The sequence below is a fragment of the Papaver somniferum genome, chromosome 1 (genome assembly GCF_003573695.1).
Source record: "Papaver somniferum cultivar HN1 chromosome 1, ASM357369v1, whole genome shotgun sequence".
NCBI classification, from domain to species: domain Eukaryota; kingdom Viridiplantae; phylum Streptophyta; class Magnoliopsida; order Ranunculales; family Papaveraceae; genus Papaver; species Papaver somniferum.
Genome location: NC_039358.1, coordinates 221,724,966 through 221,795,848, shown reverse-complemented (window position 1 = coordinate 221,795,848; position 70,883 = coordinate 221,724,966). Strand labels below are relative to the sequence as shown.

The 70,883-nt window shown below is 38.8% G+C and overlaps 7 protein-coding genes across 8 annotated transcripts; 5 read left to right on the top strand and 2 right to left on the bottom strand.

The window, feature by feature from the left end:
* The first annotated feature begins 2,206 nt into the window (after positions 1-2,206).
* Positions 2,207-5,519, top strand: LOC113316686 (probable LRR receptor-like serine/threonine-protein kinase At3g47570). The gene is made up of 2 exons (XM_026564835.1): positions 2,207-4,792; positions 4,892-5,519. The coding sequence occupies exons 1-2, from the start codon at positions 2,281-2,283 to the stop codon at positions 5,290-5,292; spliced, it is 2,913 nt and encodes a 970-aa protein (XP_026420620.1). The 5' UTR covers positions 2,207-2,280; the 3' UTR covers positions 5,293-5,519.
* Positions 5,520-29,794: 24,275 nt separating this feature from the next.
* Positions 29,795-30,462, top strand: LOC113360786 (F-box/kelch-repeat protein At3g06240-like). The gene is made up of 2 exons (XM_026604251.1): positions 29,795-29,990; positions 30,140-30,462. The coding sequence occupies exons 1-2, from the start codon at positions 29,795-29,797 to the stop codon at positions 30,460-30,462; spliced, it is 519 nt and encodes a 172-aa protein (XP_026460036.1).
* A 9,176-nt stretch (positions 30,463-39,638) lies between these two features.
* On the top strand, positions 39,639-40,943 carry LOC113316676 (tetrapyrrole-binding protein, chloroplastic-like). The gene has a single exon (XM_026564829.1). It carries the CDS (start codon positions 39,852-39,854, stop codon positions 40,662-40,664), a length of 813 nt encoding a protein of 270 aa, XP_026420614.1. The 5' UTR covers positions 39,639-39,851; the 3' UTR covers positions 40,665-40,943.
* LOC113316665 lies at positions 40,889-44,559 on the bottom strand. Of its 2 annotated transcripts, none has more exons than XM_026564820.1 (12): positions 44,418-44,559; positions 44,167-44,243; positions 43,970-44,045; positions 43,808-43,880; positions 43,665-43,716; positions 43,448-43,509; positions 42,600-42,663; positions 42,424-42,481; positions 42,230-42,316; positions 41,961-42,054; positions 41,337-41,469; positions 40,889-41,179 (listed from the first exon to the last, which is right to left on the bottom strand). In XM_026564820.1, the coding sequence occupies exons 1-11, from the start codon at positions 44,492-44,494 to the stop codon at positions 41,377-41,379; spliced, it is 813 nt and encodes a 270-aa protein (XP_026420605.1). In that variant the 5' UTR covers positions 44,495-44,559; the 3' UTR covers positions 40,889-41,179; positions 41,337-41,376. The 2 variants fall into 2 exon arrangements, with proteins under 2 accessions (XP_026420605.1, XP_026420610.1); XM_026564825.1 differs by having other exon boundaries at positions 43,974-44,045; positions 44,418-44,481.
* Positions 44,560-44,715: 156 nt separating this feature from the next.
* On the top strand, positions 44,716-48,476 carry LOC113337298 (50S ribosomal protein L24-like). The gene is made up of 5 exons (XM_026583019.1): positions 44,716-44,904; positions 45,026-45,121; positions 47,549-47,652; positions 47,780-47,916; positions 48,176-48,476. The coding sequence occupies exons 1-5, from the start codon at positions 44,845-44,847 to the stop codon at positions 48,256-48,258; spliced, it is 480 nt and encodes a 159-aa protein (XP_026438804.1). The 5' UTR covers positions 44,716-44,844; the 3' UTR covers positions 48,259-48,476.
* An 8,193-nt stretch (positions 48,477-56,669) lies between these two features.
* Positions 56,670-61,434, top strand: LOC113316657 (bifunctional purine biosynthesis protein PurH-like). Its single transcript, XM_026564812.1, has 13 exons — positions 56,670-56,833; positions 56,942-57,054; positions 57,163-57,271; positions 57,372-57,447; positions 57,638-57,734; positions 58,136-58,238; positions 58,335-58,468; positions 58,782-58,959; positions 59,055-59,209; positions 59,747-59,956; positions 60,047-60,394; positions 60,525-60,651; positions 61,071-61,434. Exons 2-13 carry the CDS (start codon positions 56,944-56,946, stop codon positions 61,220-61,222), a joined length of 1,800 nt encoding a protein of 599 aa, XP_026420597.1. The 5' UTR covers positions 56,670-56,833; positions 56,942-56,943; the 3' UTR covers positions 61,223-61,434.
* A 6,831-nt stretch (positions 61,435-68,265) lies between these two features.
* On the bottom strand, positions 68,266-70,319 carry LOC113337291 (GDSL esterase/lipase 7-like). Its single transcript, XM_026583004.1, has 4 exons — positions 70,044-70,319; positions 69,281-69,411; positions 68,639-69,146; positions 68,266-68,542 (listed from the first exon to the last, which is right to left on the bottom strand). Exons 1-4 carry the CDS (start codon positions 70,306-70,308, stop codon positions 68,328-68,330), a joined length of 1,119 nt encoding a protein of 372 aa, XP_026438789.1. The 5' UTR covers positions 70,309-70,319; the 3' UTR covers positions 68,266-68,327.
* Between the last annotated feature and the right edge of the window lie 564 nt (positions 70,320-70,883).

The window sequence follows — 70,883 nt, the reverse complement described above, 5'->3', positions numbered from 1 at the left end:
TTTCTATCCTTACAGATATGGATGGTTGCACCATTGTCGTACCACCATCCACCCCCAGTTTCAGCAACAGCATTGGCGGCTTGCACCACGATCACAAGTTTGTCATCGACCATATTTGCCTCCTTTTTCTGGTTCTGCTGTTGTTTCTTTTTGAGACGACAGTCACGAGCAAAATGGCCGGGTTTGTCACAGAAGTAGCAAGGGCCGACAGCGCCCTTCTTCTTACTCTTCTTGTTGGGATGCTTCTTAAACTGAGTATCATTCTTAGGTTTCAAGGAATTCGGTGTTTTAGATTCTTCTACGCTATTCACCTTAGAATGGTTTTCAGAATGTGGACTATCCTTAAGTTCTCGCTTACGAGAGTCCTCTTCTATGCGAAGATGACGTTGTAAGGCCTCTAAATCATAGTCAGTCTCAGCATGCTTAAGTTTCTTCTTATAACCATTCCAAGAAGGGGGGAGACGAGAAATAATAACCCCAACAACAAACTCAGAAACAAGATCAATTCCAGCATCCTTAAGATGATTAACTATGAGTAAAAGTTCACTGACCTGGGCAATGATTGACTTACTGTCAACCATCTTAAAATCCATGAAATTGCAAATCAGGAATTTCTTGTTGCTTGCTTCAGAAATCTTGTATTTGTTGTCAAGCGCAGTCCACAATCCCTTTGCAGTCCCAATACTCCGATGTGCATTGTACACATGTTTGTCCAGAGCATTCAAAATATGACCACGACACATGAAATCATCTTCCTGACGCTGCTTTCGTCTAGCCTTCAATTCCTCAGTGTCATTGTCAGTTGCAGCAGGAATTTCCTCCAATCCATCTTCAAGTATTTACCACAACTTGATGGTGATCAGGAAAAACTTCACAGTCTCTTGCCAACGGGTAAAACCTTCACCATCAAAACGTTCCAATCGAGTAAAGGTTTGGTTCATCACTTGCAGAGATTGAGCAGTAGCATTCGAATTCGAAGATTCACCCTCCATTGCCAGAAGATATTTGTCTAAAAACTGTTGGAAAAAATTGGGTTTCACAAAGGATGAATGAATCAGAGAAGAAAGTGTTGCACTCCAAAACTTTCAAGGCTTGTATAAATTTCTTTTAGACAAATATTTCTACCCTCCCAATAACAATTGGCGATTACAACAGGTATGCGAAATATTGCCTTCAGGATACAATGAAAGCCCTGCAACGAAAACTGAATTCAAGGTTTGTACCCCTTGATTCAATCAAGAACACACAAAGAGATTTCTGATTTCTGATGATGCTTTTTGAAACAGAGAAAACAGATTGATTTTTTCTTATATGTTTAAACGAAACTGGGAGAAGCTATTTATAAAGGGTTTTGCACCTGTTGGGAATAGGTTTTTATTCGCCAACAGGTTTCTATTCACGAAACGTCGGGTTCCTTCATCAACAGACATCAATGGTGTCTTTTGGATTCGAAATTTTCGAACAGGCTTTTATCGGCCAAATAAAACCGTCAGTTCAAAAAATTCTTCCGGGGGCGTTGCCCCCTTGAAACCCCCACCAGGGGCGGTCTCCCCTGGACCCCCACGACCTGACCTGTCAGGTCGACCACAGCCTGGGGGGCGATGCCCCCCAGGATCCCCCTTTGGTAAGCGGTGTTGAAAATATTCCAACAATCATTTCATGCGTTAACCACCTTACATGGTCCATATGACAATTATCCGATGGAGTATATATTCTTTCATTTTTTGCACGATGATGTGATCATGTATATTCAAGTCGTTTGCAAGTTTCAGCGAACTAGAAAGTCAACAAGTCAAAAAGCTAAATGGCGTTTACTGGTGTTGATAATTCAAGCACTGGTTTGTTTATTATCAAGCGTAAAACTAAAGCGTAAAATTAATAGTTAAAACTAAAGCATACATAGGTGACTGTTGATGGCACCATGGAGGAATTTTCTCCGAGAAGAGAGTTGAAATTCATGTGGATAACGCAGTTCCATGCCGTTCTCAACTGGGTTGACGATGAGTCTCTCTTCCGTATGGAAAATTTTCACCGAATTTTGTTTTCATTTTTGTTTTGTTCGGACAGGTTTTGCTCGATTCTAAATTGCATGGCTGATATCTCGCTAGATATTTTCTTAAAAAATAACTTGGAGATATTTATTTCGTTTTTTTTTTATTATTGTTTGTGATAAGACTTGCTTGACTCTAATCGTCTCTGCACGCAGGAAAATTTGTGGATGTCGGGCGTCTCTGAATTCTACTGAAAATCTTGGGGAAATCTATATTTATCAACACTCGAATGAAAAATGAGAGATATCATCCACAACTCTGTGTCATCGCAATCTTTTCTTCTTCTAATCAAATCGTAGACTCACAAATTAAGATGAGCTTCCTATTGGTCATCTGTGTCAGTACCCTTGTTTTATCCACCTTTAATTTCTCACCTACATCCCAATATCTTATAGCAGAAACCGATAGGTTAGCCTTACTTTCTTTCAAAGCCAAAATAAACGACCCACTCGGGATATTAAGTTCGTGGAATGAATCGTCTCACTGCAGTAATTGGACAGGAATTACATGTAGTCGTCGGCACCCAAGCAGGGTCACTGTCGTGGATCTAGAATCCCTGAACTTGGGAGGTCCTATATCTCCATATATAGGAAATCTGTCGTTCTTAGAAGAGCTCCACCTTACAGAAAATCACTTCACTGGCGAAATTCCTCAAGAAATTGGTCAGTTATCCAGATTAAAAAAGTTAGTCTTATCCCTTAATAATATATCTGGCAGTATTCCACCCCAACTTTATAACATCTCCTCCATCACTGTTTTTGCTGTAACCGACAATTTACTTCATGGATACATTCCACCCTATATCGGAAATACTCTCCCTAACCTCCGTGTATTTTTAATAGCGAATAACAGTTTCCATGGCATGCTACCAAAATCGCTATCCAATCTTTCTGGATTGGATGTACTACTAGATGTCTCTTTGAATCACTTCACTGGACCTGTACCGACCAATTTGTGTAGCTTGCAAGATCTCACATATCTAAATCTTGAATCTAATCGTCTTGGAACCGGTAAAGTGGATGACCTTAGCTTTTTGGATTCATTATCAAATTGCAGTCACCTAGAAGTCCTTTCCTTCTGTTGTAATAAATTTTCCGGGAAACTACCGAATTCCATAGCCAACCTCTCGACAAAGCTTACCCGTTTAAACTTGGGAGGAAACAAGATATTCGGAGAAATTCCAAGTGGAATTGAAAACCTTGTCAGCCTAAACAGATTAAGCATGCCAGCTAATCGACTAACAGGAAGTATTCCAGATTCTTTAGGAAAGCTAACTAATCTGTTGGAAGTTGCCCTCTGGGATAACCAACTCTCTGGACACGTTCCAGCAAACATCTGCAGCAATACACAATTAGAAAGATTATTTTTGGATAACAATAGATTTGAAGGTACCATTCCGCCAAGTCTTGGCAACTGCAGCAATCTGAAAATAGTGGGACTTTCTATGAATCAACTTGTAGGTACTCTTCCTAAACAACTGATTGGTCTTTCTTCACTGTCAATGCAGCTTAATTTATCTTGGAATCACTTGACTGGTAATTTACCTTCAGAAGTCGGTAACTTGGAAAGGATTATCAACCTCGACCTGTCAAATAATCAATTATCTGGGGAAATTCCAAGCTCTTTAGGAAATTGTCTAGGCTTACAAATACTTAATCTTAATGGAAATTTATTCGAAGGCATTATTCCTCCATCATTGAAGAGTTTGAAGGGAATTGTGAACTTGGACATATCAAGCAATAACTTGTCCGGTCGAATTCCTGAGTATTTGGAGTCATTTGCTTCCCTCGTGTATCTTAAAATATCTTACAATGACTTTGAAGGTGAATTACCAAACCAAGGAATTTTCAAGAAGTTAAGTGCATTTGAAGTCCGCGGAAATAAAAAGCTTTGTGGAGGAACTCCTAGACAGCATTTACCAAGTTGTCCACGACCGCCTGGATCTGGAAAACAAAGTAAGCGATTCCCTCTGAAGAGACTGCTTCTAATAATCTTCGGAACTGTTTTCTGCCTAATTTTCCTGGGTTCCCTTTTCATCTGGTTTTGGAGGAAAAAAACAGCAATGAAACGTTCCTCTTCATCTTCAGAAGATCTTGTCAGTAATAAGTTTCAGAAGGTTTCATACAAAGAGCTTCTTAAAGCAACAGATGGATTCTCTGCAGAAAATTTAGTTGGAGTCGGAAGCTACGGATCTGTTTACAAAGGATTATTAATGGTAAATCAGGAGATAAAAGTTGTTGCAGTAAAAGTACTAGATCTTCAAAGACGGGGAGCATCAAAAAGTTTCATAGCTGAATGTGATGCAATGAGATGCATTCGCCATCGAAATCTCGTGAAAATATTAACTTCTTGTTCTAGCATTGATTTCAAAGGAAATGAATTCAAAGCTCTTGTTTCGGAATTCATGCCAAACGGAAATCTTGAGCACTGGTTGCACCCGACAGAAAATCGCGAACAACTTCAGTGGTCATCGAGGAGATCGCTTAGTTTTATGGAGAGGCTAAATGTAGCCATTGATGTTGCATCTGCATTAGATTATCTTCATCAGCATTGTCAGACACCAATAGTTCACTGTGATCTAAAACCAAGTAATGTTTTACTCGATGATGACATTAACGCTCGTGTTGGTGATTTCGGACTCGCTAAGTTTCTAGGTGGAGTAATCATCAATGTTGAATCTGAGCACCATACCAACAGTACTTCCGTCGGGATAAGGGGCTCAATTGGTTATGCTGCTCCAGGTTTTATATTTTCTCTTACTATAGTAATTTCGTAGAATAAATAATAGATTCTAAACTATTAATCGTACGATACTATATCGTTACTCCTTTTATATGCAGAGTATGGAATGGGTAGCGAGGTCTCGACTAATGGAGACGTTTACAGTTACGGGATCATGGTGCTAGAGATGTTTACTGGAAAGAGTCCCACGGATGACATGTTTGCAGATGGTTTAAGCCTGCATACCTTTGCTAAGACAGCTCTCCGCCCAGATCGTGTAATGCACATCGACCCAACAATGACACTTTCTCATATCCGCGAGGAAGGTAATGATAGCAACAATGAAATTCCGATCAATGGAGAGAGTGAGGCCAAGTTATGCGAGGCTTTGACAGGGATTATCAACCTTGCGATCTTGTGTTCTGTTGACTCACCCAATGAACGGATGGAAATGGCACAGGTTGTCAAAGAGTTGCAATCAATCAAATCTATATATCTGTCGAGTGTGGTATCCCAGTAAAGTACCGAGTGGATGGGAGTGGTTAGCAGCCAATAGGCGATCAATAAATTGAAAGTTTCCTCTTTGGGAAAAAGATATATATAATTGAAGAGATGCATGAACCTAATCTATGCCTTCCTTAATACAGTTTTGATTAGCAAGAGATTGTTATTCAGTATTACAATAAATTCTTAAAATGTTGTAAAATTACATGGAATGAAAAATTGTCTAACTATCATTTTATTTTGAGCAAACCCTAAGATTACAAAAACATTTGATTATTTAAACACTAAATACAGTAAAAGCAATGTAGGGTTTTTCCGGTTACTAAACATCATATCTTTTCAAAAACCTAGATTTTAATTAATTGAACGTTCATAAACTAGTGGAAGTGAAACTACCAAATCATGGGAATGAAAGACTCAAAGTCATGGCCCGCTACAAAGCCCACGATTGTTTTTGACTTTAATGTGTTCCGTGGCTCTGAGAATCGGCGAATTTCTGAGTTAACTCGGTTAAAAAAAACTTCTTCCTACTCAATGATTAATTCTCCAATCTGATCTTCTATAGTTTTAAATCTTTGCAACATTGATCCTTTTACAAGATTTTTATTTTTTCTGTGGTGAAACTGGATTCTTAATTTCTTTGTTTCAAATCTTTTCATATTTATTTGCTTTCTTATATGGGTTGCTAACTTTTTGATTCTCCATGTATTATCAGTTTGTTTTGTCTCTAATGGCGTTTTCCTTGTTCTATGTTGTGTTTCAAGCGTTTGCAGAGTATTTCATTAAGCGTTTGCTTACAAGATTGTTTAGTGATGTTATCTCGGTTATCAATGGAGTCCCTGGGAAGAAGATAAGCTACTATGTCAACTCGGAGAATTGCTGGTTTAGTTTATCCCGGCTTCAGCTCAAGTCAACGAAATTCAAAATTCAAAAAAATCCTGATAATAGGAAATTTGGTTACCTAATTTTACTCCTCTGTTTAATCGCCAGTTGTCAATCTTCTCTAACTAAAAGAGATGCTAAAGCTATCTTTTTCCTGAAGTATCGACAGAATATCTTTTTGCATTCAATTCCAACTATATTCCAAAACCATTATACTTATACATTTCCTAAACCCTTTAACCAGTATCCTTCTCTAAAAAGCATAAACCCTAATACTCTATACATCATGGAAGAAGGAAGTTCAAGCAACATGGGAGATTTGGTTAATAAATTTAAGAAAGCTACTTTGGAGTTGGGAAATATTAATGAAGCTGTGATTATTGAGAAGGATGTAACCAATGAAGATGCAGAAGATTCAAACTAGGAAGCAAGTGCCATTGGGAAGATCATTTGTGAAGGAAGAATGAGCTATGATACAGTTTGCAAATACATCAAATTTACTTGGCCTTTTCTAGCTCCGGAAGATCTGAGAATTGTTGAGATTGAGCCAAATCTTATGATTTTCAAGTTTAGCAAATGGGATTTTCTGAATTCTGTGATTAATGAAAGACCATGGATCATCAACAAGAAGCTATTAAATGTCCATGACTATATTCCAGATATGATTTATACTGAGAAACATTGGGGTTTCCAACAATTTTGGATCCAGCTGCCGTATCTATTACCGGAGTTAATGAATGTTGCTTCTGTAACTAAGATTGGAGAAATCATGGGGGAAGTGACAGGGATTGATCCAAAAGATTCTATGCCAAAAGGAAAAGATCCAGTCAAAGTGTGTGTCAATGTAGATCTCTGTATGCCATTAAGAAGGGGTGTCAAAATTATTACAAATGCTGGTGTTACTCGCTGGCAAAGGTTTTTCTATGAAAGGCAGCCAAATGGCATCTGCACTGAATATTATGTGAACAAGCATTGCAGAGTTGCTTGCAAGGATGCAGCTGATTATTTATCAAAAGCTCATGAAAAGCCATATTATTTTGGCAAACCTAATACTCTCAGGAAGGATAAGTCAAGTATCAATTCAAATGCTGCTCATGTCTCTGCAAAAAATCAGAAAAAGTTTGTCAGAAATACTGTTTTTGTTCCTCCAAAGGATGGGGTTGCTGTCAATCTGGATTTTCTGCTAAAGAAAAGTTCATCAGAAGCTACTGAGGATATGGGGCTTGGAAAGCGACATAGAGTGGATGGAGATGATGATAGCAGTTTCAATGTAGCTGAATCTTCTTCCCATAATAATGATGGAGATAACATCACAGGCATCCAAAATACTCACATGAACACAATAGGAGGCAGTCAAACTGACAATACTGAAAAAGAGAATCAGGTAATCTCATACTTTTTAAGTTTAAAATTATATTTTCATAGATTTGATTGTAGTACTTACTATCTGTTTTTTAACTCATTTTCTTGTTTCAAGATGAAATTTCTTTCTTGGAATGTTCAGGGTATTGCTAATAGTTTTACCATCCAACAATTGCATAACTTGGTTCAATCTTATAGTCCTGATTTCATTTTTCTTTGTGAAACTAAAGTTGATCCTCAGAGAATGACTTCCATTGCTCAAAGTTTACATTATCATAACTACACTTGGATTGATAGAGTAGGCCTGGCAGGTGGTTTACTTCTTATGTGGAAGGATGGAATAACATCTGATATTGCTAGTTCAGCTGATAATATTATTGATGCTCTCATTAGAATTGATCCTAGTAAACCATAAGTCCTTATGTCTTTTATGTATGGTTCTACATACAATGATCCTAAAAAGAAACAATTGAACTTTTTACATGAACTCAGTGAAGTTGTTTACCAACCTTGGCTAGTACTAGGTGATCTAAATTTCCATTTAGCTAGAAATTGTAGTAGCTATGACACTTGGGTTCAGAATAAGGTTAGGGATATTGGTCTTTCTGATTTAGGTTATGAAGGTAATGATTATACTTGGACCAGTAATAGCTTTGGTACTGGCATAAGAAAGGCTAGACTAGATATGGGTTTAGGAAATACTGATTGGTTTTTGCAATTTCCTAATGCTAAAATTTATATTTGAATCATATTGCTTCTGACCATTGTCCTATAATGCTCATTATTGATCCCATTCCTAAGAAGTTTTGGAGACCTTTTAAGTTTTTTGGTACATGGATGGAACAAGATTCTTTTAAATCTAATATGGAACAGGCTTGGAATATAGATGTTCAGGGTAGTCCTGCCCATAAATTTAGAAACAAGTTGCAGCATACTAGATTCATCTTAGCTAGATGGAACAAGCTAGAATTTAATTTGGTGACATTCATAAAAACATTAAGATTTTGCAGATAAGTTGGATATAGCTCAGAAAGAACCAAATTCTATCAGTCAAGAAATGAAGGTCAAAAATATAACTTATGATCTGGAAAACTGGTATAAAATACAAACTAGTTTTTACAAAGAGAAATCTAGAACAAACATATACATGATATGGATAACAACACTAAATATTTTCATTTTATTGTCAATAAAAGGCTACATAGAAATAATATTAGTGCTCTTATTGATAATGAAGGAAACTGGCATAGAGTCAGAGATAGCATAAGTAATCTTCTTACTACTCACTTTAGCACCATTGCTTGCACAAGTAATCCTGTCTTGACTGATGTTGCTTTTGATGTTATTCCTGCTATTATTAATGACTCTGATAATGAGGTTTTTCTTGTTGTTCCTTCTTCTAATGAAATTACTAGTGTTGTTAAGTCTATGCCAGCTTGGAGTTCTCCAGGTCCTGATGGTTTCCAAGTTGGTTTTTATCAATCTCAGTGGGATATTGTTTGTAAGGATGTAATTGATGTTGTTCAGCAATTCTTTATTACTGGATTTATGCCTAAAGATCTTAATAAGGCTTATATTAGTCTTATTCCTAAGGTTAAAGACCATAAAAAGCCATCTGAATTTAGACCAATTGGTCTCTGCAATGTCTCTTATAAAATTGTGTCTAAAATTTTAGCTAACATGATAAGGCCTTATTTGAAGAAATTAATTTCTCCTTATCAAGATGCATTTTTTCCAGGGAGATCTATACATGATAATATCATAGTTGCTCATGAGATTATTCATACAATGAAACATAAGGAAGGTATTGGAGGTACTATGGACTTAAAATTGGATCTCTCTAAAGCTTTTGATAAGCTTGAATGGTCCTTCCTTATAAAATTTTTGTCTCAGTTAGGTGTCAATAAAGATTTCTGTGATTTAATCTACCAATGTGTTTCCACCACTTGCATAAGTGTCTTATTAAATGGTTCTCCTTGTCAAGAGTATATTCCCTCTAGAGGCATAAGACAAGGAGATCCTTTATCTCCTTATCTTTTTATCATGGCCATGGAATATCTTTATAGGAAGTTGAGATTTGTTGAATCTAATAAAGAAATTGCAGGTATTAAAGTTACTAGAAGAGCTCCACCTATCTCTCATCTGTTATTTGCAGATGACATTCTCATCTTTGCTAAAGCTGACATGGGGAATATTGCTGGCATTTTAAGCATTTTAAATGATTTTGGCACTCATTCTAGTCAAACTCTAAACTTTGATAAATAATGTGTTTACTTCAGTAATAATTTGGACCCAGCTGTCTGTGATGATTTGGCTAAAGAGTTGAACATGAAAATAGTAAGTGACGCTGAAACTTATCTTGGAGCTCCTCTTCTTCTAGGTCACTCTAAAGTTAGAGCTTTTGAACCTATAGCCCAATCTTTTGAGGCTAGACTCAATAACTGGATTAGCATTACTTTGAATCAATCTGGTAGAACTATTTTAATCAAGTCTGTCTTAAATTCCCTTCCAACATATCAGATGGGTTGCTTTAAGATTCCTACTACTCTTATAGAAAAACTTGATACCTTACAGAGAAATTTTTGGTGGGGGCACAAAGTCAATAAGGGTATTAAATTTGTGGATTTTCCTAATCTTCAACAACCAAAAGAATTAGGAGGTCTAGGTTTTAGGAATTTGGAAGTTTTTAATAAAGCCCTGATCTCCAAGATAGCATGGAAGATTTGCTCTAACTCTGATGACTTTTATTTCAAGATCTTAGAAGCTAAATACTTTAAAACTACCAATCCTCTTCATTTGGAAAAACTTGTTGATAAAAGCTCTTGGGTCTGGAAAGGAAGGCATTTATAGGCAGATTCAATTCATTAAAGATAACACCTTTTGGACAGATAGATGTGGTACCAAAATTAAGATTTGGCTAGATAAGTGGGAAATTAGTCTTGATAACCCACATGTTCCTATAACTGGCTCTAATACCTTGTCTAATCTTAACCATGTTCATGAGCTCTTTTTACCAGGTACTAGAACTTGGAATGTGCAGCTTATTCAAAATAGCTTTGATCTGGTCACTGCAAACAAAATTATATCTATGCAAATTCCTAGATGTGGAAATGATACTCTCAACTGGTTCATGACAGGAAAGGTAAGTTTAGTGTTAAAAGTGCTTATAAAGTGCTGAGTAGTCACTCTGCTGGTGTCTTTCCTCCACAAAGGGTAAGTAGTCATGTTTGGAAGTCTCTCTGGAAGTGTAAGCTTCCTCATAAGGTTAAACTCTTTGTATGGAAGTGTCTTAAAGATATAGTGCCTACAAGAGACAAACTTTCTAAGTACAAACAAGGCATTGATGTGCATTGTAGTATCTGTAATGCTACTTTTGAAACTACTGAACATATGATATTGGATTTCCCTTATGCTAGATCCATTTGACTTGGTATGAATGTGAATGTTAACAATGTTAGGAATTTGCATGGTAGTTTGATTGATTGGATCATTAGTTGGTTTGATAATGGGGTTAATAATAATGTAGTTCCTAGTATAGACAGAATACATTTTATATACTTACTTATGATTACAATTTGGACAATATGGAAAGATAGATGCATAGCTTTGTTTCAAAATAAGAAACCTAATAGAAATTTCAGCATTAATAGCATTTTGTCTTTACTGGATAATTGTAAGAAGAATGTTTCCATTGTTTCTAACAATGTTTCTAGTCTACAGGTACAACCTCAATATTGGGAGCCTCCAGACGGAGATTATATCAAGATTAATGTTGATGCATCCTTTTTTAAAGAAAACATGACAGGTAGCACAGGACTAATAGCTATAAATTTTGCAGGAAAATGTTGTGGAGCTAAAGGGAGCTTCTATAATTGAGGAATAATTAAAGACCAGGAAGTGGAGTACTTGGAGTGTCAGGCAATGCATGAGGCAGTGAATTGGGCAATATCCAAGAATCTCTCTAAAGTTATTTTTGAATCTGATAGTGAAGTTCTAGTTAAGTCAATAAAGGAAGACACCTCTTATGTTCATTGGCTAAATCAAGGATTAGTCCTAGACATTAAGGCTTTATTTCAGAGTAGAGTTCATTTTGTTAGTCAGTCGGTCAACATAACTAAAAATAGAGTTGTTGATTTAATTGCTAAGAAGTGCAGAACTAGTGGCACTGATTTTGAATATGTAGACAACTTCCCCTTGGATATTACTTCATGGATTCAGGGGGATATTACAAGATGTATCCTATATGATTAATCAATAAATTCTCTTTTGATTCAAAAAAAAAAAAGACTCAAAGTCATGGAGCAGTAGAACAAAATACCTTAAATCGCAACGACACTAGTTTCAGAGAAATGAGAGTCTGAGAGTGTGTACTGAAGTAAGAGGGAAGCGAAATGTATGCATGGGACAAGTCTGGAAGGCATAATAGAAATGTAAGCCCATGGTTTAAGTGGTTTAAGCATTGAAAGGTACCCAGATAAGTCTGTATACGAGATAAGCCCCAAGATCTAATTCGATGGAACATATCATCAACAAGGAGATGGAGAAGAAGAAACAAAATCAAAAACTTCCGTTAAACATTTTTTTTTATCAAAATCGATAAAGATAATTTTGATGCTAGCGAGTTTCGAACTCATGTCATTGGTATCATCACTCAGTGACTTTACCACTATACTACAGTAGCACTGGCAAATTTTAGCATCTTGACATGTATTATCCCCGCAACTGATCATGAAGTAATCTTTGTTTGCGCCCGTTGTGCCTAAAAAGTTAACCACTTTTTTATTGAATAATATGTACTATATTACGCATAGAGCAATCTTATCTGATCCTTGTTAACGAACAATCTCAGAACTTTTAACAACTTGCAAATTTTCCCAATTGAAACCAAATAGTTGAGAGCAAGTTGAGAGCAAAAAACGAAAAAAAATAAAACTCAATAATAAAAGACAGATCATTTCTAATATTTTAGGTTGCTAGGCTTCGAGATGTTGATACTTGATGGTGATGAGGAATCAACTTGATGAGAATGAAACTCCAGACCACAGTTTAGCCCATGAGTAAAAACCTTTGCTAAAGTCAGCTGGCCTTGACGGTTTCGAGTTGGTTACACGGAAGTTGCTTTACTTTATGTATTTCTAAAGGCTATGACTTGTTTGGCGAGTTTTATAGTGTAGTTGCGTCAGTTGGCACAGTTGGCTAACTTCCTGGCATAAAGTAAATTTGTAACTGCTTGCAGTTACTAGTACATAGATTTTAGTAAGGCTATATAAGCCTGATATTATGAAGGGATTTGGTAATCCGGAACAAGAAGAGTTGTAACCCTAAGTGTGCAATAAATAAAAGCCTACGACCTAGTTTAAAGCTAAGTTTTGTTGGTGCATTGATCCCTTTGTTTTGCCTTATGTTTATGCGTCAAGCGGAGTGTGTGTATTTGGTTGAAAGCTTGGAAGATTTGTGAGCAGAACTTCTATTTAGTATGGGATGAATAGAGAATTAGTCAAGAAGTTGAAGTATTGGCTAAGTGCGAGTTGGCTGAAATTGTGTTGTGGAGCATAGTCTCCATTGTCAAGTTGGTTGTAGCATTTGGGTGTTGCGAACTTTGACAATTCGGGTATCAGAGTCCTGGTTAAGGGTATCTCTTTGTTCACGTTGAAATATAGAAGGCTGGTTAAGTTCGTTGTTGTTCCTAAAGGTTGTTGCGAATTGAATTTGAAGTGAAGGATCCACACTGAGAGTGTAAGGTATGCAGGAAAAGCAAGGACGAATCGAAGATCATGCCAGAAGTTTGCATTCAGGTTATGTGAACGTTATCTTCAACAATCTTCAAGCAATAATCATACACGAAGGATGTCCTCAGAACAACTTGATAAGGGTGAAACGAGTTTTTCTACATATCAGAACTACACTAAGGGTACCGGAGACACTGCAAGTGTTGATGAGAAACAACACGGTGTTGGGAACGCTCAACATAATGTTGGTAGGGGCCAACGTCGCAACATCAGTCGTTTGCTAGGGAGCAAAGCACACATTAAGAAAAATATATCTTCTGGACTAATGTAAATTGATGTGAAGATCAATGAATAATGGGTATTAGCGTTGGCTGATACCGGTTGTTGATGGTGGTTTTTATCTTAGGGTTAAAACCGTAACATCTTACATCTGACATGACGTCACCAGCGCATTTATTGAATCATTCAACATGCCTACGTAAGAATTACCAGGGTACCTTTTTTTTATGCATGTGTCATGTTCCACGGCAGAACCTTTAGTATTGACCGACATCACCTTCATACCAAACCCTAATTGTCACGCCACCGTGCCAATGGAAAACCATGCCACCACGTCTCCGCGCCAAGGCATTCCAACCATGCCAGCTGCACCACCGTGCCAATGGCAAACCATTCCATCCAAGTCTCCGCGCCAAGGCATGCCAACCATGCCATCCGCACCACCGTGCCAATGGCAAACCATGCCAGCCACGTCTCCGCACCACATGCGCATATGGCATGCCGTGCAACCTTTCCGCGCCAAGGCATGCCAACCATGCCGCATGTGCCAATGGCATGTCGTGCCACATCACCGCGCCAAGGCATTCCAACCATACCACATGTGCCAATGGCATACCGTGACATCCACATCTCCGTGCCAAGGCATGCCAACCATGCCAGTCGCATCGTGCCAATGGCAAACCATGCCAGCCACGTCTCCTCGCAAAGGCATACCAACCATTCCAGCCGCACCACTGTGCCAATGGAAAACCATGCCAGCCACCTCTCCGCGCCAAGGCATGCCAACCATTCCAGCTGCACCACCGTGCCAATGGTAAACCATGCCATCCACGTCTCCGCGCCAAGGCATGCCAACCATGCCAGCCGCACCGTCGTGCCAATGGCAAACCATGCCAGACACGCCTCCATGCCAAAGCCATACCGGCCCTAAACCATGTCGTTGGCTGCCAAACGAAGGGTTGCAACAATCAACGACCACCCCTCCATCTAAGATGCATATATCAGCCATCCAAGTTCGCCACCCAACGCATGGCAACTTCCAGCCCAAGGCCAAACATCGCGGTTTCTACAAACCCTAATTTGGCCGCGCCTAACACATGCCAAATCCATGCACGACGTTGTCTGCCAAAACAAAGGGTTGCAATAATCAACGGCTACCCTTCCATCTGAGATGCATATCTCAGCCGTCAAAGTTCGCCACCCAACGCATGGTAACTTCCATCCCAAGGCTAAACTTCATGGTTTATGCAAACCCTAATTTGGCCGCGCCTAACACATGCCAAATCCATGCACGATGCTGGATGCCAAAACGAAGGGTTGCAATAATGAACGGCTACCCTTCCATCTGAGATGCATATATCAGCCGCCCAAGTTAGCCACCCAATGCATGGCAACTTCCAACCCAAGGCCAAACGTCACGGTTTATGCAAACCCTAATTTTGTCGCGCCTAACACATGCCAAAATCCATGCACGACGCTGGCTGCCAAAACAAAGGGTTGCAATAATCAACGGCTACCCTTCCATTTGAGATGCATATCTTAGCCGTCCAAATTAGCCACCCAAGGCATGCCAACCATACCACATGTGCCAATGGCATGCCATGCCATCCACATCTCTGCGCCAAGGCATGCCAATCATGTCGCACGTACCAATGGCATGTCGTGCCATCCACATCTCCGCGCCAAGGCATGCCAATCATGTCGCACGTACCAATGGCATGCCACGCCGCATCTCCGCGCCAAGGCATGTCGTGCCATCCACATCTCCGCGCCAAATCATGTCAACCATGCCATCCTTTGCTTCACGTCGTTGGCTGACAAAACGAAGGGTTGCAACAATCAACGGCCGCCCTTCCATCTAAGATGCAGATCTTAGCCCTTGGTCGCCACCGAGATGGCAAGTCTCCCAAGCTCAACTTTCCAAACAGTAGCAACATGCTACATGTTTTCCACGAAAACACTCGAGACATCAACACATGTCACAAACTGGGGGATGCTCATTAGGGTATTGGTTTGGCGGTTTACAGCGTGCGGCGTACACTACGCCCGTTATAAGACAGTGTCATAAGAATGAGGCAGTTAGTAAATACAGAGAGTAATGGTGACACGCTTTCCTTCATTATGGAACATCAATTCCATGGTTACCGGTTACCACCTCCTCCCATTTACTCATCCGTTTCTATTTCTTACGAGACCAGAGTACGCTTCACTTCGACTTGTATAAATAGGTCTTACCTATTTCCAACGAACAACAAGTTTTGGTCAGGAGCATAAAACACTGAGAAATCAGTTTTTAGCTTGCCCATCTGTTAACTTTCACTTTCTGATACAAGTCATCAAACAACTACTCTTCCAGAATTAACTATTCTGGTCTCAACACTCTCTTCGTTTCCCTCCCCAAAACCAACACTTCTCCTTCACTTTGTGACCGAAGCAAGTCTGGAATGGCCATTTCTTAGTTTAGGCCGGATTTGTATAGATTGATCTCTCAAATATAAAATACTCCCATGCAGTACATTGTTTAGGGTTTAGACTTGTTTCTCACCCACTCACGCGAAATTACCGAAATCAGTAGAAACCGTTTCCACCCTCAAAAAATTGGCGACCACAGTGGGAGATTAATCTCTTGGTTACAATATCAATTTCCAATTCCCGATCTCATACTTCGACCCGGACATCAAGGCGGAAGAAGAAAATGATCCACTCAGGGATCGACGACTCAGTTACCGGACGACCCGATTACCAGTCATGACACGACAAGGGATGACTGGAGACTTCCCAGAGGTTAGAAGCAAACGATCCGACCAGGGATCGACGACTTGGTTATCAGGTGGCTCAGGGACGACTGGGGACTTTCCACAATCACGGCGGCGTTTCCCACAAAACTCGGACTTGCACCCAGAAGATTCATTTTTCATTAGGAGATCCGAAAAACCGAGTAAGTCTTGCCTAGACAAAATACATGGTCTGCTACTTCAAATCTTCACAGAGATGATAAAAACCGATATCCATATTGTTGCCATGTTTCATTTCGTGCTTTCTAATGTCGCACAACATTCATAATTCCATGGATTTCCTGGAGTACTTATGCTACTTATACTCATAACCAAAACAAAATTATTCTAAAACAATTCATTCCAAAAGAATAATCCAAAACCCTCATAGAAAATAGTTATCTATCAATTTAAATCAAACCATAAACCAGACGCTTTGTCTTCCTTTCGGAAAAAATAAAGAAGAGGAAAGCCAACCCCTTTTATAGGCATAACACTTTTGGAATTTGAATAAGGAAAGGATTTTCTATTTGAGCTACCTATGGAAAGAGGCAACTGGGCCCGCAAGAACAAGCCTCCCGGTGCCCAACGGTCCGCGCCACGCCAAGCCAGCGCTGTGCCAGGCCAACAGTCACCACCCACGCCAAGCCAGCGCCTACGCCAAGACAGTTCCCATTCCAAGTCGATCCAGCGCTAACAGCTTGCATCTTTCCGGCGCCATCAGCTTGCATCCTTTCCATCTCTAGCAGCTTGCATCCTTCCAGCGCCAGCAGCTTACATCTTTCCAGCGCCAGCAGCTTGCATCCTTCCAGCGCTAATAGCTTGCACCCTTCCAGTGCCATCTTCTCCGCTCCAAAACCATCCAAAGCAGCACACCATCCTCACCCTTCGAAACAGAGCCATGGCTACAGCACTCTGTGATCAAAACTGCGCCATCTCTGCACGATACACCTACGATCACCAGAACCAGAGCCGCTTCCGCCACCCTAACGTTTCTTCAAGTATGATAGCTCCAACCGTCACCAGAGACGCTGCTACTCCGCAATCAGGGCAAGATACTGGAAGAGCCGGAAGAATCCGACCTCCTTTTACCACTGTTGATTTGATGAAAAGACAAAAGGTTCTCGTAAGGCTCAGACAGATGTGTTTATAATCAGGAAGAGATGCCTATTTCCTCAAGGCACTGACGAAGCGGCCACCATAAGAGTCACGTCAACCCAAGAGGTAGCTGACAAAGAATACTTTTAACATCCGGCGTAGGAACTTCAGTAGGACGTGCGGGTATAGATGAAGAGGCTCGCGTTGCTCTTGAACGCCTAGTAGAAGGGAATCAGCAATCCAATTTCATCACACGTAAAGATCATGAACGACTTCTCCAAAATCGAGGCAAAGGAAATCAGCAACCCTCTTGAGTTCACAGAGACCCTCTTCCCGTCAGGAGATGCACGATTTCTGGGGACTTCGCCCACAAAGTCATGCAGTCTATGATGAAACAGTTATGTGAGATTCTATATTTCTCCAAGGCGTAGCGTCAAGACATATTTGCATCCCTCAACCGCACTGCATCAGGAAAGCAGGTGTTTCCAGCCAGGGAAGCCGTTCCCAAAACCCAACCTCTCTTGGAAAGCACGATCGATAGATGGAACTGGGGACTCATAACCTCTGTTCACTTGAGGGATGTCGAGTTTGACAGAACTCGGTTTCTGACTTAAACATGGTAACCGTCAAGGATTTGAGAGTTGCAAGGCGTCGTTTCAAATTTCTTTCCAAAAGTGGCTCCGCTTCAACGTTCTCCAGCAGCGGCTCCGCTTCAATGTTCGCTTCAACAGCCGCTCCGCTTCAACTTTCGCTCCAGTAGCCGCTCCGCTTCAGCGTTCTCTCTATAAGCTGCTCCAGGATCTGAAGTCGAAGCTTCAGCGCTTGGATCCTTGAGTTTGAACGTCCTCTCCAAGAGTCGAAGCCACTTCAACACCGCTCCTTCCTGCAAAGGGTCGTTCCACCATACTCCCCATGTCAAGGATCATGATCGCATCCAACCAGTCTTCATAGTCATGGCCACCTTTTGATCCATCCCGCCAAAACTCGTGACAATGGACAGTTTGCTCGCTTACGCATCCAGCTAATTCTTTTACTTCCATGGATGCCCATACAATTCTAGCCAACCTACATTGTTCCCACGACAATGTAGTCTCTTCTGATTACATCTGCTACCAAGAACTGTTGCCGCTCATTTGTTAATACCAGCCAGAGCTTCACCGCGGGAGCAATCACTACAAAGATCTACACAGAATCCCTTCACTGTCAAAGCTCAGAAGACACAGTCAACCAAAAGCCATAGCCACAACAAGGCCATCTACTCTTCAAGGGTGTAGCGCAAGAATATCATCACCTTTCTGTATAGAAGACGCCTTCAATACTTCACGAGGCCTCGTCAGATCCCCAGCCTGCTCAGAGGAAAATGACTTCAGAAACTAAAGAAAAATGCGGCCAGGGACTGCTCATCGCAGTCCATCCCGACGACCATCAAAGACTCATGAAATGACTCCAGAGACGCGGCTGAAACATTTTCTTGAAGAAACAGAGGGAGCCACGATAAACAACATAAGTCTCTCATTCCTACCTCTTCTCTATCCAGAATATTTCGTACATGTGCATCCCAACAACACATCCACAAGAGTACAATAAGCTTGTATCAAATCCCATGGACATGGATTCAAGGCGATGCAATTAAAGTAGGCTACACAAGGGAACTACCAGCACGTGATGCTTTCACTCCCCTCAACCTGGTTATTTCTGATTTCAACATCATCACTTCCGAAGTTTTACGAGCCGCGGGAATTTCTCAACATGAAATCGTACATGTGCATCGAAGACTCCAAAAACACGCCGCAAAGATACATTCACATATTCTTCCATGCCATCGGATCTAACAGAAATATAGCTGGGGACTCCTCACCGCATCCCATTCCATACGATAGTCCAAGATTCAGAAGCTGGTTCGAAGGGTGTCTCCTGGGGAAAAGTCCTTGAAGACTTGATAGCAACACATCGGTAGTAGAATGTCTCCCAACTCATATATTTCATCATGTGGCTTCGGAATATTTCTACCATGCAATCATCCAAGGCATATCATCATCGCGAACAGAAGGCCCATACCCTGAACAACCTAAAATCAAGGATAGACCGACAACGCAACCGCAATCTCCAAGATTAGACCTGACATGATCATTTTCGAGCATATATTTCATCCATCCATCCCAAGATGTTTTGGTAAATTTTGGAATCCACTGGAGAGACACTGCAGACGAAAACACAGATTCAGACGAGCAACAGAAGAGGGTCGATACCTCTTTTCATGCGGACGGAGTTTCTAGAGTTTGAAAAGAGTGAAGATTCCTTCTTGCTCCATGAATAGATGACTGGGCGCGACTATGACACCTCGGGCCCGCAGCATCCCTCCTAAATTCTTCCTGAATTTTACTGTCGGGCTGTTTTCACCTCCTAAACGAGCTCATAACGTAAATATTCCCGAGAGGGGAAATAGGAAATTCTTTTACAATAGAAATGGAGGGGCGGACCGTCAAAATCCGAGGCGTACCAGAATTCTACAACGATTCTAGTAAAGGGCGCTAATTAGGGTTTCGACATGCCAAACCCTAATTTAGACAAAGTTGCCATCATTCCACGGAACTGAAGCCGATCGTCATCCTTCAAAGGAACTCAAGCTAGCTCCACTACAAGCCGCACAACGCAAGCGAATCCATTCCAAGCCGACCATTAATGCTGACGGCTCCATTCCAAGTCGACCAATGCTAACGGCTCCAAGTCCAAGCCGACCAATGCTGATGGCTCGTTCCAATCCAATCCAATACTAGCGGCTTCCCTTCACGCCAAGTCTATGCTAGCGGCTCCGTTCTGCGTTTTGAAGCCTAGCCCATAGGACGCACAACAGTTCCAGACCGAGGCCAACAGCTTGCATCTCGACCAGCGATCGCCTCTACCACTCCGCATCCCAACCTGCAGTGCCACGAGCAGAATTTACGCGAGGCCGCCAACACAAGAATCACGAATTCTCCTTACCTCTCGAAAAAGGTTAGTCGGGTCTTCCTGACCATCTTTCCATGACTTTTCGTTTCGATTTTGTCCTTGTCTGTCACCATCTTATGCTTACCTCGCAACAATGCTCATGTTCCGAGCTAAGCAGGGGACTTAATGTTGATGGTGGTTTTTATCTTAGGGTTAAATTCGTAAAACCTTACATCTGATATGACGTCACTAGCGCATTTATTGAATCATCCAACATGCCTACGTAAGAATTACCAGGGTACCTTTTTTTTATGCATGTGTCATGTTCCACAGCAAAACCCTTAGTATTGACTGACATCACCTTCATACCAAACCTAATTCTCACGCCACCGTGCCAATGGCAAACCATGCCAGCCAAGTCTCCGCGCCAAGGCATGCCAACCATGCCAGCCACGTCTTCGCGCCAAGGCATGCCAACCATGTCATCCGCACCACATGCACCTATGTCATATCGTGCAACCTTTCCGCACCAAGGCATGCCAACCATGCCGCATGTGCCAATGGCATGCCATGCCACATCACCGCGCCAAGGCATGCCAACCGTACCACATGTTCCAATGGCATACCGTGCCAGCCACATCTTCGTGCCAAGGCATGCCAACCATGCCAGCCGCACCACCGTGCAAATGGAAAACCATTCCAGCCACGTCTCCGCGCCAAGGCATGCCAACCATGCCAGCCGCACCACCGTGCCGATGGCAAACCATGTCAGCCACGTCTTCGCGCCAAGGCATGCCAACCATGCCATCCGCACCACCGTGCCAATGGAAAACCATGCAATCCACATCTCCGCGCCAAGGCATGCCAACCATGCCAGCCGAACCACCTTGCCAATGGCAAACCATGCCAGCCACGTCTCCGCGCCAAGGCATGCTAACCATGCCATCCGCACCACCGTGCCAATGGCAAACTATTCCAGCCACGTCTCCGCGTCAAGGCATGCCAACCATGCCAGCCGCACCGCCGTGCTAATGGCAAACCATGCCAGCCACGCCTCCATGCCAAAGCTATGTGATTATTGATTTAATGGGGGTTGTAGTTGTAGTGGTCAAAAATATATATACAAAAATATTAACAGTTTTGGCGAGAGGTAATCAAGACACTAGATTCCACTATTATGCAAAATTGAATGATAAATATTTCAAAACTCTATTCAATTCTTAAGTCCTCTTTTATCTTTAATTCACTATCAATCATACAGATTCTCAAACATTATTTGTAAACCTTAAGCATAGATTATCAAGAGATTAAACCAGCATAACCTATCAAACTGAATAACAAATAATTAAGACAATCATTCAAATAATTTAAAACTCTGCAAAAGCAGCGATTAGGTGAATTATATAATTAAATGAAATAGTTACCCATTTATGTTGCGTGAACAGCTTCCTCCATTACCTTGGTTACGAGGGAATTAGTCGCTCATCATATTGGAAAACCTCTCAAAGAATTTCACTGATGCTCAAAAGTGTTTTACAATGAAGAGAAAGATAAGTAAATAGTATAAAACAAGATTTTGCGACCCACAGAAGGCGTCCAGAATCAACGACACAGAGATAGTGTTGTTGGTACAACGACTCAGTTGCGGAAAGGAGTGGAAAAGTGTCGCAATAAAGCGACAGTTTTTAACGACTTTCCTGCCTCGTCCAATGTTCTTTGTGTTCTTCAGTTCCAGCAGCAGCAGGAAATTCTTCACAGCGTCTGGTTCTTTGATTTTTACGTCTCTAACTCTCTCCCAACTCTCGACAGCCTCTTCCCAATGACCGATACTTGTATTTATAGTGTTTTGGAGCAAGAAATCCGACCATTGATTGCGTATATTTTCTCTTTAATTCGATTATTCTTTGCTGCCCAAAAATGAGAATACTTACCATTTATAGAATTTCCACACGTTAACTCGCTCCCAAAACGCTCCAAATTAGTTTCTTCATACCTCAGAAGCTTTCCCGCACCTCCACATCACTCCATGCACAGCAGAAACACACTTGAGCTCGCTTACAGTGCGTGTTGCTCTGTTTTGGTTTGGTGAATCGAACCAGGAATTTTAGCCAAAATTGACCGATTCCGTCACCCATACTGTGTTCCTCAACCTATATCACATCTCTATACCAAAATTCAGCCATTGAATCGACCTACCACTACTTCATTTCTTCGATCGAAAATTCTCCTGTGATGTGAACATTTTTCCCGCCAAAATCGATATTCAAATGAAGAAGAGGGGTGTCCCCCTATCCTGTCTTGGTGTCCCCTTAGTAATTTGGGCTGAAATAGTAATTCTTGGGTTGAAAAAGTAATTTTTCTGGTTTCCTCCGGGACGTTTCCGGTACATTTCTGGGACGCGTCCAGGACATTTCTGGGGTGCCTTTAGTACTTTTCTCCGGGGTGTAAATCATCACTTTTTTGAGCAACTCTTTCCATACAAGGGTATTTTATCCAAAAACACCTAAACAAACATAAAAACACCATAATGAGAACAAATGGGTACTAATAAAATACATAAAAGAGATCAAAATAGACATATAAATGCGTCTATCACTATGCCGGCCCTAAACCATGTCGATGGCTTCCAACCGAAGGGTTGTAACAATCAACGACCACCCCTCCATGTGAGATGCATATCTCATCCATCCAAGTTCGCCACCCAACGCATGGAAACTTCCATCCCAAGGCCAAACGTCACGGTTTATGCAAACCCTAATATGGCCGCGCCTAACACATGCCAAAGCCATGCACGACGCTGGTTGCCAAAATGAAGGGTTGCCATAATCAACGGCTACCCTTCCATCTGAGATGCATATCTTAGCCGTCCAAGTTTTCCACCCAACGCATGGTAACTTCCACCCCAAGGCCACACGTCAAGGTTCATACAAACCCTAATTTGGCCGTGCCTAACACATGCCAAATCCATGCACGACGCTGGCTGCCAAAACGAAGGTTGCAATAATCAACGGCTACCCTTCCATCTGAGATGCATATCTCAGCCTTCCAAGTTATCCACCCAATGCATGGAAACTTCCATCCCAAGGCCAAACTTCACGGTTTATGCAAATTTGGCCGCGCCTAACACATGCCAAAGTCATGCACGATGTTGGCTGCCAAAACGCAGGGTTGCAATAATCAACGGCTACCCTTCCATATGAGATGCATATCTCATCTGTCCAAATTCTCCACCCAAGGCATGCCAATAATTCCAACCATACCACATGTGCCAATGGCATGCCGTGCCAGCCACATCTCCGCGCAAGGCATGCCAATCATGCCGCACTTACCAATGGCATGTCGCGCCGCATCTCCGCGCCAAGGCATGCCAACCATGCCACATGTGCCAATGGCATGCCGTGTCAGCCACATCTCTGCGCCAAAGCATGCCAATCATGCCGCACGTACGAATGGCATGCCACGCTGCATCTCCGCGCCAAGGCATGACAACCATGCCACATGTGCCAATGGCATGCCGTTCCAGCCACATCTCCGCGCCAAAGCATGTCAACCATGCCAGCCTTTCCTTCACGTCGTTGGCTGCCAAAACGAGGGGTTGCAACAATAAACGGCCGCCCTTCCATCTAAGATGCAGATCTTAGCCGTCCAAGGTCACCAGTTAACGCGTGGTAACCTTTGGCCCAACGCCAAGCCCTAATTTTGGCCGCGCCCAAACTATGACAAAACCCTATTTTTTGGTCGCGACTAACACATGCGAAATACATGCACGACGCTGGCTGCCAAAACAAAGGGTTGCAATAATCAACGGCTACCCATCCTCTCAAGATGCAAAATCTCGACCGGCGAGGGTCACCACCGAGCTGGCAAGTCTCCCAAGCTCAACTTTCCAAACAGCAGCAACATGCTACATGTTTTCCACGAAAACACTCGAGACATCAACACATGTCACAAACTGGGGGATGCTCATTAGGGTATTGTTTGGCGATTTACAACGTGTGGCGTACACTACGCCCGTTACAAGACAGTGCCATAAGAATGAGGCGGTTAGTAAATACAGGGAGTAATGGTGAAACGCTTTCCTTCATTATGGAACATCAATTCTAGGCGTTACCGGTTACCACTTCCTCCCATTTACTCATTTGTTTCTATTTCTTACGAGACCAGAGTACGTTTCACTTCAACTTGTATAAATAGGTCTTACCTATTTCCACTGAAAAACAAGTTTTGGTCAGGATCATACAACACTCAGAAATCACTTGTTAGCTTGCCCATCAGTTAGCTTTCACTTTCTGATACAAGTCTTCAAACAACTACTCTTCCAGAATTAACTATTCTGGTCTCAACACTCTTTTCGCTTCCCTCCCCAAAACAAACCCTTCTCCTTCACTTTTTTACCTAAGCAAGTGTTGAACGGCCATTTCTTGGTTTAGGCCGGATTTGTACAGATTGATCTCTCGAATCTAAAGTACTCCCGTGAAGTACATTGTTTAGGGTTTAGACTTGTTTCTCACCCGCTCACGCGAAATTACCAAAATCAGCAGAAACCATTTCCACTCTCAAACACCGGTGCTACCAAGTCTTTCATTCATCCAGACGTTGTCATGGCATTGAACTTAACAGTTCCTAGCGCGGCTAGTACCATCAAAGCTGTTAACGCAGAACCACAATCCAATCGAGAGAAAGTTCGCAATGCAGATGTGCAAGTTGGAGAATGGAAAGGAAAACTATATTTTCTAGTGATGGTCATGGATGATTTTGACCTAATTTTGGGCATGGATTTCTTTTGCGCGGCGAAGGCGTCACGATTACCTCATAGAAATGGGATATTGATACAATACCCTCAATACCCATGTTTTGTCCCTATGGTGAGACAAAATGAACCAGACAAGACACTTAAGCCATGTTTGTCTGCGATTCAGGGGAAAGAAGGTATACGCCAAAGCTTGGCTACTTTCCTATGCGTGTTGGTTGAGATCAAACCAGGAAAGGTAGTGGAAGTGGAGGATGGAATAGTTGAGGTCTTAGAAGAGTTTGCAGACACGATCATATGATTGAGTTGGTGCCAGGGGTAAGGTCGCCTGCAAAAGAACCATATCCTATGTCACCGCTAGAACTTGAGGAAATGCGCAAGCAGATTTCTGAACTGCTGGAGGCAGGCTATATACAACAGTCTAAAGCTCCATTTGGTGCTCCGGTTCTTTTCCAAAAGAAGCAAGATGACTCGCTTCATATGTGTGTAGACTACAGGGATTTGAACAAGATAACTGTAAAGAACAAGTACCCAATTCTGCTAGTGGCAGACTTGTTTGACATATTAGGTAAGGCCAAGTTTTTCACCAAGTTGGATTTCCGCTCAAGTTATTACCAAGTGCGCATAGCAGAAGGAGATGAACCAAAGACTGCAATGGTAATAAGGTATGGCTCGTTTGAATACCGTGTGATGCTATTCGGCTTGACGAACGCACCTGCAACGTTTTTCAACCTGATGAATGATGTGTTTGCGGAGTATATCGACCGCTTTGTTGTGGTATACTTGGATGACATAGTCATTTATAGTGAGACTTTGGAAGAGCATGCGATGCATCTTCGCAAAGTGTTTGCAAATCTTAAGGAAGCAAGTTTGTATGTGAAGAAGGAAAAGTGTGAGTTTGCCCAGACCACAATTACTTTCCTTGGCCATGTGATATCGCAAGGGTGTGTGTATATGGACCACAAAAAGGTAAAGGCCATTTTGGATTGGCCAGAACCTAAGAATATTGGAGAGCTTCGTTCTTTCTTGGGTTTAGCTAATTATAATCGGCGATTCATAGGTGGCTATCCAAAAAAAAGTGGCCCCTTTGACAGATTTGTTGAGGAAGGACAAATCTTGGGCATGGACTGGCGAGTGTCAGCGGTCATTCGATGCATTGAAGGAAGCGGTCTCGATAGAACCAGTTCTTCGCTTGCCTAGCTTCGATTTACTATTTGAAGTGCACATTGATGCTTCAGGCAAGGCTCTAGGGGGAGTCTTGGTGCAAGATGGCCATCCAGTGGCTTACGATAGTCGTAAGCTTAATGATGCTGAAGGGAGATATACTGTGCATGAGAAAGGAATGTTGGCAGTGATAAATTGCCTAAGAACGTGGCGCTATTATTTGTTGGGAACTTATTTCATCATAAGGACAGATAATGTGGCCATTACGTTCTTTTCCAGACAGAAGAAACTTTCGCCTAAACAAGCAAGGTGGCTTGACTACAAATTCGAGCATAAGCCAGGAAGCTTTTATTCTGTACCAGATGCGTTAAGCAGAAAGTTGGTGGCAGAATATGTTGTGGAACTGACCACGATTGAGGCAGAGTTGTTGCCTCGAATCAAAGAAGAGGCGAAGAATGATCAGGCATGTGTGCGCCTGACTAAGCAGATCAGTGATGGGATCGTTCGTCGATATTGGCTAGATGATGGAGTCATATACGCCAAAGGAGGAAAAAATTATGTACCTAATTCAGGTGGACTGAGAAGAGAACTCTTGCGAGAGACGCATGATTCCATTTGGGCTGGTCATCCAGGCATGGAACGAAGGCATGCTTTGATAGCTCGTTCCAATTACTGGCCTAAAATGGAAAAAGATGTTAAATTGTATGTGAAGACATGCTTAGTGTGTCAACTGGATAAGACAGAAAGGAGAAATATATCAGGATTTGTACAACCTTTGCCGATTCCAGACAAGTCATGGCAGTGTTTGTCGATGGACTTTATTAACGGGTTGCCAAAGGCGCAAGGCTTTATCTCGATAATGGTCGTCGTTGATCACTTTTCGAAGTATGCTACATTCATTCCATGTCCCCATTCTTGTAATGCAGACGTTGCAGCGGATCTGTTCTTCAAGAATGTAGTGAAGTATTGGGGACTTCCTCGAGATATTGTGAGTGATAGAGATTCGCGGTTTACAGGAAGGTTTTGGACCGCCTTGTTTGTAATGCTTGGTTCTGAACTAAAGTTTTCTACTAGTAATCACCCCCAAACCGATGGTCATACGGAGAGGATAAATGCATATGCTAGAAGAGTATTTTCGTCATTATGTAACTGCAAGCCAGGGAAATTGGATGGCGTAATGGATACGGCCAATTTTGTTACAATTTGCACAAGAGTTCAGCAACGGAGCTGAGTCCTTTCGAGTTAGCAACATGTCAGCATCCATTAACCCCTCATGAGGTGCCAAAGTCTAAGAAGCAAGGTTCCTGTCCAGCAGCTTATCGTTATGTAAGGTCAAAAACTGAGGTAAATGAGCAGGCGCGTGATAGTTTATCCAAGGCGCAAAGACGAATGAAGAATTATGCTGATTTGCATCGCAGAGATGTAGAATTTGAGGTGGGAGATATGGTGTTGTTAAAGCTAACTCCCAAATTTGGAAGAATATTTCTAGCACGACAGTGCATAGAGGCCTAATTCCAAAATATGATGGTCCCTTTGAAGTGATAAAAAGAGTTGGTAAGGTAGCTTACAGACTTGAGTTGCCGGAAAGGTTTCATATCAGCTTCTTAAAGAAGTACCATCCTGATTTGCTGGACACTTCGAGACAACAAGTGAAGCGTGCACCACCAGTAATCAGATCACAATTCGAAAAGCAAGTTGAGGAATTATTTGATGATCGAGTTATGGGACAAAGTAAGAAGAATAGGAGAACTTATTTTCTGATTAAGTGGCAAGGGTTTCCAGACTCCGAAGCTTCTTGGGAGAAGGATACTGCATTGTGGCAATTTGAAGAAAAAATTCAAGCTTACCTACAACAAAAAGAATCGACGAGGGCGTCGAGTTCAGCTGGTGGAGGAGGTCTATGACATGGCTGTCAAGTGGCCAAGTAAAGATGCGACACTGTGGTGCATCATCGGTGGCTTATCCAAAGTGTCAGATATGCGGAGTGCATGTCTGAGTTGCAGCTAGACAATGGCATGTTCCAAACAGGGTTTGGACATGGCCAAAGATGCGAGATTAGCATCATGAGATGCCAAATGAGTTTGGCATGTAACCTGTATGCATGTGGCGTGCAGGCATGCAAGCAAGACTTGCATTAGCACACTTGCATCATTGGCAGAATGATGCTCAGCAGTGATGGCGCGACTGGCAGACGCAATTATCATGCAACCAAGGCTGGATGACATGTGTCGGGCACATGGCCTTGACGGTTTCGAGTTGGTTACACGGAAGTTGCTTTACTTTATGTATTTCTAAAGGCTAGGACTTGTTTGGCGAGTTTTAGAGTGTAGTGGCGTCAGTTGGCACAGTTGGCTAACTGCCTGGCATAAAGTGAATCTGTAACTGCTTGCAGTTACTTGTACATAGTTTTTTGTAAGGGTATATAAGCCTGATCTTGTGAAGGGATTGGGTAATTAGAACAAGAAGAGTTGTAACCCTAAGTGTGCAATAAATAAAAGGCTACGGCCTAGTTTAAAGCTAAGTTCTTTTTGTGCATTGATCCCTTTGTTTTGGATTATGTTTATGCATCAAGCGGAGTGTGTGTATTTGGTTGAAAGCTTGGAAGATTTGTGAGCAGAATCTCTATTTAGTATGTGTTGAATAGAGAATTAGTCAAGAAGTTGAAGTATTGGCTAAGTGCGAGTTGGTTGAAATTATGTTGTGGAGCATAATTGTCATTGTCAAGTTGGTTATAGCATTTGGGTGTTGCGAACCTGTGACAGATGTCATCTTTGTCTGTTCCAAATATAATCGAGTCGTGAGTCTCCGTTCACGGATCCTAGATTTGGGAAAGCCTCACTAGCTAATCACTACGACACTGGAATCCAACCTTGAGCTAATTAAATTTATCAACTTTTTTTTATCAACTTTTTTTTTAATCAAGGAAACAAATCCATGCACCTCAGTACATGCCACTAACGGTCACCAGGTAATGCGCATCCTTCTTGCTCTATTTTGAGTTATGCAAAATTATTGGCTAGAACTCGTGCCTTATTATAGGTACACCACCCCTAGTTTGGATATAAAAAGACCCGGGAAGGCCAATGCCGGACCCGGATAAGCCCTAACACGAAAGACCGAAACCATAATAAGAATCTATATAACCCTATGATCCACCAACTCTATTGAAAACCTAAGAATAAGAAAAGAAAAGAGTATCAGAAGATGTTGCGGCTACCAGAAGAGATCCAGGTAGACATCTTCTTAAGGTTACCGGTGAAATCAATCTTAAGTTGCAGGTACGTATGCAAACCATGGCGTGCATTACTTTATAACCCTAAATTTATTAAGGATCACCCAGACCGTAGTAGCAAGGAAAATCCTAGTCTCATGCTTATAATTGACAAGTGTGATAGCATATCAGCCATACCTTGTTTAAAATATTATGCTTCGGTTTTATCAGCTTCATCATCAGCACCATCGTCATCGTCACCATTTATAACACATATATCTAAGGTAGTTAGACGAATGGGTTTTCTTCCCTGGGATAAGTGGTGTCGTGGTATTTCAATAATGGGCTCTTGCAATGGTTTGATTTGCATGGGAAACCAATTAGGTAGCATTTGTATCTGGAACCCGGAAACGGGTGAGAGTAAGGTAAAACCGATATCAGAATGGAAATTTTATACAGAATCACATTATGATGTTAGATATGGGTTCGGTTATGACTGTCGCCTTGACGATTACAAATTGGTTAGAATTGCGGCAGGTAAAGAACATAGTTATTCTGAAATCAAGGATGGTTATTCGGAAATCAAGGTCTATACAATAGGATGAGAGTCGTTGAAACAATCCAAACCCCAAATCGATACATGTTTCCTTTTCAAAGAAGCTTTTCTGTTTCGCTTTTGAATGGAGCCCTTCATTGGGCAAGCTCTGTCAAAGCAATTAACTCCAATGTTATAGTCTCTTTTGATGTAACTAGTGAAACATTCGTGGAATTTGTATATCCAGAAGAACATCGATTAGCGCAGCAAGGTAAATATGATTTTGTGGGTCTATTGGAAGACCGTCTTTGTTTGATTGTTTTTCATGGCATAGTAAGACGCAATGGTATATGGGTAATGCCATACACTGATATATGGGTAATGCAATATTATGGAGTGAGAGAATCTTGGACGAAACAATTCAGTTTGACAGCACATACATTTTTCGATGTGGATCCCTTAAAGCTGGCATAGTCTTTTACAACCGGCTATGCGTTAGTTTAACCCATCAATCATCCTTAGACTTCACAAGTTTGTTCCTTGCTGATCCAGATATTTTGTTCCTTGTTGAAACTAAAATTGGGATACAAAAATGATGAGATACACTAAACAGTTGAACTATCCGTATTATTGCTATGTGAATCCCATTGGTCTGTCTGGAGGGTTATTTTTGCTATGGAAAGATGGTAGTCCTAGATAATGTTGACTATAATCAAAATTTTATCGTTTGTTATGTGCAATTTGATTCTAGGAGTGGGAAAACCTTATTAGTTTGTATGTATGGTGTTATTGATGATGCTGGGATTGCTAGACAATGAGATTTTTTAACTGGTCTCTCTGGTAGATTTAAATGTCCTTGGGTAGTCATAGGGGATCTAAATTTCATCACTAGTAATGATGAGAAATCAGGGGGAATTTGGTTTCCCAAAGCCAACTTAATGAGGTTAATGATCACCTAGATTTCCTTGATTTATCCAGTATTAGGTTCATTGGAAATCCTTTTACTTGGTCAAATAGGAGGGATAACTCTAATTTGATTTTAGAGAGGCTTGATAGAGGACTAGGTAACCATGATTGGTTTAGTCTTTTTCCAAATTGTGTTGTTTATCATCTGTTACCAACAGGTAGTGATCACTGTCTAATTCTTCTTGCCAGTACTATAAAAGACAACACTACTAAGAAACCAATTAGGTTCAATAGATGTTGGCTTATGCATAATGCTTGTAAGGATATTATTAGTGATAATTGGAAAACTTCTGATAGAGGCTCTCATGCTTTCTTGCTTACTAGATCTTTAAGGAATGTTAAGTATGTCCTTAGGGACTGGAATATTAATACCTTTGGATATATTCAAACTAAGATAGATTTTTTTAAGAAACAGTTAGATGGTCCGAATAGTAATATGAATACTCAAGATAATCTAAACCAAATTAGAGAAACTGAGAAAAGTTTGAATCACTGGTATGATGTTCAGCAGGATTTCTATATGCAGAGAGCAAAAGAAAATGTACTGAAGTTTGATGATAGAAACACTAAATATTTCCATGACAAGGTTAAGTTTAGAAAGAAAAGGACACAAAATGACACTATTCAAAAAAAATGGAAATCTGGTTAGCTGACAGGGCTAGTATTGCTGATGAATTGAGAAACCATTTCTCACATATTAGTACTACTTCTAATCCTCCTAGCCCTGCCACTTTGCTTAGTAGGATTAATCCTTGTATTTCTGATGCTGATAATGATGCTCTAGTTAGATCTCCTTCTTATGAGGAGATTAAGGATATTGTTTTTCAGATGCAACCATGGACTTCACCTGGACCAGATGGTTATCCCTTAGACTTTTACCAACAAATGTGGGATGTAGTTGATAATGATACTGTTAAAATGGTACAATCCTTTTTCCACCCAAAACACTTGTTAAAGGAGATGAATCATAGTTTCATTTCCTTAATTCCTAAATCAAATTGTCCTAAGCATGCCTCTGACTTTAGACCTATTAGCTTAAGTAATGTGTCCTATAAAATTATCTCTAAACTCCTAGCTTCTAGACTTAAAAAAGTTATGAATAAATTTATTAGTCCATATCAGACTGCTTTTCTCTCCTCTAGACAGATTACTGACAACATAGTTCTAGATCATGAGCTTGTCAATAGTATGAGAAAGTGTAGAGCTACTGAGAAAGGTCTAATGGCATTAAAAAAAAAAAATTGTCAAAAGCCTTTGATAGAATTGAGTGGAATTTTTTGTCTGACATTCTTATAAAGCTAGGATTTCATGAGGATTGGCGTAAGATGATTTATGAATGTCTTTCAACTGTTTCAGCTTCATTTATGTTCAATGGTTCTCCAGGTGAAATGTTTTATCCAACAAGGGTCCTAAGGCAGGGGGACCCCTTGTCTCCCTATTTGTTCATTATTTGTATGGAATCCTTTTCAAGATTTCTAATACATGCTGAGAACAATGATCTGTTGCAGGGCATTAAAGTGACAACAGACAGTCCAGCAATAAGTCATCTATTTTTTGCTGATGACTGTCTCATATTCACAAAAGTTAATATGGCTAATGCAAGGCAATTAGAAAGCATCATCAAGGACTTTAATACTTACTCAGGTCTGTCAATTAATTTTGACAAATCAGGTATTGCTTTTAACCCCAAGTTAGAAAATTATGTCAAGGTCAGTATCACCGATTTATTAAATATTAAGAAGCTGGCCCTCAATGATAAGTATTTAGGAGTTCCATTACTTATTCAGAGAAACAAAACTGAGACATTCTCACATGTAGAAGAAAAATTTCATGGTAGATTAGCTACTTGGAAGGGTAAGTATGTTAATCAGCCAGCCAGAACTGTTATGACTCAATCAGTTTTAGGTTCCTTAGCTTCTCATCACTTAGCAGTTTTCCCCATGCCTAAGAAAGTAACTGATAGGCTTGACACTATTCAGATGAACTTCTGGTGGAACAAGAGTAAGGGAAAAAAAGGAGTTTACCTAAAAAACTTTGATGATGTTTCAAAACCTAAGGTGCTAGGAGGCTTGAACCTAAAAAAACACAGGTGATATGAATGTGGCTCTTCTTGCTAGACTTGCATGGAGAATGCATGAACCTAATGCCCTATGGGTTAAAATTTTAGAACATAAATATTTTCACAATGCTAATCCTTTACATTGTGTTTATGATAATGGTTCTTTTATTTGGAAAGGTATTTGTAAGGGTCTAGAAGTTTTAAGAGATCATTGTTGTTGGGAAATAGGGGATGGGAGAAGTGTGTCTATATGGGATGATATTTGGGTTCCTGAGTTGAATTATAAGGTCAGTAATAGGTTTAGATCAATTAATCTCAAGACTGTTGATCAACTGATAATACATGAGCAAAAAATTTGGAACATTGATATTCTACATATGCTGTGGGATAATGATACTGTAGAGAAGATTACAAAAATTAGAATTTCAATGTCAGGAACTGATAAGTTAAGGTGGACCCCTACTAAAAATGGTATATTTACTGTTAAATCTGCCTATAGGGTGATTAATAATGCAGGTAATGATCCAGTTTACTGTGCAGCTCAGCTTAATTTTCATTGGCTAAGGTTTTGGAAGGCTAATTTGCCTCCAAAAATCTTACAATTTTTGTGGAAATGTGTTCATAATTTTCTGCATGTTAATGACAGATTATCTAAACATGTGCAGAATGTTGCTTATGTCCTCTATGTAAATCTGATTCTGAGATTGTTGATCACCTATTTATGCACTGTTCTGTGTCTAGAGATATCTAGGTTAGCATAGAAAGAAATTTTGTAGGTATAATTGGGACTGTGAATCTAAAAGACTGGATTGAAAGTTGGTTTTCTGGTCAAAATAATATGAATCAGTTGATTATCTCTGCAGGTACAATTTTATGGAACATCTGGAAAGCCAGGTGTTCAGTTGTGTTTGATAATATCAACTTGCAGGTTGCAAATGTTGTGACCCAGACTCAAAAAGATCTAAATGAATGGAATGAACACTTAAGAAAACAAGCTGTTCAAACTGCTCAAAGGACAGCTAATAGAGTTGAAGTTAGATGGACAATCCCTAGAATGAGGTTCCATAAAATCAATTTTGATGTATCTTTCCTAAAAGTTAATAAATCTATGGGCATAGGACTAATCATGGTTGATGGTGCAGGAAATGTTGCAGATGCATGGAGCAAGAATGGAGTAGTTGCAGATGAGGAGCATGCTGAAGCATTGGCTGCATATGAAGCAATTAAATAGGCAAGGAGTTCCAATATTCAACATTTGTATCTGGAGGGCAATTCTCTTAATGTAGTGAATGCAATAAAAGGTGCAACAGGCACGGTAGGATGGACCAATAATTCCATCATTCTAGATTGTTTAGATTTGCTCAAATCTTTTGTTAGTTGGGAATGCACTCATATGCCTAGGAATACAAACTCTGTTGCAGATACTCTGGCCAAGGATGGTAGAGTACTTAGTAGTTATCAATTTTCGGATTCTGATTTGCCGGTTTGGCTACAGGATCTCATAAATGAGAAACTATGTATTTCAATTTAATTATAACTAATGAAAATTTTCTTTCCTATTAAAAAAAAAGTCTTTTACAACCGGCGAGATGTTACTGTGTTCTCGACACAAATATCATTTGTATGACCCCAAGAATGATGAAACCAAAAATCTAAATTTTGATTTCATTAATGATATGGAATGGAACGGATCGGTGAGTTACGTGGAGAGTTTAGAAATGGTAAATGATTGAATTCAAATGTCAGAGCGTTCGAGATGGAGTGAGTTTGATTTATAGTGACTTGAAATTCAATTCTTCAGTGGAAAATCAAGCAACAACTATCTCACGAAAGTTGAAGTTTTATCTTATTAACCCTAATGGTTTACTGCATTGACATTTACATTTTTTTTCTTTTTATCTTTTGTTATTTCAACAATATTTGATTTACTTCGTAATCATAATAAAGAATTATGAATGATCAATTCTCTTTGGAGCTCCATTTTTCAATTTAACAAAATAACATTACTTGTCAATTTGCCTGTTGGTGTGCCATTTTCTTATCTAACAGATATTTTGTTTTGTGTGAATCTTGGGGCACCCCCAAGCAAATTGGTAATCTTATTAGCAGCCATGCAACAATATGGTGTGGTTTTTTGTTTAGAGTTTCAAGTTTAAGTCACGAGTCTCCGTTTAAGTCGTCTTTCACGGATCCTGGATTTTGGAATGCCTCACTAGCTAATCACTGCAACACTGGCAGCTGAAACTTAAGCTAAAGAGTGATTTCTCAATCTTATCAACTTTTTGTATCAGGGAAACAAATCCACTTTGGTACATGGCACTAATGGTCACTGGCTAATGTGCATCCTTCTTGCTCGATTTTGAGCTGTGCAAAGTTATTGGCTTAAGTGTATAATGTGCCAGCCCAGCGCACAACACCACAAACTATCTGACGCGCGCTCTGTGTTGTGCTAGAGATTAATGCCTGCATGTATTGTGCCTTATTATGCATGCACCCCTTGTTTGGATATAGAAAGACCCGGAAAGGCCAATACCGGACCCCTGATATAGCCTTACCACGAAAGAGGTAAAAGTGCTATGAGCAATATCCATCCAGCCAGCCAGCAGCCTACTCTCTTAAAACCCTTGGAATAAGAAAAAGAAGCGGAAACAGAAGATGATGCGTCTACCAGAGGATATCCAAGTAGATGTCTTTCTAAGGTTACCAGTGAAATCGATCTTAAGTTGCAGGTACGTATGCAAACCATGGCGGACATTAATTTGTAACCTTAAATTTATTAATGATCACCTTAACCGTACTAGTAAGGAAAATCCCAGGCTCATGCTTATAAGTACCAAGTGGGAAAGTAAACCTAGTTTTTGTTCAGTAGATTATGCTTCAGTACTGTCAGCAGCTTCATCAGCATCGTCGACCTTGTCATCTATAACACATATATGTAATGCCGCTAGGCGAATGGATTTTCTTTTCCACGATAACTGGTGTTCTGGTATTACAGTAATGGGTTGTTGTAATGGTTTGATTTGCATAAGCAACCAACAAGATAGAATTTGTATTTGGAACCCTTCAACGGGTGATTATAAGATAAAAGGGCTACCCGTATGGAAATTTTATACAGAAGGTAATTACGATGTTAGATATGGATTTGGTTATGACTGCCACTTTGATGATTACAAACTGGTACGATTCGCGGCAGATGAAACGAGATCTAGTTATTCTCATGTTGAGGTGTGTACATTAGGATCAGAGTAATCCCAACCACGAACTGATACATGTTTCCTGGTCAAAGAAGTGTTCTGCTTTTGAATGGAGCTCTTCATTGGCGAAGCTATATTAAAGCCATTCAGTCGAATGTTATAGTCTCGTTCGAAGTAACGAGAAATTTGTGCATTTCGTATATCCAGAAGAACATCGGCTGCTGCAACTGGGTAAATATGACTGTGTGGGGGTATTGAAAGACCGTCTTTGTTTTGGTTGTTTATAACATTAGAGGCCGCAATACTGTAGTATGGTTGATGCAAGATTATGGAATAAGAGAATCTTGGAGTAAGCAGTTCAGTTTCAAACCACACACATTTATCGATTCTAGTTGAGTTCAACGAAGATATGGTCTTTCACAAATGGCAAGGTTTTATTACATTGTCTCTGTAGACAAATTTTATATGACCCCAAGAATGATGAAACCAAAGTCTTGAAAACTGACTGTTTCGAATGGTGTGAACCGGTGAGTTTCGTGGAGAGTTTAGTATCACCTAACTCGGGTGCTTTTGGAGGGGTAAAGATTGCAAATGAATAAGCCAGGAAGAAACAAAGACAATACTGGTAACTCTCGGATTGTTAATTGTTACTGACACCAAGTATTCAGCAATTATTAGTTAAATGGAATTTGATTTTAAAGGTTTTTAATTATTTTAGGTTAATCATGCATGCTTTATGTAAGTTGAGATTTAACTCCTTAGATTGACCGAGGGGTTCTCGAAGGAAAATCATGCGTCTGAATAATGATCCATTTTAGGCCAGCTAGAAGCATTGGGCTTCCATGCCTGTTCTAATTTTTTTTAAGAAAAAATTGGGCTTCCAAACCAAGCAAGATTTGACCTTCCTTTGACAAAGAACGATTTTTTGGGACCATGGTTTTTTTCTGGGACCATGGTTTTTTTTGGGTAAAGGCATTAGAAGTAATTCTAGGTCACCCATATCTAGTTATTTATTTAATACCTAATTTATCCTCTTAATTAATTTTAGGTTATGATTAGTGAATGATTTAGTTAAAAATAATTAGTGAGATTAAATTAAAAGATGGGTTTATTATTAGTTGAGTAGAATTATTGAGAGAGTAGAGTTAGAGAAGATGAAGGAGAAGGAGAAAAACATGAAAAATAATTTTTTTTCCAATTCACTAAGTTTGAGTATTCAAATGATGAAAACTCATCTGATTCTTCATCTCCATCCTCTCCTAGAATATTTGTTAATCTTCAAAATGATCCGGATTTGAACTGGATTTTGAACAGTTCGGTTACTTTATATGAAGAACAAGTAACCGAACTCATCTGAAACTATAGTTCGGTTGCCCCGTGAGATGAACAAGTAACCGAACTCATCTGAAAGTGTAGTTCGGTTACTTGTTCCAAACACGCAGGTTACCGAACTCTCTAATAATTTCTAGGAGTTACAGCGTTATGTTCGGTTGGTTCGCAAACTGCATGCACTTTTGATCTAACCGAACTTTACGTAATATAAGAGTATATAAGTTGACAAAGTTCGGTTCTTTCGCAAACTTGAACCTAACAGCTAACCAACCGAACTCTGAGTTCGGTTTCTGCGATAAAATTGTGAAGTTACCGAACTTAATAAACAAACAAAAATGTGAAGTTCCAGCATTTATTGGCTAAGTTCGGTTACTTTGTAGTTTTAAATTTTTTTGCGAACAAACCGAACTTTATTGGCTAAGTTTGGTTATTTTGGAACTCAACATAGTGGCCACAACAACAAAGTTCGGTTAGACTGGATTTGTTTTTTTTCGGTCTAAGGGTGGACTTCGGTTACTTTGTAATTTTAAATTTTTTGCGAAAACCGAACAGAGAGTTCGGTGACTTAGTTTTAAATCCAATAGAACCGAACTGTTCTTTGTGTTCTTCATTTTCAAGAAGTTCGGTTAGTAAACTAGGGTTTTTTGGAAAATCGACCTAACCGAACATGGCTCTGTAACTCCTATTAAAACCCTATTTTGATGATTTCTATTCGATTGAAGCAATCAAAATCAAATTAAAGCGAAGTGTTTGTTGGAACCTCCGGAGTGGTCCCATGGCAGAATCAGGTTGCGGCTGGCGTCTTTTATACTCGATAAAATTATTATGTAACCGAACTTAATTGTGATTGCATTGATGTTGTTACATTTCTTAAATAGGCGGTGGTGGTGGTGGTGGGAGGAGGTGGTGGTGGTAATCAGTGGTTGGTGATGGTGATAATCGGATGTGGTGGTGGTGGTAATCGGCGGTGGTGGGCGGTGATGGTAATCGGTAGTTGGTGGTGGTGATAATCGGAGGATGTGGTGGTGGTAATCGGCGGTGGTGGTGGGAGGAGGTGGTGGTTATATGTATATAGGTGGTTATTAGGTTAGTTTTAAATTAAATTAGATTAAGGATAGGTTAGTCATTTCAACGTTTTAGGACATCCCTTATCACTATAGGGAATGTGGCCTAATAAAACCATGGTCCACTCGAAAAAAAACCATGATCCCTAAAAAATCATTCTTGACAAATTTCTGGCACCTCCACTGATTTTATCCTATTACCGATGGCAATAATAAAATCGCCAGCAACCATCATTTCATTCTCTCAGTCTAGTATCAAAGTTTAAGGTTTAAAAATCGACCTTGCTACCGCTGAGACAACAACGATTAGTCCAGATTTGACTAAATTCAGCATAATCTGATTGGTGGACAGGAAAATAACTTTATCATTAGGATTGGTAGCGGGGTGAAGTAGAAAATGATCAAAGATCTGGATTCATTATCCGAGATGTGGCTCATTTTATTTGGGTGGAGTAGAAATTTTGGTGCAGTGGCAGTCAAATCCTCTCCGGATAAATAAATTAAAAAAATCTAACTAGTGGTTCTTAAAGTACACTTAACATCTGAATCTTGAAGTAATCAACTACTATTAAAATCCTCTTAATCATTTCTTTAACAGTGATTCTTTAGTCTCCACCCACAATAATAAAGATCAAGTAAGATCCTCATTTCTTAATCTGATAACAACATTTCAAATACCCCAAAGAAACATCAATTGTGATACACCACTTGATCTCCACACTCCACACTGCATTCAATCCAAACAAAATAAAAATTTCCAAATTTAAGGTCTAGAAAGAATCCAACAAGCATATTCTTTCTCAAACCTCAGAATCCAAAATCAACCCATCCATAAACTTCCAAATTCAATCACCTCCAACTGTTATGTGTACTTCACAGAATCACAAGACATGTATGTCGAGTGGCAAAAATCTACAACCTCATCTCACAGTCTGATTGATTCTGTGGGTTTATTACACGTGGCAGACATGAGGCTTCGTGAACTTCATCAGCAACCAAACTCCAAGGAGTACTGAATCCAGAGAAACAAAGAGACAACTAGAGAGACAAAAACAATGACATAGAGAGATAGGCTCACCCAGATTGAGCCAATGGAATCCTTTCCCTCTATCTCATTTCGATTTCATTAATTCCCTTCTCTTACACTCATTTCTTATCTCTCTCAGACTTTCACAACCAAAACCAGACCTTGCATCCTCTTCCTCTCTAGCCTGCAACTCTGCAAGTTCATCTGTCTCTCACTCCGCAATGGCAACCACTTCACTTCAATCTCTTCACCACCATTCTCTTCTGAGGCAAAACCATCACCATTACTCAGATACCCATTCATCTTCTTCTTCTTCAGTGCACTTTTCGCTTTTCCTTAAGCCTGCCACTACTGCCAATACAACCATATCTCTTTCTTACAAACTATCTCCTACACATTTCAGTCTTTTTTCAACCACTTCATCTTCGCCTGCCACAACTGCAGACCAAACTACAGACCCACTGACCACAACCTCGGGGAATCCGGTATTTGAGCTTCTGGAAAAGCATCTAGCTGAACAGAACTTTCGTCAGGCAGATGAAGAAACCCGCCGTTTGATTATTGTGTTAGCTGGTGAACCAGCTCAGAAACGTGGGTATGTGTTTTTCTCGGAAGTTCAGTTTATTCCGGTGGAGGATCTTTTGACAATGGATAAGCTATGGAGACAGTACAGTGATGAGAAATTTGGGTACAGTGTTCAGAAGAAAATATGGCAAAAACAAGATGAGGATTTCAGTAATTTCTTTAGGAAAGTTGGGTGGATGAAAAAGCTTGATACTGAGATAGAACAGTATAATTATAGATCATTTCCTACGGAATTCATATGGGAGTTGAATGATGACACACCTGCAGGTCACCTGCCATTAACGAATGCATTACGAGGAACTCAGCTACTTAAGTACATCTTCAATCATCCAGCTTTTGAAACTGCAGATGGAGAAATGAGCGACGGAGAAGAACAAAGTGGAGAATCTGACAGAATTATTTCCAAACCATTTAGCAAGAAACTATTCAGCACAGATTATTCATTTTAAATTGATAGTTGGTTTAGAGTTTTATGTGAATTATAAATTATGCTTAATCTACAATTTAGTTTTCTTCTACTCCAGATTCTGTTTCGCAACTTTTTTTCCCTTGACTGATCTGAAAGGCTTGTGATTAGAGAGCAAAAAAATTACAGGAACTGTGGATAAGTTATCATGTTGTAATATAATTCAATACACTCGAGGTGAAAGGGTAAGTAAACATGGGATCTGTATTTTCACTTGATTTTGTGTTTTTCAAAGCTATATAATGAAATGATTGAATTACAATGTGGTGGATGGTTTACAATGGGAAAATTTCCTTCTATCTCTACCAATTATGCAAACTTAAATAATATTTAATGAAAGAATACATGAAACCTTGTGGCGTTAGGTGTGTGGAGCGCTTAGAGACCGACTGTTTTTGCGCCAGTCGGTTGACCAAATACGAAGTTGTTTAATCGGATTGGCCAAACTGCAGCTGGCTGATCAATTAGATGGCATTTCTAGCTTCTCTATAGAGGTTCCTGAACATCAACGGGTAGAAGTTTGAGAAACAACGGTCACTAATGATATATCTCTTTCATTTAACAGCAAGTGAAGGACCAGTTGTCAACTGGCAATATAGAATATTCTGTAGAATTTGTGGACTAAATAGAAAGGATTCTAAAAACGAAATCGTACCGATCAATGTCGATTGAATTATGCACAGGGGAAAGCCTCCTCAAGCACAAGGGCAAAGTCTCCTCGTATGTCGATGTGAACCATCACAAGAAAGCATGCTTTGAGTTCTAGTGAATAGACACGCTCCTGGATTCTGTACACCAAGATAACTCATAGTTGGTACAACGATAATTCATGGAAAAATAAGTGGTGCAGCAGTGCTACTCGCACAAGTTCTTTAGCGTAGTGTTGGAATGAGAACAGATGAAAAATGCTACTTTTGAGCACAATCCCGATGTAGATTTTGATGGGATGGGCTGCAATTTTAGCTTCCATAAGCATGCCACCAGATGACCTCAAGTACCTTATGATGAAGTTATCCGACAGCCATATGGTTTCACTTAGGAGCACAGTGCAACCCATACCCATCAAACCCGGTCCCAATTTCCTTTTCTTGATAAACAGATTGCAAATCCTATAAGATACCCTTCAATTCCATATTAAGAGCTAAGAGCAACAAATCTTACTCAAGCTGTTTTTTTTCCTTGCTTTTTCTAATGAAATGTTGTTTGTCGAGAACTTTCCATTTTTGAAGCGATGCTTGATACAATGATAATAAAAACGAGAATGGAGAACAAATTTTACCAAATGTCTAGGGGCGTCCTCTGCTACTTCTGCAGGTTGATCTGATCCCATGCTAGCCAAGCAAGATCCCTTGCACTTCATATATTTCTGGATGCTGTTTAGTAGAGAGTAAAACAAGAACATCAAAAGAGTAGAAAATTAGGGGAACACGAAATGTATTTAATGTAACTGGAGGAGAAACTGAAGAGCTAAGTATGGTTTTATAATAAATTTTTTCCGAGAAAGATGTTTGTTAGAAAAGTAATGTGCACAAAATTTATAAACCTTACATTTCACATTTATTCAGCACCAAGAGCTTGCTCGGAACACATGATAGCCCCTTTGACTTGCAGACAGAATTGCAGGTCTCCCCTTGCCTGTAATGCATGTCATACACATGTCAAATATATAACAGAAGAAGCAGATAATCCTTACATCATAGATATTCAAATCGCAAAAATTAAACGACCACAAGAATGCTTACCTTCCGATGACAACATTGATTCCGTTTAACCTTGCTTCCGAATGACCGTCCAAAGTCCCTAGAAATGATGACAAGAAATCCCCAAAGCTGTATGAGTTACTTCAAATCGGGAAGATGGAGGTATAGAGTTGGGCGGGAAAGTGAAAGAGACAGGAAGAGATCATGTGTTGACTCACCAGAAGAATTTGAACGCAGAGAAAAGCAGTGATGGAAATCACTAACATAAGCATTCTCGTGAACCTGAAAATTCAGCATCTATCATCATATAGCAGTTTTTACATGTGAAATGTTGACCAAACAACAGATATTTTCATTTTGCAGGATCAGGGCCTCGACAAAGCAAAAAAAAATTTCTTCCAACAGTCACAGGATTATGTCATTGCCAACATCAAGAATTTTAAAAGAACAATTAAATTACATATAAATAGTAAATTTAAATACTTGATTGGTGAAATTCATGCTACAAGCCTACAACTACTGTATAGTGGATACTATAGGAATTACTGAATACATAAATAGTAAATTTAAATACTTGATTGGTGAGATAGGCAGGAATTATCATATACATCCGAACACAGATTATGAGTGTCTGAGATTCATAAATCAAGCTAATCCTAGTCTTCTAATATCCGGTCAATCAAGATTGGAATCTGCCAAATACATTTCATAAGTCTTAATTTCTTACAGGGAACTGAACTGTGGTGAGCAACAATAGGAGATTCAATCCGAGTATCTTACCACTGAAAGCTAGCTAGATCATAGTTCTAGGTATATTTTATTGAAGTGCATCAAGTGCCCATGTTAAGTAACACGACCATATCTAAGTTATAAGCTCTAACTAGAAAGAATAAAACTGTGAACTTGGATAAATACTCAGGTTATTCTTCTTACTCCATTCCGAATTTCTGTATCTCACCTGCTAGAACTTGAATGCATATATAACAACATTGCTATAAATTTCTGTTTCCTAGTTGGAGGACATTAGAAGGAACATCGAAAAAGGACCTATGAAATGATTACGAACCACGCTTTCAGAGCTATGCCGACACCTCCCAGCACAGAAGTCAAACACACTCGCATACGTCCCTGCAAAAGAAAAATATATACCATCAAAACTTTATTTGGTAAAATTTTACACGAATAAGGTTGCACACCCTGGCATATGTATCCCTAATGGTAAAAGAATGCAGAATGTCAAGTGCATCACTCCAAGCTTCACAAGGGCAAATGGAAACAATCACCTGCAGAAACCGGCTTAGCTATCTTCACTTGCAGCGCCAGCTCTTGTTGTGTCTGCAAATAAAAAAACCAAACATGGTAAATGGTTCCTCACATTACACCCAAACAAAAACTCCAAATGATATTCGTGTTTAAGAAAAAGTACCCGAGCAGGATTTAAACAACACGAAACACAGTACTCATATGTATTGCAGCACTGTGAAACAATATTGCATCCTCTGCAAACAAAAAAACAAAAATTTCTCAAAAATTTCTCCACAATGTGCATTCAAAATACAAAAGTTTGGGGTTTACAAGAAAAACTCACTGACAAGAGTATTTCTCTCCTGACCCAGGGCAGCAACGAGACCATTGATCCACCGATAATGCGTCACATACATGGCCTACAATACAATGTTACATTCCAATCAAAGCTTTATAAAATCCCAAAAAGCTACCATTTTTATTCAATAGTGCAAAAGAACAAACATAAGCTAATATTGAACTGGGTGTATTTATCAATACCATTATCATCTGAAAGCAGATATCTTCCTTGAACTGTATTTCTGCAAATTTTCCTCTCTGGAAGCCCTATATCACTCCTACAACATAATTATAGACCCAACCCAATCAAACTAAGATCAAACTAAGCTTCAATTGATAAACCCAAACTAATAAAAATCCAAACTTTTTGTGTGTGGGAAGTGAATTCATAATGTAAATTTGATCGATCTATCTATATAAATCACAAATATTTTAAACCCCAACACATTTACCTGATTGCTTTGGCTGGGAAGTGGAAGCAATGTAAGAAAAGTAAGATAATTTGTAGAAAATTCCAACAAAGTCTCATCTTTTTCTTCAGATTATTACAATCAGGACCAAAAGCAAAGGAGAAAAAAACTAAGAATTAGGGCATTAATTTATAAATTTGAGCAATTTATTTTTGTGGGAGGTGATTTAAATACTTAGAAAAAAAATTTATAAACACGTGGCAGAAGCATGATCAGTTAATATTTACAGCCCAAAATTGTTTAAGGGGTGTCTCAATCTCAATAAATCCTTGGGCTAAATTCTTCGCTAGTTGAGCTGTGAGAGAGAGTAATAATACAGTTTCAGAGAAAACCCCAAAAAAGCCAAAACCCTAAAACTCCATTAGAAGAAAAAGAAGAAGGGGTTTGAATTTTTCAGTCTTTTTAGACAATGGGTTGGAAAGCAGCTCAAAAGCTTGTACAAAACTGGAGGATTCTCAGGGGAGATAATGTATATAACCTATAATTCATTTACTAGAGATCAATTTTTTTGAAGTGTTTTTCCTTTCATTTTTAATATCTTTAACCGGAAATCTTTAATTTTATTTTGGGTTTTTGATTCTGTTGTATAGGTGATGATAATCAGGGGAAAAGATAAGGGAGAGACTGGTGTTATTAAACGAGTTGTTCGTACTCAGAATCGTGTTATTGTTGAAGGCAAAAATCTTGTAAGTTCAGTTAAATTTCACTTTTTTAAAAATCTAATTTGATGCCTATGTTGCTTTTAGATAATTTGGTATTTGTGACGAACTCAGTTTTAGGATATGAGATCGAATTTCGTGGTGTAGAAAAACTTAGACTTTAGAACTTGAATCGAATTTAACGGGCTTCAGTAGATCGGGAAATGCGTAGAGTTAAAACTTTAGAGATTGAATTGGAGTTATCTTACTTCATTACATAAGGAAATAGGTAGATTTGGGGTTGTGTCTTATAATAAAAACCAATGGTTTGCGGAATTTTACATTGCTGGCAAATTTTCATTTTGTACAAAACGTATTGGACGTTTATGTGTGGTTGAATGTGTAAAAGTGTTGATCCCGTATGATAGTACTTATTGTTGTTTTGGATGTATAAGTTAACTGAATTTCAATTATGCCTTTCAAATTTGGTTTAGTACTTGGTACTTTTCATTTTTTGGAGTTACTGCTCAACTGTTATTCATGGATGCGCTTGTTGAAAGATGTGGTAACTAAGAATGTAGCTTGGATTGTTTAGTAAGATATACCAGGATTTAGTCATCAAACTCCGTGAACCATGAGATAACTCTGACTGCAATGACAATGTTGATTTCTCTTCACATGTTTCCACAATAGAATATACCATAATGGAAGCTGATGAGGACGCATCACACTCACCGAGTTCATGCTTATGTTTCTTCACTGTAAAATAATTTGGTAGTAGTGAACAATTTCAACTTTAGGATATGAAAATGAATTTCGTAATTGTGTCAAAAGTGATAAAAACCTTCGACTTGCTGAGTTTTACATTACTGGCAAAATTTCATCCTTAACTAAACATTAGACTTCCAGATGGAGATTTATGTGTCTTTGAATGTGTAAAGGTTTTTGATCCCGTACGGTAGTACTTGTTGTTGTTGTTGTGGATGCATAAACTCTTGTGTAACTAAATATCAAATATCCTTTTCGAATTTGGTTTAGTACACATGCCTTCTTATTTGGAATTACTGCTCAACTGTTATTTATTGATGCCCCAGTTTGAATTATGCGGTAACTAAGATTGTAGCTAGGACTGTTTAGTTAGCTAAACCAGGATTTTTGTCATCCAACTCCGCAAAACCATGAGATAACTCTGACTGCAATGTAAACGTCAACATTGTTGTATTGATTTCTCATTCACCGAAATCCACAATATGTAAGAATGTGCCTTTAATGTCTGTTGATGAAGATGCGTCATACTCACCGATTCCATGCTTATGTTGCTTCAATGTAATATAATTTAGTAGCAGTGAAGAAATTCAATTTTAGGATATGAGAATGCGTAATTGTGTAAAATGTGATTGCTTTAAAGCTTGACTCAAATTTAACTTATTTCTTAGACCGAGAAATACATATGGTTAAATTCAATGACTGGTTTTTACATTTCTGACAAAAATTCATTTTGTGCCAGACATTAGACTCTCTACGTATGTGTTTGAATGTGCAAAGGTTTTGATCCCGTGTGATTGGAAAAGTGATATTTTCACTTTTTCAATTTGGCCTATTTTTAGCTAAAAATGAAAAAGTGAAAGTATCACTTTTCCTCAAACGGAGGTAGTATCAGTTTAGGGTCTGTGTAGTATCTTATTTCGTGTAAGGACTTACTGCTCAGCTGTAATTTATCTGTACCCTAGTTGAAACGATGTGGTAACTAAGAGTGTAGCTTGGATTGTTTAGTAAGCTAAACCAGGATTTTGAGAATATACATTTGATGGCAGTTGATGAGGATGCATGACATATTGGTTAATCTTGTTTCTTTAAGGCTTTAGTTACATCAAAGTTCATATGTATTGGACTGAAAGCAATGTCATTGGCCCTTAAAATTCCTTCGATGCAATATTTATTTCAGCCATAATGTTCTCATATTTTCTGAGTCAACATTAAATATCTCTGCATATCACCATTTTGTGGATCCCTCCGTCCCTAATAAGATGACCTAGTTGTAGTTTGCACAAATTTTAAGGCAAGGAGGAAAGTGAAGTATATTTAACTATTTTTTACAAATATACCCTTATGGGCAATAATTAGTAAAATTTAGAAACGATTTATCTCTTAAACTATACCACGGTTTTTTATAAATTTTATACCGTTGAAAAGCATTTTAAAACACCTACGCAACGAATATAAACATGACTATCAAATTATACATATTTCTTATAGAAAAAATAATCAATTAAAAGGGTAGTTTTAGAAATATCCCTTGATTAGTGAAATAGGTCATCTATTTATGGGACAAAGTTTAAAACCAAGTAGATCATCTTATTAGGGACGGAGGGAGTATTTGATGATCTTGCTTTAAATTGAGCACGATATTGGACTGCACAGAAGTATTACTTTATTTTGAAAAGATGAATACTGAATGTTGTCTCAATCTTACAGGTAAAGAAACATATCAAACAAGGACAAGGTCACGAGGGTGGAATTTTTACTGTTGAAGCCCCCCTTCATGTTTCAAATGTTCAAGTTGTTGATCCTGTCACAGGGTACAGATGCTTTGTTATTACCAAGCATTTATCCGATTCCTTTATCTCACAGGGTACAGATGCTCTACAAAATTTATCTTGTATCTGCTAGTTTACCTAAGTTCGAGGTTGTGTTTGCTTTATGCAGGAACCCTTGTAAAGTTGGAATCAAATATTTAGAAGATGGCACAAAAGTTAGAGTTTCTAGAGGAATCGGAGCCTCTGGATCCATCATTCCTCGTCCCGAGATCTTAAAAATTAGGACCACACCAAGACCCACAATCGGTATTTATCTCTGTTAAGCCTTTTCATTCTTATAAACTCATCTTTTGTAATCTTCTAGGGACAGCATGCCTGTTATCCCGTAGTATTTCTCGCTTTCTTTTACTTTCTCCGATAGACGGTTTGACCTGTTTGATGTCTTTCTTTTCTCCAACAGCATGCCCCATGTTTTTCGACTATACTTAGTTCAGTTAATCCATTTCATGTTAAGATTTGGTTAAGCGCAATCTGATGGATGTTTTGGTTTGTATTTATGTTGCAGCTGGTCCAAAAGATACCCCATTGGAGCTAGTGACGGAAAAAACCTACGACTCCGCCACTGGGAAGGGAATGCCGTCTCTCTAACAATCTTTTATTTTAATTTATCAGCGAGAGATCGTAAAATGAGTTAGAAATTAGAACAAACTGACATAAATTCGGTTCATTATATCATAAATGTTGGTGGCTTAGTTCTTGTTTGTCAGAGTTTTTGAAGAGCTGTTTCTAATGCCACAACTATTAGTTGTCACAAGTTCTGGAAATGACAGTTTTTGAAATACCTGGTGCAATCTTTTTTTTTCCCAGTTTCATAGCATTTGTATTCTTATTTCAGATTTTACCAAGCTACTCTCATATGCTTGTTTTCTTGATCTTAAGCCCCAAAATCCACCTCTACACTCAAAAGCAAATCATTTTAGTATCAATGTCTAAGCACACGACCGGACGGCAAAAAGATCAAGTTTTTTTTTCTTCTTTTTTCCGGTAAGCCCATCCAACTTCAATTCAGTCAGGATGTCAACTAAAAGTACAATCTTTGTCAAAAGTAGGTTTATTTAGGGGTGTAAATTGGGTCAGGCCGGGCAGCCCAGCCTGTTTTCTACTGCAGGCCTCATAATCAGCTACCCAAAGAGCCCGTCAGGCCAGATAGAAGCACTTATTTTGAGGCCCAAAACTTGCCCAAAGCCCATTCTATAAGCGGGCCAGGCCAGGCAGGCCAAACAGGCTTCGGGTTTTTTGAGTTTTCAAAATTCTGTAATAACTGATTTAACTTCTATTTATGATATAGAGATTAAATGATCTATAGGTTAAAATAATCTTAAATAATTAATCTTCTAAATGTAAAATAGAAATGAAAATAAGAATTTTAATCCAAAATATAAACAAAACAGATGACAATTTGCTTTAACATTAGAATAAAAACCCTTAAAAATTTTAACGGATACCAGGCCGGGCTGTTCGGGCAGGTACCAGTCCAGGCTATTAAATTTTTGGGAAAGCCCGAGCTCGCCCATTTAAACTAATCAGGCCAGGCCAGGCGGCCCGTGACAGGCTGCAAAAGGGTTTGGGCTCATTCGGGTACAGGCAGGCTCAGGCGGGTACGGACAGGCCGAGTATTTTCGGGTATTATTTACACCCCTAGGTTTATTCCAAAATCTGGACGGTCTAGATAAAAGCTGAGAACGCCGTTTAAAGAACCTCGCGTTTTTAGGGGCCACCCGAAAGGATTTAGGGCCATCAATTTATACCCAGCCAAAGACTCTAGTTAAGGGGTACCCTATATGATATTGAAGTTACATAAATGCCCTTCTGGTAAAACTGTATTAAAACCAAATCAAAAAAAATTCTACCCATTTCAACTCTTCTTCTTCCAGTTTCATATTATCTTCCGATTGTGGAAGAAAAAAAAAACTTTCCCTCGTTCTTGTGTTCAACCGAAACATCGTCGCGAATCGTAAAATAAAAACATCGTCGATTCGTTTATAAAACACTGGATAAGGGAAATGAAACCCACAGACCTAGAACCAAAAACGTTGCTCGGGGTATCGATCCAAAGATTGGGATTTTAGCAAGAAATAAAGAAATTGTTGCTGCAAATGAAGAAGAACGCGAAGAACGCGAAGAAGAAGTACCCGTCGATGTAGTCGGTGGTGGCGATTCCGATAGTCAAAAACTTCGTCAACTTCAAATGGCCCCAATTAGGTAAGAATCTATCATTTTTGGGGTTTATTTCGCTTTAATTCGACGAATCGAGAAAAAAAAATTCTAGGATTTTCGGTTATTTATCCAGATTCGGGCGATATTCATGCTTATTTACTTCCGAATGTAGTCGTGTTCTTCATTTCTCAAGAACGTCGACAGTATTCGGGAGAAATATTTGATGGTTATCGGCCGAATATTGTTGGCCATATCTTCCTGGATACAAACTGGTAATAATTGGTAGTTTAATGAATTTTTTGGCTCCCGAATATATTTAAGTAGACACACAGTATTCGGAAGTACACTCACTACCGAATATATATATATATATTGAAAAAATCTCAAAATTTCTGATATAGGAAAAATCTCATTTTGGGGCCAGTATTTATTCAGAAGACAATATAATGTTTTATACCTCCGATTGTGTAGGATAAAATTTTAGAGTTTCTGAACTCCAATTGATGAATATTCGGTTGTAAACATGTTTAGTTATATTCCGATTGATTTTCATTCGGGAAAAATATGTGTCTTCTTACTTCCGAATTTGTTCATTCGGGTTATAGTTGTGTACTTTGTCTTCCGATTATGTAGGATGAACAATTTAGAGCTTCTGAACTCCAATTGATGCATATTCGATTGTAAATATGTTTAGTTAGCTTTCGATTGTTTTGTATTCGGGAACAGTATGTGTCTTCTTACGTCCTAATGTGTACATTCGGGTTATATTTCCATACTTTGTCTTCCGATTGTATAGTTTGTAAATATTGTTCCTTTCTTTGTTGTTTAGAAAAAGTCGAGAAAGGAGGAAGAAAGTGACAGCTAGTGCTAGGAGGGAAAGGAGTGCCAAAGATAATTCAAGTGCTCAACAAAGCTTACAAGAACAAAGCAGTCAACAAGGAGTGCAACCAAGTGCTGAACAAAGTGTAGAACAACAAGGCAGTGAACAAGGGGTGCAACCAAGTGTTGAACAAGCCGCTCAACAAAGTGCAGAACCAAATGCTCCACAAGTTACACCCCACCGTGAAATTGAACCATTTGATCCAGTGCCAAGAGTAGAAGAAGAAGGACAACCAAGTGGTACCCAAAAAGCCAAAAAAGGAAAAGATGGTGTAAAGAAGGATATTGCTAAGAAAGCATCACATCTTGTCCCTCAGCACTTGAAGAAGAAGGGTATTCCAGCAGGAACAATCCTTGGGCTACCGGTGGATGGAGGAAAATTGCTATTTGGATACAAGGACTCATGGTCCAGAGAAATATACGAAACCTAGGTAATAAAATTACTATTTTTTATTAATGTATTGTCTATGTGTTATATCGTAATATTTGTATTAAGTATTTTTTTATGTACTTTAATAGGATCATCAAGATGCGGTACGTCTACTCAAACCTACCGCCGCACCAACAAAAATGCTTGCGTGGCCTTTATCCGGTGAATGTGAAAGGTTCAAGTCAATTGTTGCCAACTCGGGGTTAGCTAATGCCGCCGAGAATTCATTTTTGGAACATGATTGTGTGGCCATATCGGCGTTCGTGGAGAGAATGTATCCTGAGACCGATACTTTCCATTTGTCGTTTGGGGAGATGACGATTACCCCGGATGATGTTGTGCAGATTCTTAACCTTCCCGACCAAGGCATAGCTGTGAAGTTTAACTACACAAAGCAGTTAAGTTGGGCACAACTTTATGCTCTAACTAAAAAGTGCTTAGGTTGGGATGAAGAGACAACAACAGCAGAGTTTAGGAGGCATGCAAGTTACAGAACAAGACAGATCAACATTACAGCTTTGATGAATATGTTCCGGGGCACCTTGGAGAAGGAAAAGAATGGAACGTTAACTGATGAGCAAGTGAACCACGCTGCCACCGCATATCTCCTTTGTGTATTGGGATGTGTCATATTCCCAAATACTTCTGGCAACCGGATCGACGCCAACCTTATACAACTTTTGGATCCTCTCCATGAAGTCGGTGACTATTTTTGGGGCACGGCATGCCTAGCATTCTTGATGGAAGAGTTGATAAAGGCTTCGAGGCTAGGAACCTGCCAAGTTGTCGGGAACGTGGCTCTATTGCAGGTTTTTTCTTTAACTCTATAACTCACTCTATAGTTATTCGGTAGACAATACATATGATGCATATTCATAACTCCAAACTATGCATATTCGGGAACATGTTACTTAGTTTTACTTCCGATTGTTTAGAATCGGAGTTTAGTCTTGGGGAGTTACTGCCGAATATATAGGCCAAAGTATTATAGGTTACTGAACTCCAAATGACGCATATTCGGTAGGAAATGATCCATCTTTGTTTCCGAATGTTGGTTATTCGGTGGCTAGGTACTTATTTTGTTTTCCGATTATATATAATCGGAAATATTCTTTTGATATTAGAACCGAATATACAGGCCAGAAAAACTATAGGTTACTGAACTCCAAATGACGCATATTCGTTAGGAAATGATCCATATCTATTTCCGAATGTTGGTTATTCGGTGGATAGGTACTTAGTTTTATTTCCGATTATATATAATCGGAAATAATGTTTGGAAATTACTACCGAATATACACAATCTATTTACTAAAACTTGGTTTCTTATGTATATAGGCATGGATCTATGACCACTTCCCTATCCTGAAGTTGGTCGGAGAGAACCCGGGGTGGTGCAAAGGTACTCCTATAGGAACAAAGTATATATTTGAAGACAACCGTTCTAGGACAAAAGAGCAGCAGTTGATTCGCATGAGGGAGATTTTGGACCAATTGAAGGCCTCGGACGTATGCTTTGATCCATACAAGGAAGATCGAGCCAGTGGGCATATAAATGTTCGGTCGGACTTGTCCCTTTATTTTGGACCATTGTGGCACCCCACAGGATATGTGATGTATAACCCCTCTAGGGTGATGCGACAACACGGTTGTATACAACATCAACCTGTGGAGAAAATGGGGGATTACTACAAATTGGAGTTGGAGTTGTGCTCTTCTAGTGGTGACAATCTCACGATTGTTCACACAGGCCCACCTACTGTTCTTGATAACTGGGATAAGAGGAATGACTTCATTATCGACACTGGTAGACGAACCACCCGAGGTGATGAAAATTCTCCAGACTATATGAGTTGGTATAACAACGTATCACATCCTTTGGTTATCCGTGAAATCAAATCCAACACTACTGCGGCGGGTTCAAGTTATAATTGTATCATCAAAGACAAACCAGCTGGTTATGATAGACTGGTGCGTGTTCTTATATTTTTGTTCATTTTATATTATTCCTATAAATCTTAGGTAATTACCGTTTGATGTTATGTCATTACGTATAAAAAACAGGTGAATAGGTTCAAGCGTGTTTCCAAAATGTTAACTGCATGCCTGAAGAGCGGAGATCCCATGCCAGCTGAGAAGATCAAAGAGGCTAGAGACCTAGTTGATAATATGGATAACGAAGATTATGCTTCCCAGTTTGGTGAGAAAGTCACGAAGAGGCATCCTCCCAAGGTGGCAGTATCAAAGACGGGTAAAAGAACTCGAGCTTCATCGAGCGCTGAAGGTGCTCCAACTGAAGCTGCTCCAACTGAAGGTGCTCAAACCCGTGGTCGTGCAGGACTGGGAGGTAGTCACGGTCCATCAACTACCGGGGTGTTTGGAGTGAAATTTAATTGCTTCCAAAATGGATGAATATCATTGATGTCAATCACTTCAACATACCTACCCAACTTATGACGACACGGGAGTCCAATACCTATCATATTCTTGCAAACACAAACCGTATTCTCGTCATCATAAGTTTTATATAACTTCAATTGTTTCATCATGCGATTTATTGCCCATCTTGAAACTTTATGAACAACTCCCCTTAGAAGCAATTTTTCCTTAATATGTTCCATCGGGAATTGGTGTACACTAAATTGCATACATTTCCTAATCTTTACGAGATCACGATTGGTGAATTCATAGATTGCTTCTTGGATCGACACAACTCCATTTTGACTACCAATTAGTATTTTCTTTAGTCGACCATGAGACCCCTCCAAAATGCTTTTTGCTTCGTTCTTGAAGTTACGATATTCATATGTCCATGCAAACACAAACCTATCCTTAATCGTTAACCATTGTTTTTTACAATACTCAACCGGTTTTGGGTAGTCCATGCCGTATTCATCCTCAAATTTCTTCAAGTTACATTCGTAAATTTCCTCGGTCATCGACCAAACGATTTTGTCCCATGCTTTCATGAACATTTTCCAAATAATTTCATCCTCCTTCCACTTTTCTTCAAATAACATATCCTCTTCCTTACGTTCTTCCACGGTTAATTTACTAATGCGCTCATCCTCTTCCTTTGACCTCTTGGTTCCCTTCCTTGGTCTTTTAGCTTGGAAATTATGATGGCAATTGGTTTTGAGATTGCATTGAATGTGCCACGTACATTGCGAGTTTTGGGATTCCGGAAACACTACCGTTATTGCATGCATTAAGGCTTGATCGTTATCCGTTACAATAACCCTTGGAAAATTATCACCGTTATAAATGGACCTCAACGTCTCCAACATCCAAATGAAACTCACATTGTTCTCATGATCCATTAAACCCCATGCAATCGTAAACGTGTTTTTGTCCGAAGTATGGCAAGCAATGTTCAACAACGACATGTTATACTTGTTTGTCTTATAAGTAGCATATATCAACAAAATTTGATGAAAGCATTGAGCCAATTGGATCATTTCGGGATGTGCCAAGAAAATACAAACCACTATACCATCCTTTTCTTCCCTTCTCAAGGTGTAGCCGTGTAACTCCGCTAACCACTCCACTTTCGATGTCATACCGTTCTACCATCTCATTCAGTCCTTTGATCGTAGCTAGGGCCGACTTAATTGTAGACAAAGAAGACAAGTTGTCGGGGTCGTCCAACCTTTATTTTACTTAAGATCGCACTCGCTTTTTGGATCCGCATAGACCTCACCGTATGCATTTGATGTGGTTTTAACTTGGCAACCATTACATGTCCAATTAAATCCAACGTATCATCATGGTTGTGACAACCGTTATCAACTTTATACATTTTATACTCTTTACCTTTAACACCATCGGGCTTATAGGAGACAATCTTAAATGGGCATCCTATCTTCTTGGTATTTCTTCTGTATTTCCTATTCGTCTTCCGTACGTACTTACTATTCTTTCCCCCGTGACTCTTTCGCGTCCCACCTCGCTCACAAATCATTTAAAATCGAGTGTCACTAACATGATTATTTTGAACTACCACGCACATGTTATCTTTTGCCTTGTTCATAAGCCATTCCTTTGCCTCCTTCTTACTTCCAAATGTCTAAACGTGCATAAAAAAAAAACAAATCTAATAAGCATAACCATTTAACATAAAAAATTTGAAAAAAAAAAGTAGTAATGAGTATACCAAATCGTTTGCATAGTATATGGAAGTGTCGGGCCTCAAATGGAAATCATCAACAAACTCTTCAACGGCCTGCATATGAAAGCAACAAATTATTATACAATAATCGGAGGTTATTAAATAATTCAAACTGCCGAATATACTATATTCGGAATCCTATCGGTTACCCAAAACACCCGATTTATGCAAATGAATGTACACAGTTTACTGAGTGCAAAAAATGATATAATTGGAAGCTAAAATATATAGTAAAACAGCCGAATATAAATAACCGGGAGATAACTTTAATCGATAAACATCCGATTTTCAAGTTTTCGGAAATTTTATTTTGAGGCCACTGTTATATTCGGCAGCCAAATAATGTTAAACTATTACCGGTTGTAAAGGATAAGAATACTGAGTTTTGAAATTTTTTGAGGAATTCGTTTTTGGGGTCATCCGGGGGTAAATAACTCTACATAACTACCAAATGTAGATTTTTTTGGAAAACCAGTTTGGTGTTTTTTCTCATATTCGGCAGTAAACTACTATCTTGGAACTACCGAATATACATATTTGGTACTCAGTGTGTTATATTCATAAGTTTATTCGAGAAATTATCTACCGAATCTGGGTAGTTCATGACATTCAATGCATGCAATAATCGGTTTTTCTTGTTTACAAAAGCACACAAACGCATGCAAATCGAGTATTTGAGTTTCTTACGAATATAGGCTTTACATGCATATAGGCTTTACATGCATATAGGCTTTACGAATATAGGCTTTACGAATATAGGTATTTGAGTTTCTCAATACCTGTGTTTTACATGCATCGTTAGCTTCAATATCAGGCGATTCTCCATTTTCTTCCATGAAAGGGTCGTATAGGCTTTCCTCTCCACAAAAGTTTGGATCATTCAACATATACCCCAAATCATCTTCTCTAAACGGTCGTGAACCCTCAACATTTTGTTCTTCGCCATGATTCTCACCTTCTTCTTCATATCCATCCATTTTTGTAGTGATAAAATGGGTTTTCCCTTTTTTCCTTTACCTTCTTCTCTATAACTCTAACAACTCAAAAATGAAAAGGAAATGGAAAAAATGAAACAAAAATCATTCTAATACTGCACCGACTACAATCGGAAGTCTGGGTAATATTTTGGCTTCCGATTGCAATCGGAGGATAAAAATGTTATCATATCCTCCGAATATATAAGGGTAATTTTGCCATTACGAATTACGCGAGATAAGGACTGGCTACATTTTCCATTTAGGTGATCTTTTTTGTTTTATTATTGGCCCTAAATCTTTTTTAGTGCCCCCTAAAAACGCGAGGTTAATGAAAGAAAAAACATTTGTTTAGAGCAAAACCCTCGATATAAAATCCCACCACTTCATCATCATCATCACTCCCCAAAAACCCCACTGTTAAAAAGGGGTCTGCTTCTACTCCCACCACTACACACCCTAAACCCTCGAGATTTTTCATTCTTCCCAGAGCGCCTCCAGCAATCTTTCACAAAGACCGGCAATCTGTTTCACAAAGAAGATAAGAAGAAAAAGGTACCAACTTTAATGGGTTTTCCTTGTTTTTCTTCTGTAATGAAAAACCCTTTCTTTCTATTGAGTTTATTTGATTAACTAAATTCTGGGTTTGATTTCATTTTTTAGGAATGTTGGGTTTTGCTGCCACCGCCGGTAACACTGTCAGTACCGCTTTCACTAACGGAATCTGTACTCTCCAGTTCGTCAAGGCTCACAGAGCCGCCTGCTCTCCTCAAAAGGTAAATTTCAATTACTTTGTAGGTAGAGAAATAAAATGATTTTTTTGTTGGGAATTAGTACTTATTTTTAAGTTTGGGTTGTAATTCTTGGTTTAATTGGTTTTTCAGGCATCAATTTTGTATCGGATTCCGTCAGTGTTTTGCCGAAGTAAGGTCAGTTTAGTGAAAGCAATGTCTGCTGCAGTAGAAGCATCTCCAGCAACAACTTCATTAAAAGGTTGTTTTTACTAGTTTCTCTTGAAATTTTATTGGCATGGGGAAATTTGTTTTGATTTTGTATGAAATCTAATAAAAATTCATTTGTTTTGTATCTTCAGGCAACAAGCAAGCATTGATATCGGTGTCAGACAAGCAGGATCTTTCTTTACTTGCCAATGGACTTCAGGAATTAGGGTGAGTATTATTTTCCCTTTGTTAGTTAATCGTTTATGTTCTTTTATTCGATTTTTTTAAGTTTGTGCTGCGCATCAACTGGGTTAAGCAATTCTGGTTTGTTTATAAGAATTATGCATTTCTTATGTCTCTTGACAACAATTTAGCTGCTATAATATGTTAATGTGAGTATGCTTTTTGATACATGTAGGTATACGATTGTTTCAACCGGTGGAACAGCGACTGCTTTAGAGAAAGCTGGAGTTTCAGTAACCAAAGTGGAACAAGTTACTAATTTTCCTGAAATGGTAAGAGCTGGGGCTTCCTTTTTAACTCTTAGCGTTTTGGTGGATTATTTTGCAAATGTACATATAGACACAACTCACAAGTAACTCTAGATGCTAAAATTTTCTCTTTGGTCGCAAACAACTATTGGTTAACAGCTGATCAGACCCATTTCTTAAAGATGATCTGTAAGAGTTGGGAAGCCACTAAAAATAATTTCTGAAATTTGTACGCAACTGCTACTACACAGAACCTTTTTATATTTGAAGTGACAAGTTGTGCTCTCCATATATGTTGATACAACTGAGGTTCTGTTAGTATCAATACTGATGGATCTTGTTTTTCATTGCAATGAAGAAGCAACCCGTAAGTGAAGCCTTGATTTTTGACATGGAATTTTGATTTGTTTCTGTTTTTACTGCAGCTTGATGGCCGTGTCAAAACTTTACATCCCAGCGTTCATGGGGGTATTCTTGCTAGAAGAGATATGCAGAATCACATGGATGCTCTAGATAAGCATGGGATAGGTGAGTTCTTCTTGACATAAAGACTGTTATTGGGAGTCATTTTGGTAGGTCTAGATCATAGTATTTCATACTGATTATGTTATATGTTTCTCGCAGGGACTTTTGATTTAGTTGTGGTAAATTTGTATCCCTTTTATGAGAAAGTCACTTCTAGCGGTGAAATTACATTTGAAGATGGAATTGAGAACATTGACATTGGTGGCCCTGCCATGATCAGAGCTGCGGCAAAGGTAGGAGCAACATATTACTGATCAATTAGGTTTTTATGTCGGCCGCCAGATTAGTTCCTTGTGTAAATCTGGTCTTTTTTGGGATTCTACATAACTTTTGTGTCTGAGGCATGAAGTATTTCAAGTATACGTACACAGAGTGACAGAAAAACTGGTTTTGTAACCTTGGCTCATGATTATTAGATTATGAAGTACGACCATGCATTTATATAGACTATAACAAGTGTATTTTTTCAGTCATCTTGTTCTAACTTTTAATGTATGGTTCTGATTATCTCATTACTTACTTTTATTGGTCATGTGTTTTCAACAGAACCACAAGGATGTACTCGTAGTTGTTGACGCCGGAGACTATCCTGAACTCTTGGATTTTTTGAAAGGAAATCAGGCTGATACACATTTTCGTAGGAAGCTCGCTTGGAAGGCTTTTGAGCATGTTGCTTCATATGATTCCGCAGTTTCAGAGTGGCTATGGCAGCAGATTGTAGGAGGTAGAGTTGCATTTCATCTTCCAATTGTTTGTCTGAAAATTAGTTGTTAAAGGATTAAGTGGGTTTTAATCTTCTTTTTTTTTACGTGATGCTAGATAAATTTCCTCCCAGCCTTACCAAGAGTCTGTCAGACAAACGGTCTCTTCGGTATGGTGAAAATCCCCACCAGAAAGCTGCATTTTATGTTGATAAGAGTCTTTCTGAGGTTAACGCTGGAGGTATTGCCACTGCAGTCCAGCATCATGGAAAGGTTAGTTAACTGAACTTTGTTTTCTTGTTCTTTCTACTGGTTTTAACAATTACAGTTAAAAAGATTCTTTAATTGCTTATAAGAAAGGATGGTTGCGATTTGTGTGTGCTTTTGTGCAATTTAAGCTCCCCTGAAGAAAAATGTAATCTACATCTTTAGTTGAGGTGCCATAGTAAGCGGTGGAAGTTCAAATGAGCGAAGTATACGATATAGGATTGTATCTTCTTAGAATGTACACGATTTTTATTTGCTAGAAATCACAACCTTACTTATTTAGTTATTTTCTAGGTCGACTGACTAAGACATAATAAGTTGTACATGCCGTCTTATGATGTACTCAACAGATTTGTTCATTTCGTTAGTTCTGGTGCAGCATCCTTGTTTATGAAATCTAGCCTTCACGAGTCTCAAGCTAACAACTCGAAATATATTTCTACTGTTTTCTTGCATATATGTACTACGTGATCTATTTTGTTTACTCTCAATACATTTTAATTTTAATTTATTTGTGATTGTTCTTTTTTACTTTACGTACAGGAAATGTCATATAATAACTATTTAGATGCGGACGCAGCTTGGAATTGTGTATCAGAATTTCCAAAACCTACCTGTGTGGTTGTGAAGCACACAAATCCTTGCGGTGTAGCATCTCGGGATGACATTCTTGAAGCATATAGGCTAGCTGTGAAAGGAGACCCAATAAGTGCATTCGGTGGGATAGTTGCATTCAACGTAGAAGTTGACGAGGTAAGACATCAATGAGGGTTAAAAAAGTGAAGCTCTTTGTGGTAAATGTGCTGGTAGATCATATATTAATTCAAATTTTTGTGTGTTAAGACTTTGGCGAAGGAAATCAGAGAATTTAGAAGCCCAACTGATGGCGAAACAAGGATGTTTTATGAGATTGTGGTTGCTCCCAAATATTCTAAGAAAGGTCTTGAGATTCTTCGTGGAAAGTCAAAAACCCTGAGGATTCTTGAAGCAAACAAGAATGAAAAGGGAAAACTCTCGCTCAGACAAGTTGGTGGGGGTTGGTTAGCACAAGATTCTGATGATTTAACTCCAGAAGACATTGATTTTAAGGTAGTCTCTAAAAAGCCTCCAACAGAGGACGACCTTTCCGATGCGAAATTTGCTTGGTTGTGTTGTAAGCATGTCAAGAGCAATGCTATAGTTATTGCCAAGGTTGGTCTTTCTACTTCTGGAATCAACTGCAGCCCATCAATATTAGATTAACTTCTTGTTATTTTGGTTTTTTTTAGAGCAGATTCATTCTAATATTTCTTTCTGTGCTTTCCTATTTACTTTTATTCAGAACAATTGCATGCTAGGAATGGGTAGTGGGCAACCAAATCGCCGAGAGAGTCTAAGGATAGCTTCGCAAAAATCTGGCGAGGAGATTAATGGAGCAGCTCTAGCCAGTGATGCTTTCTTCCCCTTTGGTAATGGCTCATTTTAATAAATTTTCTTTGTTACACAATATACTTTGTGGCACAACACCGTTTGCATATTGCCAATTTGATCCTGTTCTATGTGGTCTAACAAAATCCTTCCCTAGAAATGGTCAACTCCATCATCCTACTGGATATAACTTATAAGTCGGTATAAACAGAATGTTGGGGGTAAAATATAACCTGTTAGTATTGTCGTATAATTCACATTCCAAATTAGATCTGAGGGTTGTCTCCAGTTTGTTAACTGCTTAATTATGAGTTATCCACAAATCTTTGGCAAAACTCTGCAGAACCTATGAAGTTGGGTATTGTTCATCTGAAAGTATGCATCACATAATTATATTACATGGCTTGTTAATATGTTTGTGATTCTAATCTGGATTTCTACTCTTGCGCTTGTGGTTCAGCTTGGAATGATGCAGTAGAAGAAGCTTGTCAAAGTGGGATTTCAGTCATCGCAGAACCTGGCGGTAGTATGAGAGATCCAGATGCCATTGACTGTTGTGATAAATATGGTGTCTCTCTTCTCTTCACCAATGTTAGGCATTTCAGACACTAGTTTGTTTTACTAGGTGTGATGTAGCTGACCCCCATCTGTCAAACAGTTTCCTATTTTTTCAAGTTTTTGTCCGAAAGTAGGTTTCTTATTTTAGTTTGAATCGAATGCGAGGTTACCGTCATATTGTTCAACTGCCTTTCTATTTGGGTGTTTTTGTATGCAATTTAGTAAATTCCTTACTTGGACTACGTAATCTTGAATTATTTTTGGTCCGTTGGAACTAAAAAAACAAAGCTAAGGATTGGAGTTTTAGTGCTTAATGCTCTCCAAAAGTCCATGCGAGTTGAAAATGGATTATTTTTTTTGATAGGAATAGAAAATTGTATTGCATCATCAAATCGCAACAATCAATTTCTTTCTAACGAGAGTTGACAACCACAAAGGTGAGGTTTCAAGACCCAAAAAACAAAAAAAAATAGGACTAATTCTAGCTTCCTTTGCCAGATTATTGGCTACCTCGTTTGTGTCCCCAGGGACATGACCACAACACCACTCATTAAACCCATTTAAAAGTTCCCTACAATATAATATTATTAAATTATTCTGCCATCTCACAGCCTCCTACAATCTAATATTATTAAATTATTCCGCCATCTCACAGCTCGGTATTGCCGTTAATAGCTCTAACTACATTAAGACAGTCACCTTCCATCTGTAACTTATGGATACTTCTTTTGGCCCACTTTATAGCCTCCAAAGCCGCTAAAGCTTCAGCCTGCTCCTCATGAGCACCATGCTCCATGGAAGCTTCCAGTTGAAAATGGAATTGGTCCAGAGCATTTTCTTTCATTTAGAAGTAACTCATTCTTGGCCATTGGACTTGACCATCGGGGCTAGAGTCTGCTTGTTTGCGTTGCAGAGAATGAGAGAAAAAAATGAAACTTTTTGCTAGGACAAAAGACTTTTATTAAACTTAAACAGGATTTACAGATGTTTGAAAGAAGTGAGGAGGGTCATCCGTAACATTAAGATTTCTATCTACTATGATTTGCATATTTTTTCTGCTAAGAGGAAGAGACAGTCATCTAAAACAGACCTTTACTTTTTATTCAGATAAGAAATGATAGCATCACACTTTATGCAAACACTCTTCAGCTATATCCAGTTAAGTTAGTCTGAAGCAGAGCCATACTTTCAGCATCCTCTGGATTGTTGGCAAACCCTGAAATATCCATTAAAACGACACCCACACAGATGTATTAGTGTTCTGGTCAAAAGAAGCATCAAAGTAAACTAGAATACAGTCTTGTGGAAGAGTACAAGTATTATCAGTATCCCTAGTCAAGTGTTGCTGACCAGAAGGGATGTCAACATAAATTAGAGTGTTTAATAGCATATCTAGCTGTGGTTTGGGAATGCAACTGTTTATCCTGGAGATGGCCTTTTCAGGATCCAATTTTGATTACTAATGTTAGAGTTTATGTCTTCAAGGACATAATGACCAGCAGAACAGACAGATCTGGAGAAAGCACAGTTGAAAACAATGGTTTCAGAATTTCCAGATTTTTACATACATCATCCTGGTTATGGTTGAATCTAGCAAGTTTATTCCTAGTGTTATGTATGTACATCTCTACAGGAAGAACTGAACTCTAGGAAGTAATGGGGATTATACACAGACTTGACAGTAAGCTCACCAGATTTATTGTAAAAGCTTATCACTACCAGAAAAGGGGATTCTCATATTGCAGATTTTTTTGACAATTTTTGGTAGTGAAATAATCTTGAATTAGAAAAACATTCCAACTCCAAGCATCTGAGTTTATGAAATCTACAACCCTATAGTTAGGATTATAATGAAACATAAGGCAATTTCGGGAAACTAGACATTTCATTTATAATGAAGAATATGAATTTTTTTTTGGAAAGTAGCTTACCTAATCTTCTTCGCTGGAGCTGGGCAATATAAGACGGGGCCGGCTAGAACGAACTTGATACTCCCCATCTTCCATTTCTTCCGGGGTGTGGGGGGGGGGGGGGGGGGGGGGGGGGTCACTACACTTTCCCTAAATGGATACTTAAAGCAATACCATATTCGAGGTAATTCTCTGCTGTCTACATCAGAGTTCAATCTCCTCCACGTTTTGCAGCCATCACACCTCACCCAATCTACCAATTCCTCACCAGGTTGCATACTTGGACCCTAAATACATCAACACTTGGAACCGAAAACAATGTAACTTTTCTTTTTCTTGGTTTTCTATTTAAAACATAAAGTAATGATAACAGAATTACCACTGGATCCGAGTTTTTGAAGTTTTTATCCCAGTAATTGTCGAAGGTTTCCGCTAACCACCTCTCCAACTCTGTGTATGCGTTGCAATTGTGGAACTTTTGCTTCGTATCATGCAGGGTCTTCTGATCCTGCAAAATGATGAGTTTCAAATCTTTGCACTTGCATAAAAAAATACTACAAAGCATCCGTAAACTCTTATACCATCAACTGCGAAACCTCAATGGCGCCAATAACTCCTCGACCACTGCCATTTTGCATGTTACCGACCTTTTTGTAGGCCTGATAAACACAACATCAGCAGTAGATAAATACGCAGTTACATTACAATAGCAGAAGCATTTAAAAATTTGTGGCAATAACAAACAGAGATAAACCAAAGTGATGTAACGGCAATACAACAACTGAAGTTAGAGCGACTGATATTAATGACATCATTCCTGGTGGTATTGCCACGGAAGCTCAATTGGCAGCTGGTGCTAATGCTCATACAAACTAAGGGCGAACAGAAAACAAAACTTTCAGTTGTTCTCATGGATGCAACATCCAAATTCTTGCCCAAAGTTTAATGGAAGCTAATTAAGGAACAACCCTAATATGGCTACATACCCTGGTGGTAGTATTATAGCTTACATTTACAGTAGAATTGGAAAGCTAAGGGATGAAAACTTGTTACCAAGGATCCTACTAAATTCCCCGTTAATCAGGTATAGCTGGAGTTTGCAGATATGTGAAGCCAAGGGAATGATATAGCAAGGTCTCTTGATTTTTGGTGAAAAGTGTTGAATACATTACCTTAAACAAAATTTGTTACCAAGGATCCTTATAAAAGACAGTCGCTATTGATAAACAAAATGTGGTCAAGTAGCTCACCTCTATAAGCCTCCCATTCCAGTACAAGAATATTCCACAGTTGTTCTTGATGTGCTCTTTTTCTGAAAAGCCTAACATCACCAGTGGCCCCTTCCCCATAACCCTCTTTTCATTCACCTCTTTGATAGCGAGTACGCTTTCCCATGGATTATCAGCAACCTTTAAGAAAAAAGAAGCAACTATCAGTTAACAAAACCAAGAAGAAAATGACAAATTAAACTTATACGTAAAACAGGGTTTACCTCAATCCCTTGGATTGATAGCTTTAGAGTAGATTTCAGAAACAGAAACTCCAAATAAGACTTCAGTGAGTGCTGATCTGGCCTAGAACTTTCGCCGCGGATCAGAATGTCGTCTTTGCTCCACTGTAATGCATAATCCCTGGTTCCTTCTTGTTTGGCCAATTCCCAAATTAAAATTAGTGTTCCTTGACCCTCACGAAACTTCTGAAACATTTCACCGACAATAAACTCATCGAATGGTGAATGGTCTTTAAGAGTCTTCATATTCTTCTTATTGGAAATCGATGGCTGAAAACTTTCGTCTCTAGAATATGAGACCGAACCGAGAATAAGTAAGAGGGTTAGAACCGAGATAAGTTTTGGTCCAGATTTTGTGACTCTTACGGTAGAGTTTGAACCTCAAACCTATAAGGAAGCTATGACTTCTCCGGAAGATCCCTTCTGGGAAGAAGCTTCAATAAATGAGTCGGAGTCCATTCAGCAAAACGAAACTTGGAAGCTTGTAGACTTACCTCTTGGTAGTAAAGCCATAGGTTGCAAATGGGTTTTCAAAAAGAAGCTTAGAACAGATGGAACTGTAGATAAGTACAAAGCTAGGTTGGTAGCTAAAGGCTTTAGACAAAAGGAAGGATTAGATTTATTTGATACTTATTCACCGGTCACTATAATCACTTCTATTAGGATGTTGATTGTATGATTTGCATATACATCAAATGGATGTCAGAACTGCATTTTTATATGGTGAATTGAGCGAAGAAATTTATATGGACCAACCTTAAGGTTTTGTTGTGAAAGGTTATGAAAACAAAGTATGCAAATTGAACAAATCTTTGTACGGTTTAAAACAAGCACCTAAACAGTGGCTTGAAAGATTTGATCATGTAATGATATCTAATGGCTTCAAGGTTAATGAATCTGATAATGTGTTTGCATTAAATCTGTGGATGATTCTCATGTTATTGTGTGCCTGTATGTTGATGATATGCTCATATTAGGCAGTAACCTTGATATTATTAATACCACTAAGAGCATGCTTAACGAAAATTTTGACATGAAAGACTTAGGCCATGCTGATGTAATCTTAGGGATGAAAATCAGAAAGACGTCTGATGGATATAGTCTTAGTCAATCTCATTATGCTGAAACTGTATTAAGAGATTTAATCATCAAAATGCTAAACCTTTATCTACTCCTTATGATCATGCTTGTAACTTGAAAAAAGAACAAGGGTGAGGGAATTTCTCAACTCGAGTATTCTCGCATTATTGGCAGTCTTATTTATTTGATGAACTGTACAAGACCTGATATTGCATACACTGTGAGTATATTGAGAAGGTACACTTGCAATCCTGGGAAGGATCACTGGAATGCTCTCGACAGAGTTCTACACTACCTGAGAGACACTTCAAACTATTTCTTAAGTTTTGGAAAGTATCCTGCTGTGCTGTAAGGGTATTGTGATGCCAACTATAATTCAGACTCAGATGAGTGCAAATCCACTAGTGGGTATATCGTACATCTTCACACTTGGAGGTGCGTCTGTATCATGGAAGTCTTCCAAACAAACATGTATAGCTCGATCCACTATGAAGTCAGAGTTTTTAGCCTTAGAGAAAGCTGTAAAGGAAGTTGAATGGATACGAGCTTTCTTGGGAGGAATTGCACTCTGGCCCAAGCCAGTGTCTTTGATCGCAATTCACTGTGACAGTCAAGCTGCTATTGGTTGCGCTATGAACAGTGTATACAACGGAAAGTGTATACATCTATAAATAAGACACATGACAGTGAAACAACTACTCTCTACTGGTATTATCTCTATAAACTTCGTAAAGTCTAAAGATGATATTGCGGATCCTTTGATGAAAGGATTATCTAAAGAGGTAGTTAGATCAACGTCGAGGGGGATGGGACTTAAGCTCATAGAATAAATCACCATGAAGGATCCTTGTGAATGGAGCTCGAAGATCAAGGTTCAATGAGACAACTAATTTATGGTGATACCAAGACAACACTATCTTTGTCCATCCCTATGGTGTAACTGTGTGATAGTGCTACCTGCATGATCTAGGATGATTTCTTAAGATCTTAATGGGTTCCATGGATTTGTTTAAAGCGAGGTGTGACAGGAGACTCTTAATGGACTCACCTATGTGGATGTTGGAAGTGGGACCACTTCCTATGAGAATTTGAGTTGATTCTCTAGAGACATTCATTAAGTCCGGGATTTACCCCACGACCAAAACGGGCACAGCCGCAAGAGCTTGGCAGCTTTCGTTTGGGACATCAAGTGTGGTTGTTATTTATCAATTGCATTCACTGTTGGCGGTTCAAGACATTGTGTTTACCATTACAACAAGTAGTTCTGGTAACCTCTCACTAAGTTAAGGTTCAATCTCTGTGACACCTTAGCCTAATTTTGATGTCTCTGTTTTCTCGTGCTTTATCGATATGCATGTTTTATCATTCATGTGGGGGATTGTTAGAAAAAACGTGTTTTGTTTTTTCTTTTGAATTGATAAAACCAAAAGTTATTTTTTGATAAAAATAAAAGATGTCTGATAAAAGCAAGAGTTTTTTTTTATATATATATAAAAACAAAAGTTGTTTTGTGATAAAAGCAAAAGCTGGTTTTGATAAAAACAAAAGATGTCTAACAAAAAGTAAAAGTTGTTTTTCTGAAAAGTTGTTTTCTGATTAAAGCAGAAGCTGTCTTTCTTAGTTCCTGTTTTCTATGCGTCAGAAAATGTTTTTCTCAGCCTTTTTCTGTCACGCGTGAGAATCCTTTATTGTTAGTGACGGGTCATTTTATGGTTGACTATAAAAGAGTTTTTCAACTCATTTTTGAACATACACAGACGAGAAAATATAATTTCTTCCTCTCTGATTTTTTTTCTTTGTTATTATCTTTGTTTCATTGTAACATTTTTCACTTCTTCATACTTCGCCGCCAAGCTCTTAGAGTACTCTCTTTGTATGCTACATTAAGGAGTACTATCAGTAGTTGTATCTTGGACGCATCTCGTCAACAACTATAGCATATCTCTACAAGAGGAGTAATAGGCGATATTGCCTTTAGGTCAGCGTATCTCATACGTGTCTCTACTATTTTTTGCTACATGTATCATTGCATCTCCCGGAACATCAATCAAATGTCGGTTTGAGCTAAGTATTATTTCTCAGTTAATTAAGATTGTTGTTACTACATCCAACAGTTAGATCATAACCAACGTGACGCATACATTCCCCCATGAAGAGCACCACTATTGGATTTTCTCTATTTCTGTGTACTGTGAGATATGTCATCCCAAAAGATCGGAGAACGCTTTGATGTATCTGCCTATACTTTCCTAGGTGAAGTTCAACTAATTTCACGATAACATCGAGAAGATGATGAAGAAAAGAAGGTAAAGTGTAAGAGCGAACAAAAAGAAAATCAGAATGAAAGCCGGGGAGACTCCTGGAGAGTGCAAGTGGTTATATCACACGGGCACATGTTGTTTTAGGGTTTGTGAAATTGACTATAGAAAGTATGACGGAGGAATATCAATTCAATCGAGATAGAGCTTCAGCGCTTGTTTGCGTTTTGTTTTCTCAAAGTTTGCCTATGTGGACTACCACCTAATGTTGGGAGCATTGGAAGCACAAAAATTAGGAGTCATAAATCATTTTCGGAAAGAAAGCTAAACATATTCAACCGAATCACAAAATGAATTGGAATATATTTTTCTGATAACTATGCTAAACTCAAAATAAACTATTAAATACAAGCTAATTGGCGAATATTAATAGGGAAGCAAGTCGATGAGCCATCAAAGCAATCCTTAGCAACTTCGTAATTTACTCTCTGAACTGGATGACCTACGTCCCAGTACAAGTGAGCATTTCTATCCTCGCATGGTGTACCATTTGGAACACAAGGTCCAGGTCCATTTGGTCCCGAAGGACAACATGGCGTACTTCCTCCGGTATATCCTAATATAAATAATAAATAATTATTAATCGGTAGGTTTATGATAGCTTTATACAGTAAAAAAACACTCTATAACTCCAAAACAAATGAAAACTTACCATATTTGAGGGGAGATTGGTTTTGTTCATAGCTCTTCTTGAAAACAAGGCCATGAATGAAATTCGAACCTTGCAAGGTTGATGCAAGTTCTTGAGTCATAGTTGTAAGTCCCAAATTGAAAATGTTAACCAAATTATTAACACTTTCTAGACATGGGGTGATTGGTTTTGGAGTTTCCCTACCAACTATTCCTGGTGCACACCCAATAGGACCTAACTCAAAAACTACAAATTTCCTTGCCCCTAAATTGTATAATCCGACTAGCTGATTCTTGAGAGTTGATATCACTAGGTCACTAAATTGTTGAGGATTATATGTTCTGCTGCTATTGTAATTTGCTGGTTGGAGATAATTGTTGATATAGTCATTGCTACCCATTTGAAGCACAAGTATGGACTTAGATAAATGTTTTGAAATTTCTTCTTGGGTTTTCAGTGATTTGGGCAGGTCATCTTTTACTGTTCTCTCAAAGTAATTTACTTGTTCTTCCAAGCACAAGGTGTCTCCCTGCATGCAAACACAAAATCAAAACTAATCACATAAGATGGATTAATGAGCAGTTACCAAATTTTGAGAACGTTCATACCTTATAAACTGAATATTTTTGTAACTATTAAATGAATTAATAGTAAAAAACGTACTATTAAAGTTCCTGTTTCTGGAAGAATGCCAGATGCTCCCGAAGCATAATTTATACCGGTTATTGTTTTGCTTTTCTCCTCTTCCGATAAACCTAAGTACGGTGGTAGATATGGCAATCCAAGCCATTCGGCTATGGAAATAAAGAAAATTAGAATAATGGGAGAAATGAATTAAAAAAAATAAATTCTCTCTTTATAATTTGTTCAGAAATGTGCAAATAAGCAAACTATTACACCATTTTGCTAACTATTTTTTTAGTCTGGCCATTGAAAAAAATCATTTTGTATCTCAACCTTAGTCATGCACATTTGCACATAAATCTTTAAAAACAAATAAACAACTCGTTAATTAAACATACACAAAATTGGTTAAAAATACCAAAATCAACAATTCCTGGGTGAAATGGACAGTTAGATTTTGATACTGTTTAAATGGAAAAAAATGTAAAAATAGGCAGGATGTAATCAGTTTCATCGTGCCCATTTTCAAATATTTTTTCTTATTTTTAATTTACACAGGATGTATCCAGTTTCATCCTTGCTATTTTTTAAATTTAAGCTAGGATGAAACTCATCCTTACTATTTTTTTTGGTCATTTCACCCAAACTATTTTTTACTCGTCCATTTGAACCGTGATTTAAAATATTTCGACAAATGACCCATTTTCCGTTAAATATAAAGAATTTGCAAATCTTGAAAGAAAGAAAATAAAGAATAATTAATATGCAAAATTTATTCTATATTATCTGGTATTTAAATTACCGAAAAAATCGACAGTAGTTTTGCCATTGGTGAATCTCCCAGTAGGTCCATTTGGAAAATCAACTCCATACGGCAGGTAATTGGCTTTTGCTAGTGTTTGAAGATAATTGTTGTTCCCACTGTCGACCAAAGAATCACCAAACACATATAATGCCGGTGCAACAACAGGACCTTGATTACTAGTAGATTGTTTTCCAGAAATTTGATGGGATTGAATAAGAAGAAAGAAAGAGACAATAAGGATGAACGCAAAAGAGAAGTTCATGGTTCTTTGGGTTTGGTTTTGAAGGGTTGGGAATGAATTGTGTGTAGTTATTAATAGTGCGGGAAATCAAGAATGGATGGATAATCTCTAATTAACTTTCCTAGTTTGCGTATACAAAAGATTTTGTATTTATTTTGTATACAAAAGATGTTTTTGAATCGGAAAATGGGTTATTTGTCCAAATATTTTTAAATCACGGTTCAAATGGACGAGTAAAAAATAATTTGGATGAAATGGTCAAAAAAAATAAATAGCAAGGATGAAATTGGATTCATCCTAGCTTAAATTTAAAAAATAGCAAGGATGAAACTGGATACATCCTGTGTAAATTAAAAATAAGAAAAATATTTGAAAATGGGCACAATGAAACTGGTTACATCCTGCCTATTTTTACATTTTTGTCCATTTAAACAGTATCAAAATCTAACTGTCCATTTGACCCAGGAATTGTTGATTTTGGTCTTTTTAACCAATTTTGTGTTTTTGAATGAAGGCTATTATTGGGGCGTCACACTCCAATAGAGGGCTTCACTTGGATTCTTAATGTCCAAAAAAGTGGTTATGAGATATCCTAA

Bases quoted from the DNA above. Each gene is read 5' to 3' on its own strand.
- LOC113316657 (XM_026564812.1), top strand. From the start codon at position 56,944: ATGTTGGGTTTTGCTGCCACCGCCGGTAACACTGTCAGTACCGCTTTC. The intron at 58,469-58,781 runs GTAGGAGCAACA...TGTTTTCAACAG, and splicing joins TGATCAGAGCTGCGGCAAAG to AACCACAAGGATGTACTCGT. The intron at 58,960-59,054 runs GTAGAGTTGCAT...ACGTGATGCTAG, and splicing joins ATGGCAGCAGATTGTAGGAG to ATAAATTTCCTCCCAGCCTT.
- LOC113316676 (XM_026564829.1), top strand. From the start codon at position 39,852: ATGGCAACCACTTCACTTCAATCTCTTCACCACCATTCTCTTCTGAGG.
- LOC113337291 (XM_026583004.1), bottom strand. From the start codon at position 70,308: ATGAACTTCTCTTTTGCGTTCATCCTTATTGTCTCTTTCTTTCTTCTT. The intron at 69,147-69,280 runs GTACGTTTTTTA...GTTTGCATGCAG, and splicing joins CAGAAACAGGAACTTTAATA to GGAGACACCTTGTGCTTGGA. The intron at 68,543-68,638 runs GTAAGTTTTCAT...TATTTATATTAG, and splicing joins CCAATCTCCCCTCAAATATG to GATATACCGGAGGAAGTACG.
- LOC113316686 (XM_026564835.1), top strand. From the start codon at position 2,281: ATGAAAAATGAGAGATATCATCCACAACTCTGTGTCATCGCAATCTTT. The intron at 4,793-4,891 runs GTTTTATATTTT...TTTTATATGCAG, and splicing joins AATTGGTTATGCTGCTCCAG to AGTATGGAATGGGTAGCGAG.
- LOC113316665 (XM_026564820.1), bottom strand. From the start codon at position 44,494: ATGAGACTTTGTTGGAATTTTCTACAAATTATCTTACTTTTCTTACAT. The intron at 42,482-42,599 runs GTGAGTCAACAC...CATCATTTCTAG, and splicing joins TCTGCGTTCAAATTCTTCTG to GGACTTTGGACGGTCATTCG. The intron at 41,470-41,960 runs GTAAAATTTGTT...CTTGGTGTACAG, and splicing joins AGGACGCCCCTAGACATTTG to AATCCAGGAGCGTGTCTATT.
- LOC113360786 (XM_026604251.1), top strand. From the start codon at position 29,795: ATGGGCTCTTGCAATGGTTTGATTTGCATGGGAAACCAATTAGGTAGC. The intron at 29,991-30,139 runs GTAAAGAACATA...TTTTGAATGGAG, and splicing joins ATTGGTTAGAATTGCGGCAG to CCCTTCATTGGGCAAGCTCT.
- LOC113337298 (XM_026583019.1), top strand. From the start codon at position 44,845: ATGGGTTGGAAAGCAGCTCAAAAGCTTGTACAAAACTGGAGGATTCTC. The intron at 44,905-45,025 runs GTATATAACCTA...TCTGTTGTATAG, and splicing joins GGATTCTCAGGGGAGATAAT to GTGATGATAATCAGGGGAAA. The intron at 45,122-47,548 runs GTAAGTTCAGTT...TCAATCTTACAG, and splicing joins TTGTTGAAGGCAAAAATCTT to GTAAAGAAACATATCAAACA.